We start from the raw sequence: 72,089 nt of genomic DNA, 5'->3' as shown, positions 1-72,089 counted from the left end.
CAGTTTCTAATGTGGTATCCTGTCTATCCCTTTGATTGCCACAAGCAAAATAGCTGATTGTTGGGTCTCAGTGAGAGTTTACTGAGATAGAGGCTGCACTCTGTCTTTATATGCTATGTGATAGCCCACAACCAACTTTTCTAAATTCTTCGCTTCAGTAATTTGTTTTTTCTATTTATGTCTGACACAGCATGGTGTCAAAAAGAATGATGAATAAAAGCCTTCAATAAAAGCCTTGGTGCAATTTAAAAACTGCAAAAGAGATCCTTAACTCAAGCAGGATATTTACATAAAACTGTAAATGACGGAATATGGGAACAGACATTCCAATACTGGGGTCGTCAGGACTCGTGAAACCTCATGGCATCAGTTCAAACAGGATCAAAAAGTCTTCTGCTGATTACCATCTACTGACCTCCCAAACAGCAAGAAGCGCCAACAGTAGCCAGGGCATAGAACATACTCTGGACCAGGATCTTCAATGATCGTTACTGAGAGCGGCACCATTGACTTTCAGATCATGTTTAAACTGATGCCATGAGGCTTCATGAGTTCTGGAGTCAATGCTGACGACTCCAATATTGGAATGCCTGTTCCCATATCCCATCATTTACAGTTTTATATATCCTGCTTAATTTTAGAATCTCTTTTGCAGTTTTTAAAGAGCTGGACCTAGACCTGAAGGATGTATCTAGCAAAGTGGATCAGCACCAGGTGGTTAGAGAATCAACATAAAGGAAAACTTGCTTGATTAAATTGCAGATGTATCTGTCCCTAATGGTATTGGAAGACGCGACCTCTGCACAATCCTTTTGGAGACAAAGTACAGTGTTAACACTGAGGATAGCTTCCATTGAGCTTTTCCGTAAGGCCATTTGCCTGCCTTATCTCCATATCCCTTGATGCACTTGTATCCAAGAGTCTACTAATCTCAGTCTTGAATATATTCAACAACTGATCATGCTCAGCCATCTGTGGTAGAAAATTGCAAAGATTCACAATGCTTTGAGTGAAGAAGCCTTGTCCTTATCTCAGCTCTAAATTATCTCAGTTCCTTATTATGAGACTTTGGGCAGAATCCTCAGAATTTATTCTACTGTGGGACCAAACAACCCTACTGTTGTAAGCTGGTCAAATGTCACCACAAGGTGGGAGACAAAGCTGTGGGCAGCCACCAACACATTGGGTGAAGTGGGCACAGCTGATGCACTCAAGGCCGGTGAGAGTTCTCCAAGATGGAGATGCTCTCTGAACATTCCTGCAAATTTAAAAGAATGGATACAGCTATCAGGCCATCATTGTGGAACAGGAGTTCATATGCTGTGCTTATCCTTGTAGTTCCATGGTATAAGTGTTGAAAAGCTATGATTGATTCCTGGCTTCTTCCAGTATTTGTCTGGCTTCAGCCTCAGCAGAGTGCTCAACCAACATGGGGAAGATCCTACCAGCGACACCTTGATCCCAATTGGTCTGTAGCCATTGCCAGTTGGGTAGGCATTGCCAAGTTGACCCCACTTCCGTAAGAGCGATTGGAGGCAGGATGCCTGTGAGCTGACCCAATAGACTTTCATTAAATATATTTCCAGGCCTCCTCCAGCCCTCCTTCAGTGGATCTTGAAGGATCCCACCCTTCAATCCTTAGTTGTAGACACTAAAAGGGTAACAGCCTCTCAGTCCGAAATCTTACAAATAAGTCTCAGTTGCAAGCATGCTTTTCTGTTTGACAATGATGATTCCTGGCTCTGTATAACATTCAAGGTTTCAATCATTTCTTTATCCTTTATCTTAATCTGGCCAAGTGTTGGCCTGTTACCTTTAGGGTCTTCCCTCCTGTACCTTACAACTGAATGGGAGATGACTGTAATGTGATATTCCTATTTCATCAGATAATACTGAAACACTTGTGTCAGTGTCTATCTTGAATTCTGTTGGAAGACCTACAACATACAATTTAATTCTCCAATAATTGCTTTGTTTCTTTAATTTCTGCTAAGAAGGCTATTTGTTTTCCTCTGTGGCTCTTCCACTTCTTGGATTTTACTTGGTTTTGTCATTTTTTTCTCATGAGCTATAAGGACTTTGGATCTGCAGGCATGTTTAAAATGTCCTAACTTTTCCCAGTTGCGGCGCTCTGCTCCCCCTGTTGAGCATTCTTCCCAGTGTTCCCGTTATATTGAGGATATCTCAAGATGGCAGTTGACACATTTTTTCCTGATTTCTTGGGCTTTTACTTGACTGCATTTCCTCATTTTGTCCAACATGTTGAATGGCTCCACTCATTCTTTTTCCAAAGGACATCACTTTCCTCAGCAACAATCACTATGTTTTGGTTCCTAAACTTTGTCTGTCGCATTATTTGCATTGGCTTTGTTAGAGATAAATCTTCACTCATTTGCGAATGATCTGAAAGGGTTTCATATCCAATCCAAACTATTATATGATCATGTATTAATGCATCTGTGAGGATCTCATAGTCACTATTCTCTGTTAGTCTCCACAGGTCATTTAAACCTTGAATTCAACAGATTTTTGCCACCTCTTATTGATGATGTAGACACCGCACTTACCCTAAGCTTTGAATCTATTGCTGATCTGGTAGTTCGACTTGTGGATTGTGATCTGTACTCATTGGTGCCTGGACTTTGGGTCTGTGTGTCTGCCTGCATCTGCAGCATCCATGATACCCCATTCTCAGGTGAGTCTTCAATGTTGTTTCTTCCTTTCCTTTTTCCAAGAGTTTCCATGTCAATTAGGAGTACAGACTTCTCTTGGAGTTTTGCTGAGTCTTGGTGGTCTGTAAGACCATGTTTCATCTTGGGTTTGGGGTTTCTTTAGGGTATGCATGTTATCTTAAGAATGTTACCCATTGAGAGTTAGTTGTTAAAAAAACTATTGTTTATTTACAGATCTATATACATCTATCTGTGCTCTACATGAGATCGTACTTCTGTTTACAACAACTGTCATTTAGTCATGTGACATTGCATCATAGTGTCATCAATATCAGATGCTCCTGATGTTAACCCTTTACTCTACTTTTCCCCCAACTTTTTATCCCAACAATATGCATCCTCCTCCATCTTTAGTCATAGGAGTTGGATCTCGTACAACTCAGCCTGTAGTAAATAATGTGGACATTTGTAGTGGACATCAGGCAGCCATAGACTAGACTGGTGAAAATGCTAGACACATGGAGCAGGAATTTGCAGCCTTGCTTGTCCCAAAACTGTAAAATCCCACCCGAGGCCAACAGACCTTCCTATTGTCTGATTCCTGTGGTGGGCAGGGTGGTAAAATTCCGGCCATGGAAAGTATAATTTATTTCAGGGAAGTGTGAAGCTATACATTTTGTTAGGAAGAGTGGGAAGAGGCAATTGAATGGTAAAACTTGAAAGGGGATCCAGGAATTGACTACAGTACAAATCTTATGAAATTAGCAGGACAAGTTGAGGAGGCTGTCCAAAAAGCACATAGGATCCTTAGCTTTATCAATGAAGGCATAAAATACAAAAGCAAGGAAGAAATACTAAAACTTTATAAAACACTAATTGGGCCTCTGCTAGGATATTGTGCTTTGGGCACCACACTGAAGCATTCAGAGAGGTTGCAGAAAGGATTAATGGGGTAATGCTTGGAATGAGGAACTTCAGTTATGATGAGATACTAAAGAAACTGGGGTTGTTCACCTTCAAGCAGAGAATTCCAATTGGAAAAGAGTTGATAGCCAGAGGTCACAGAGTTAAGGTGATTGGCAAAGTGCCAGACGTGACATGAGGAAGCCGTTTTTTGTAATATAGTGGCTTGATATGATTTGGAATGCACCGCCTGAAAGAATGATGGAAGCAGATTCAACTTTCAAAACTTTCAGAAAGGAATTAGTTAAGTATTTGACTAGGCTAAAAAATATACAGAGCTAAGAGGAAAAGGCTAGCAGAAGCATGGTGGGCATAATAGCCTCCTTGCTGTATTAGTTTATGTTTTTACTTTCCTCTGTTTCACTGGTGAACAATTTCAGTTTGGTCTACAGAGCGCAGGTTATCAAGATGAAAAGTGTCTGGGTGCCTGTCACACCGCCTCAAGCAGTGCTTCTGCAGAGCTATCAGTAAAACTATTCAAATTACCTCTTGGCTATTGTACATGAAATTGTACTAATATATACACAGCCACGAAGACCAAAGTATTGGTTCATGGAATGCTGTAGGCTTTTTTAAATTAGCCAGTTGTATGGAGTTTCAAATTTCATCTGTGTAATTAAACCCTTGGGTATTGCACAATGTGCTCAGCTGCATTAAAAAATTCTACATTAATTCAAGGATCACACATGTTCCTGCTGACAATAAGATCAGTACCGATCTATGTTTTGCAAGGAGACTAATTTAGAATCAAGGAATGCTTTCGTATATATCCACTTCTCTTTGTATGAAGATGAGCCTGTTGCTGTCTGCGGACCACCAAGACATTTTTTGTGTGATTGATGTAATCTTTAAATAGATGGTTAGAATGGAATACCAGGCTTTGAGCACAGATCTAGGGCTGGAATTCTCTGGCTTCGTAGACCCTGCCACTGCTGCCAGTGAGAACGGGGAATTTGACACTCAGCCAAATCTCCATTCACAACAGCGGGACTGGAGAAACCCAGCGCGGGCGAGGTTAGAGAATCCGGCCATAATGTAATAGCGCAAAGGAATCTGTGTCAGCCAGATTCTTATTGTGTGCTACTTATAAGTCGGCTGGACTGGGCCTGCAATGTAATGGCAATTATTCAATTCTCTAATCTGACTGACAGGATCCTGTTTCCAGCCAAACGTTTTAATTTTATTGCTGATTCATTGTATGAAAAAAAGATATTTGCAAACAGACACTAATGCTGCTTTATTTCAGTACACTGCCATTAAAACAGAGCATTATAAATAGTTTAAAATTGTTTTGCGCAATACGTGTGAGTAACTTGAGCTGGTGAAGAATGGCATACTATTGTTACAGTTTTTGGCATTAGTCCCACTGGTATTATACAACTATACAAGGAGTATGTAGTTGCCCTTACACTGACTATCAAGTTTCTAACATCTATCCTCCTTAGAAGAAATCTGTCCAAACATTTCTAGTCTGTCAGTGACCCAGATGTGACCCACCTTCCTTCCCACTGTGGCGCGGTTCACTTACTTTCCTGAGCTCTCTTGGAAATGTACTGAGAACTTCCCCAGTGACTCGACTGGTAAAGGCAGTGAATAAATAAGCCTTGTAAGTGTCAACTCGAATTAGTTGTACCACATCTGCCTCTGAGTTAGAGTGCAATTCCTTCCTTCATTCTACCCTCCCTCCACTTATTCCTTCCTCTTCCATTCTGATCAGTGAAATAAGCCAAAGTCCAGTGGGATAGCAGTCAAAGCATTAGATTTGATCTTGGCACCCTTAGATCAGGGAAGGAAAAGATCAGAGGTCCTATTCCTGATTGTTACCCAGTGATCTTGCTGGAATATAGTAAATAAATATTTATTACCTAACAACAGAATCAGGCTCTTAAATAATGCCTCACATAGATGCAAAGCCTGCCAACATCTACATCTAAGCTGACACAATGTGGAAATTGTAACAAATTGTAACAGTGTAAAATAGGTGATTAAAGATTGTCTGCCTTTACATCTTTCCCCTGTCCAATGTGTAAATCTGATTACCTGACAGTGGTTAAGAACCAGTATAGCTATATCACTGCACAGGTCAGCCATTGGAGAGAAGGAGATGAAAGGGTGATGCAAAAGAGAAAATGTACTGCCAGTGAAAATGCAGTTTACGTTATATATTCTGATTCCTGCATGCCTGAAGCTATGTAGTTTAGAATTTTGTTTAACTTCAGTTTGTGTGCTTTGAGGTTCAACAGCAGCACTGGCCAAAGTCTCTGCTTGATCAGCCATATTTACCTGAAGGATGACAGCTATAAACCCAAAGACCTTGGGCAGATTTTCCTTCACATATCGGGAGCGCAGTCAGAAGAGTGCCCAACTCTGCAAATCTCACTCAGGAGAAAGTGACCCGAATTATCTGATTTTCATTCCGAATGCTGGGGTTGGGAGTAGAATGCTTAAGAGTGACTGCTAACTGATACCTTATGAAATGCCTTCTGGAAATCAAAGTACAGTACATCCAATGGCTCTCCTTTATCCACAGCACATCTCAAACAACTTAGTGTGGATAGGGGATTGGCTATCAAATAGGAGGCAGAGAGTGGGGGTCAATGGGTGCTATTCGGATTGGCGGTTGGTGACTAGTGGAGTGCCCCAGGGGTCGGTGCTGGGGCCTCAGCTATTTACCATTTATATAGATGATCTGGAGGAGGGAACCGAGTGTATGGTGTCGAAATTTGCTGATGACACCAAGATTGGTGGAACGGCAAACTGTGCGGAGGGTGTGGAAAGTCTGCAGAGGGATCTAGATAGGCTGGGCAAATGGGCCAGGAACTGGCAAATGGAATTTAATGTTGGCAAGTGTGAAGTTGTCCACTTTGGTAGGAATAATGGTAGGAAGGACTACTACTTACATGGAGAAAAACTGCAGTATGCTGCGGTGCAGAGGGACCTCGGGGTCCTTGTGCATGAGTCGCAAAAACCCAGCCTGCAGGTGCAGCAGGTGGTCAGGAAGGCGAATGGGATGCTGGCCTTCATAGCAAGGGGGATTGAATATAAAAGTAGGGAGGTCTTGCTGCAACTGTACAGGGCACTGGTGAGGCCGCAGCTGGAGTACCGTGTGCAGTTTTGGTCACTGCACTTACTCAAGGATATTTTGGCTTTGGAGGGAGTGCAGAGGAGGTTTACTAAGCTGATACCGGAGTTGAGGGGGTTGAGCTATGAGGAGAGGCTGAATAAACTAAGCTTGTACTCGTTAGAGTTTAGAAGAATGAGGGGAGATCTCATTGAGACATATAAGATGGTGAATGGGATGGATAGGATAGAGGTGTAGAGGCTCTTCCCACTCAGAAAGGACAATAGGACTAGAGGGCACAGCCTCAAGATAAGGGGGGGGGCAGTTTAGAACGGAGTTGAGGAGGAACTTCTTCACTCAAAGGGTGGTGAATCTCTGGAATTCTCTGCCCGTTGAAGTGGTGGAGGCTGCCTCGCTAGATATATTTAAGACACGGGTAGATAGGTTTTTGATAGGCAAGGGGATTAAGGGTTATGGGGAGAGGGCGGGAATGTGGAACTGAGTCACGACAGATCAGCCATGATCTTATTGAATGGCGGGGCAGGCTCGAAGGTCTAGATGGCCTACTCCTACTCCTATTTCTTATGTTCTTATGTTCAACTTCAATAAATTGGTTAAACATGATTTCCCTTCAAAAACTGTATGAACTCTGCCTGATTGTCTTGCGTTTTCCAAGTGTCTGGCTATAACATTTTTAATAATGACTTCTAGCATTTACCCTGTGACAGATGTTAGGTTAACTGGCCTGTAGTTTCTTGATTTCTGTATCCTTCCCTTTTTAAATAAAGGAGTTATATTTGCTATCTAATGGAACCTTCCCCAAATTGAGGGAATTTTGGAAAACCAATGCATCAACAATCTTATTGGCCACTTCTTTCAAGCCATTAGAGTCATACAGTTACACAGCAGGGGTCCTTCAGCCCAACTCGTCCATGCTGACCAGGTTTCTTAAACTGAACTGTTCTCCTTTGCTTGTGTTTGGACAGTATCTCTCTAAACCTTATCCATCCACGTACCTGTCCAAACGTCTTTTAGATGTTGTAATTGTATCCCCTCTACCACCTACTCTGGCAGCTCATTCCACAAAAGCATCATTCTCAGTCCCTTTTAAATCTTTCCTCTCTCATCTTAAACTTATGCCCTCAGGTTCTGGACTCCCCTACCCTGGGGAAAAAACTTTTGTTGTTCACCTTATCCATGCCCCTCATGATTTTATAAACCTCTATAAGGTCACCCCTCATCCTCCTACGCTCCAGAGAAAATGTCTACCCAGTCTCTTCAAACCTTCCAGTCCCAGTAACATCCTTGTAAATCTTTCTTGCACCCTTTCCAGTTTAATAACATGTTACCTACAACCACAAGAATTCACAATTAGGGTGAAGGCCATGTAAATCTAGGGATTTGTCAGTCTGCAGCTCCAACTATTTGCTCAATACCACTTCCCTGGTGATTGTAATTTTGCTGAGTGCCTCGCTCCCTTCTATTTCCCGATTTACAACTATTTCTGGGAATGTCCTCTATAGTGAATACCTACACAAAATACCTGTTTAATTCTTCTGCCATAGCCTTGCTTTCCATTATCAATTCCCCAGATGCACTTTCTAAAGGACCGATGCTCACTTTGTTAACCCTCTTCTTTCTTAAATACCTATAAAAACTCTTACTATCCATCTTTATATTACCACCTAGTTTTCTCTCATACTCCAGTTTTTTCCCTCCTTATCAATCTATTTGTCACTCTTTGGTGTTCTTTATAATCTTTACAATTTTCTGACCTGCCACTTATCTTTGCACAATATATGTATTTTCTTTAAGTTTAATACTGCCTGTAACTTGGTTAGCATTTGCTGCTTCACAGCATCACGGACTCAGGTTTGATTCCTAGCTCAGGTCACTGTCTGTGCAGAATCTGCCTATGTCTGTTCTCTTTGTGTCTGTGTGGGCTTCCTCTAGGTGCTCTGATTCCCTCCCACAGTCTGTGCTGGTTAGGTGCACTGGCCATGCTAAATTCACCTGTATTGAACAGGTTCTGGAGTGTGGATTTTCACAGTACCTCATTGCTGTATTAATATAAGTCTACTTGTGACACTAATAAACTTAAAACTTAAACTTAGTTAACTAAGGATGACAAGCCTTTCCTTGGAATTTTTCTTTCTCATTAGAATGTTCTATTCTGTGTATTCTGATATATCCCTTTAATTATCTGCCACTGAACCTCTATTGGTCTATCCCTTAAGTACATTTGTCAGCTAACATTATATGCATTATAATATCCTTATTTAAGTTTAAAATACTAGTCTGGAACACACTGCGGGGATTCTTTGGCCTCCCTGCAGCATGTTTCCTGCTGCAGGAGGCAGCGCGCTATTCACTGGGACCTTATGGTCCTGCTGCTATCCATGGGATTTCCCACTGACTTCACCCCATGCTGCCAGCAAACTCACAGCAGAGGTGCGCTGTCAGTAGGACCAAAAGATCCGGCTGGCATGAGCAACTGGAGAATTCCAAACACTATTTTCTCCCCCAAAATGAATGTAAAATATAATCATATCATGATCGCTGCCATCACTATGAAATTGTCAATTAATCCTATCTTGTTGCACAATGCCAGGTCTAACATAGCCTGACCTCTGGTTGACTCCAGAACGTGTTATTCTAAGAAACTATCCTGAAAGCACTCAATGAACTCTTCAGCCACACTACTTTTGCCCATCTGATTTATCCAATCTATATGTAGCTTAAAATCACCCTGGAATATCATCATACGTTTTTGACAAGCTCCTGTTATCTTTTCTTTCATACTCTATCCGATCGTATAGTTACAATTCATGAAATGGAAGACTGCCAACCAACATCTCCTATGTCTGTTGATGGATAAACTCAAGTCCACCATAACCAAGAAAGTCAAATCAAAGAGCACAACAGTGAGAGTGACAGGCAAGCTAGTATTTATTCATTTCCCAATTTAGATGGATACAGCCTATGTATAAATGTAGAATGCCACAACAGCGTAATTCATCCTTTGCATAAATACTTCTCCCTTATAGACATGTTTGATAACAAGATAATGGTCACCTTATATACTAAATATACTTAGGGCCTAAGATTCTAATGATGCTATGGTGTTGTTGTAACCGAGTTGAAATCGAGTTTCTTGTCAAGGACGGGAAATAGAAAGATGAACAAAAACCAGGGGTTAGATGTAAGGGGTAATGAATGGTCACAAAAAGCGGGGTCTGAAAAGTACCCTGGATAAAGGTGGGGAGGGGTGGGGGGAACTGGACACAGAGAAAAAGTAGGGAATGGGAAGAAGGGCAGCATGTCAAGAGGGTGGCAAGTGGATACTAAAAAATAACTAGAGAAGAAACAAGGAACTAGTTCAATAACAGGACAGAACAGTTGCTTGGCAAATGGGATGCTGGCCTTCATCGCGAGGGGGATTGAATATAAAAGTAGGGAGGTCTTGCTGCGGCTGTATAGGGCATTGGTGAGGCCGCAGCTGGAGTACTGTGTGCAGTTTTGGACGCCGTACTTACGCAAGGATATTTTGGCCTTGGAGGGAGTGCACAGGAGGTTTACTAGGCTGATACCGGAGTTGAGGGGGTTGAGCTATGAGGAGAGGCTGAATAAATTAGGCTTGTACTCGTTAGAGTTTAGAAGAATGAGGGGAGATCTCATTGAGACGTATAAGATGATGAATGGGATGGATAGGATAGAGATGGAGAGACTCTTCCCGCTCAGAAAGGATAGCAGGACTAGGGGGCACAGCCTCAAGATAAAGGGGGGGCGGTTTAGAACGGAGTTGAGGAGGAACTTCTTCACTCAAAGGGTGGTGAATCTCTGGAATTCTCTGCCCGTTGAAGTGGTGGAGGCTACCTCGCTAAATATTTTTAAGACGCGGGTTGATGGGTTTTTGATAAGAGAGGGGATTATGGGAAAAGGGCGGGAATGTGGAACTGAGCCACGACAGATCAGCCATGATCTTATTGAATGGCGGGGCAGGCTTGAAGGGCTAGTTGGCCTACTCCTGCTCCTATTTCTTATGTTCTTATTAAAAATGGGAAAGCTGCCAAGCAGGCAACGAGGATTCGAGGAATTCCCATAGCATGTTGCAAGGCCTCACAATGGAGATACAGAACAGGGGGGACAATATGTTTAAGGTTGGAAGCTGGGAGCCCACCTTTGTATCAGAGGCTCACAATAACACCACAGCCAAGCGTCCCTGCACCTCTGAATCTTAGGTATTAGTTGAACACAGTACTAGGTCTAAAAACAGAAGTTTGTGTACATTAAAATCACTTTGTGATACAAAGTCTGAAATAAGTCTGTTGATTGTTTTTGTGTGTTTTTGAATTTGTTTTGCACTTTGTAATGCGAGTAAGAGTTCTGTCTAAGTATCCTCATCTGCTTAAGTGAACTTTCTCTGAGACATAATTGAGGCTGGGTTGATTTTTATGGTTTTAGGTGGAAGAATACCACCTAGTGGCAGTTCTCCATTAATGTAACTTTATCCTGCATGCCTCTGTTTTTTTCCCCCTCCTGCTGCACATAGGGGGCGATTCTCCCATCCTGCTGTGCTAATTTTTTAGTGCAGCAGGCTGGGAGAATCGAACGTCAAATAATTTGCGAGATCCCCACAAGCATTCGTGCCGCGCTTGCATCTCCCAGGCTTGAATTTCCGGCAACATCTGAGCAGCGCCAGAAATCAGCTGGGAGACGGGCTAGCATTTATTATTTTAAGGCCCATTTAAGTGCTGTTAGCAGGCCTGAGACTGAATTCTCCAGCCTCGCTAGCATCTCCCACTCGCCAGAGTGTTTCACTCCAGTGAGGAATACGTTAGCTCCCCACTTCACGGGGGCGAGCGGCCAAACCCCGTTGGAATGAACAAATGGAGGGGGGGGAACAAATGGAGCCCGTCAGGGAGTCAGGTGATGAGGGTGCCCTTGGGCATGGGCACCCTGACAGTGCCAGCCTGTGCCCTTGGCACTGCCCAGGAGGCAAAGTGCCCATGTCCGGGGGAACCATGGCACTGCCCACCAGGATGGGGGAGTGTCATGGTGGCAGGGCCTATTGGTGGATGGGGCTTAGGGAGTGGGCATGCTGGTGACGAATTGGTGGGAAGTCCCGCTGCTACTCTGCATGGGGATCAGTGGGGGCTGGAGGGAGGCCAGCGATTGGGACGGGCGGTCTTCCAGGGGTGGGGTGGTGGGCTGGAGATCAGGGTGGGCCTGGATGTGGGGGGGTGGGGGGGGGGGGGGGGGAGGGGGGGACTGACTTGCAAATGGACAGAGGCCATGATCGGGCTGTGGCGGGGCTGGGGGTCAGCAGTGTGGGGGTCCCGAGATGGCCAGCAAAACAATGGCTGACAGTTCATGGCCACAGTGCATGTGGAGAGGCCCACTGATTTCAGCCTCTCCAGTGTGAATAGGCCCCACCCCTGAAATTTAATGATATTCATGTTGGTGACCCCTGCATTGCTCAGGTGGGGGGCATGATCAGGCCATGGAGGTTTGGAGGGGCAGCACAGCGGAGGTGCCGGGCTGGCTAACGATCGAGCAGCCCGGCAAACAGAAACATGACAGTTGGGGCCACTGATTTCAGCTTAACAGCAAAAATAGGTCCTCCACCTAAAATCTAATAATATTCACGCTGGTGACCTTGGCATTGCACAGAATGTGGGAGATTTTACTCTGAACTCCTACTGAAAACGCCAGTGTGAATTATGTCAATTTGCCTGCATATTCCACACTTAGGGAGCGATTTTACCTTCACGTTGTGCCTATTTCTGAGTGGGATGCAACGTTAAAGTGGGGTGTGAAGTGCTTAGCATGATTTCCAAGTGCCAGATTTCCGGTGTGGTCAGTCTCTCTCTAAACAGATGGGTGAGAGGCAGGTTAATGTATTAAATTTATTTTAATATTTATTTAACACCTGCTTAGCAAGGCTGGCCCTCAACCATCCGGACTCAGTCCCCTTTGTGACCTCGCTGAGAAAGATTCTCACCGGAGAGGAACAGATATGCTTCCCATGAACGGGGAGCTGTCAATTTGGCCTCGCAGGTGGAACCATTCTGGCACCCCGGGGAAGGCCGAGGGAAAGGGGACAGTGCCTCTTGGGCAGTGCCAGACTGGCAGTGCCACCCTGCAACTGGGCAATCCCAGTCTGGCACCTGGGCAATGCCTGCCAGGCATTGGCGGCAGTGTTGGGTGGGGCTAATGGGGAGGGGCTAGTTGGGATAAGGCTGTGGAGCTGGGGCTAATGGGGAGGGGCTAATGCGGAGAGGAGACCCACTGCCACTCTGCAGGGATTATTGGGGGGGGGAAGGAGAGAGAGGGGGCCTGTTGCCTCTACATAGCATTTGGTGGGGCATGGCAGTGGGTCTATCATTAGCGGGGGAGAGGGGTCTGTGATCAGTCTGAGCGGTGGGGTGGCGGGGGGGGAGCTGCTAATGCGCATGTACAGCATCAGAAGCTGGCACATGCGCACTACCTCCCTCTGTAGGGTTTTGGGTGCGTTAAGCCCTGCCCACAAGCTTCTGCAGCAAGCAACAAGCTTACTGATAATTTTGCAGGCAGAGTGCCTATGGCGGGGGGGGTCTCAAAATATGCCCAAAAAATCTGAAACTCTTGCAGTTTCAAGTCCGCCCAGAACTTAGAAAGAAAATGGTAAAATCATCCCCTTAGAATTTTTTTAGGAGAATCACCCCCATACTGTTTGATAGGAGTTGTGCGGCTAATTACTGGAGCATGAATGAATGATAGACATGAGTCCAAATACAACAAGGGAATCTTAAATTTAGTTAATTAAACAAAAAGTCTGGACTAAAAAATTATTATCATTAATGATAACCATGTAGCTACTGGATTATTTACTGGTACATTAATAAAAAAAGAAGACAAGAATGGGAAAAGGGCTATTATAGGATAAACAAGGAAGTGCCACAGATAATGAAAGACAGATGTCAGAAATATTAAATAAATATTTGCTTCAGTATTTACCAGACTGATAGAATGGTTAGACACAATGTTGAATAATAGCTGAGTAATGAGATAAGTTAATTTAGTTGAAAAGAAAGGAAGTATTGAATAAACTAATCAAACTTAAAGAGAATAAAAACCATAGTCCTGTTGGACTGGGTCCATGCAGTTTGTAGTTAACTAGGGAACAGCTAGCCAAAGTACATTATTACACATATTTATTTCATAATGTGTTAGGAAAAGGTTTACTGCCAGCAGACTGATGGTAAGCTAATGCAATTTGCATATTGGAGAAGCGGGGCCATCTCTGTCCATATGTTAGCACTGCTGCTTCACAGCGCCAGGAACCCGGGTTCAATTCCTGGCTCGGGTCAGTCTGTGTGATTTTGCACATTCTCCCCATGTCTGTGTGGGTTTTCTCCAGGTGCTCCAGTTTCCTCACACATTCTGAAAGACGTGCAGGTTAGGTGCATTGACCCAAACAGGCGCCAGACTATGGCAACTAAGGGAATTTCACAGTAACTTCATTGCAGTGTTAATGTAAGCCTTACTTGAGACTAATAAATAAACCTTAAAATAATGTTTTTAGTCAAATATTTACCCATCACCCTTTTGAAGGATTTAAGTGACATAGGATTAATGTTTTATTTTACTGAATGTCTTTCTAACATACTTTGAGTGAAATAATTATTCTAACCTCTGCTCTCACTTGAAGCTAGTTAATTTTGCTTTTGACACCCTGTAATCTCTTTCTCTTAGTTGCTTCGACATCAAACATTTTAAAGAACTAATGATGCTCTATTCTATGTTAATTGAAAAAAAGACATCCAATCCTGTAAGTCTTGCTGAGGAGTCTTCAATCCATTTGGTTGAAGAATCACACTATTGCTTGCTTGCTCACACATACCTCCAATCCCAGAGAGAGGGTGCTGCACTGGAAATTATCTTTAGGAACCGTAAGATTGCCCTCGAAAAGCAAGTGGAAATTTTTTGAGCTGTTGCAAACATGACGAACAGCAAGAATCATTCCTTCACTCCTGGACCACCCAAACCAGGTCAATAACATAAGTGGCAACTGCTGAGGCATGTGACATTAACTACAAACGAGGGAGGTGGAGTGAGATGATAAAAAAGTATAGAGAGGAAGTAAAGGGCAACAAAGGCTGCAAAGAAACTTAGGTGATAGAAAAGAACAAGAAGCAAAGAATTAGATCAGAGAAAGATACCTCAGAGTAAATACTAAATTATAACTATTATGCCACAACATTAGTCAAAAAGAAGAAAATCACTTGCAACATGAGTGAAACACATGAACAGTTTTATTTGGACTGAAAATATCCTAGAGCTGCTCTGTCCTCACATGTGAGGTCCATGAGGCTACATATCTACCCAAACGGAAGGCTGCAGATGCCATTATTTACATGGGGAGGATAAGCCACCTGCATCTCTAAAGACTCACCAGCAAGCCCACCCCATTATATCATTGAGAAGCTGAACAGCCTGGTAGTAAAGTGTTTTGATTTGATTTAATTTAACTTATTGTCACATATAAGAGTATACAGTGAAAAGTATTGTTTCTGTGTCCAATACAAAAAAAACATTCATTGAGTGTATAGGGGAGAAGAAAAGGAGAGGGTACAGAATATAGTGTTCCAGTCATAGCTAGGATGTAGAGAAAAATCAACTTAATATAAAGTAGGTCCATTCAAAAGTTTGATGGCAGACAGGAAGAAGCTGTTCTTGAGTCAGTTTGTATAAGATCTTAGACTTTTGTATCTTTTTCCTGACAGAAAAAGGTGGAAGAGAATATGTCCAGGGTGCATGGGGTCCTTCATTATGCTGGCTGCTTTGCCATGGCAGCAGGAAGTGTGGACGGAGTCAATGGATGAAAGGCTGGTTTGCATGATGGACCAGGCTACGTTCACAACCCTTTGTAGTTTCTTGCGGTCTTGGTCAGAACAGAGCTATACTAAGCTGTGATACAATCAGAAAGAATGCTTTCGATGGTTCATCTCTAAAAATGAGTGAGAGTTGTAGCGGACATGCCTAATTTCGTTAGATAGCAGAGGCTTTGCTGAGCTTTCTTAACTATTGTGTCGGCATGGGGGCATCAAGACAGGTTGTTGGTGACCTAGACACCTAAAAACTTGAAGCACTCGACCACTTCTACTTCATCACCAATTGTCTTCTTAGGGTTGAAGATAAAGTTATATTAAAACCATCAGTTTCCATTGGAGCCACTCCAACTAGGGAATCCTTGAGAGCTTAGCTGTTGTGTGTTCTGTGGAGTCCTTTCAAAAGCACAAAGGAAGGAATCTCCTAGAGAGCCAACATTGCCTCACTTGTGGTGTGCCATTGTTGGCAGAGAGATGCCCAACTGGAGTTTAAATGTCAATGGAAAAGGGAACTAGGTAGACTATAACATATATGGCTGATCCAGAACTGTACTAGCCATTTTCCTCTGCCACTGATAGGTGGAATTAACCTTATTTTTGCTCTTCCTCTAAACTGAAGCCTGCTTGCATTATGTATATTTCTCAACCTTTTTCTGCCCAGCCTTTTACTGGTCTAATACTGAAAGGTTTATTTTCAAGTCAATAGTCTTCGATCTCCTCCACAAACTCCATTCCCTAGCCACCAACTCCATCCCTCTGTCTGGCAACTGTTTAAGTCTAAGCCAGACTGATCACAATCTTAGTATTATATTTGACCTTGAGAACTACATAGCCACTCCATCACTAAATTACTATGTCTGACTCTGCTCCTTCAACTCAGCTGCTACTAAAACCCTCACCCATACCTTTGTTACCTCTGTCCTGACTATTCTAACAATCTCCTGGTCAGCCTCCTAATTCTACTCTCTGCAAATCTGAGGCCATTCAAAATTCTGCTGTCCATATCCCAATGCACACTAAGTTCCCCCAAGGTATTGGCTGACAATAGTTTCACATTAAGTAAGATCTCAACTTCAAATTTTTCATCAGTTTATAAATTTCTTCATGCCTCCCTACCTCTGTATGCTCTCCAAGCCTCACAGTACCCTGAGACCTCTGCTCCATCAGTTTTCACCTCTTGAATATTCTCAATATTTATCATTTCACCATCGGTACCTGTGGTGCGCCTCCAGCGACAAAGGCCCTAAGCTCTGAAATAACTCCCTAAACCTCACTCCCTCTCTACCTTTCTTTGCTCCTTTAAGATTCCCCTAAATACTTAATTCTTTGACCAAGCTTTTGGCCTTCTGGTCTCCATAAAACCATAAGGAATAAGAACAGGAGTAGGCTATTTGGCTCCTCGAGCCTGCTCCACCATTCAATAGGATCATGGCTGATTCAGCATTTCTCACCACCACTTATCTGCTCCTATAACTTTACTGATCAAAACTCTATCTCAGCCATAAGTATACACAAGGACTCTGCCCCACAGTTCCAAAGACTCACAACCTTCTGAGAGACGAAATTACCTCTCTCCTCAGTCTTAAATTGATGACCCCTTATTCTGATACAATACCCACTGTTCATAGACTCGCCCATGAGGGGAAACATCCTCTCAACATTTACCCTGTAAAACCTCTTAAGAATTCTGTATGTTTCAATGAGATCATCTCTCATTTTTCTAAATTCCCAACTTGTTCAATCTTTCCTCATAAGACAATCCCTCCATACCGTGGATCGTCCTAGTGAACCTCCTCTGAACTGCCTCCAATTAAATAATATTTTTCCTTAAATAAGAAGACCAAGACTTCTCACAAGACTCCAGATGTACAATTTCCAATCTCCTCAGCTGATTCAGTGTCAAATTTTGTCTGATAACACTTGTAAAGTTCCATGGGATGTTTTATTATGTTAAAAGTCCCATGGTGCGTGCAAGTAAGTGGAACATTTCCCCCTGCCAATAGGAAAACACACAAAATCTTATGGGACCAACCTCATTAATTATGCAACTGGGTGTTTTGCATATTCCATATTCCATGACGAGGCAGGTGTGATGGTGTGTAGTCAGCCAATCCATGCAGTTGTCATATTGAAAAGATGCCCAACATCACTAGCCCACTATTGAAGAAAGGAAGTGGACCTCCTAAAAGTTAAAATGGATCTCTGGGTACAATGTGAGGCCAGGAAATGGAAGAAAGAAGATGGATCATCAGGAAGACTGAGGATGGAAGATGGACCCTCTCCAGGACACTAAATCTAGAAGATTCATCTGTAGATGTTCCGCCGTCCCACCGTTGTAGTGTTCTGGGGTCCATGATTGCTGTATCTCAAACTCTAGAGGCAGCCTCAGGCATTTTTCTGATGAATTCTGACATCTGCACACCTCAATGTTCCAAATGATTTGTGCTAGCGTGTTTTCCCACTGCCACCGCGGAGAATGGGGTGAGGGTGGTCAGGCCTTCATCTGCTTCCCATAATTGGGATGCAAATGAGGTTTATACCAGTCTCCAGTGGGTCTCCTGATCTGCCATGATGGGCACCAGCAAAACATCCTGCTTTAAATTTGCGCAGGTATAAAACCAATTTTTGGACTTCCCACCAAATTCTCCAACCTCCCCCCTCTACTACCCCAACACCACCATTGAACCCACCAGCAGGGGAATGGGAGAAATCCGCCCTGTGTTTATACATTATACGGCACTCTCCATAGACATGTTGTCCTAAGTTTAAAGTCCAATTATTCTGGCATTTACAGAATCCCTTCTCCCTGTTCTATTAAAATGAAAATTTCAGTGTCCTTTTAAACCGGGTCCTCTTCACTCTGAGCATAATCAAATAGATAACCTGTTGTAAGATTCTGTCTGGTGATTCCATGGTCTCTAACTTTGCCCTTGCTTTCTCAAACATGGGTTACTGCCTTAACAGCTCTTTGTCTGATTAACCAAAACTTCTATTTGGCACTGCAGCACCTTTTGTTACTCAACTTTCCCCAGATCCTTTGGTCTGACTGACTCTGAAAGTCTGTGAGTCTGCAGCAGTGGGTTGCCTTTTCTTTTGTCTTCAGATGTTAAAAGTTCGTACCTGAGTTTGAATAATTTTTCACCTAAGCCTGTTTTCCCCATAGCAACCAGATCACATGGGCTTAACCCTAGGCAGAGTACAGCACACCTTCATGCCATTCTTCCATTCCAGACATTCTGTTTTATCTTAAATTAAAAGAGACCCTTTAAATACAACCATCTTATAAAGTCACGCAGTCATAACAACATGGACAGGCAGTTGACCCTTTGTTAGAACTCTGATGAAGGATCATCCAGACTCAAAACATTAGCTGAATTCTCCCTCCACCATGGCTGTCATGCCTGCTAAGATTTTCCAGCATTTTCTGCTTTTGTTTCAGATCCCAGCATCCACAGTAATTTACTTTTATACTTATGGACAGACAGTGCTATGTTCTATGATCTGTGTAGTGTTTGTTATTAATATCATTGAAAAATACCATGGTTGCGCAGTTTATAGCCATGGCACTGTTTATCCCCAGGGAAACTACATTGTCCATGTGGCACTGCATTCAATTGGTGCAATACAAACTCATTTTTAATCCTCAAAGTATCAACACCAACTCTGACCCACCTACTTGCAAGTCTAACGGTTTTAGGAACAGGCAACCAACAATTTGCGTATTTAACCTTGGCCTACCAGACTTCTCAGGCCCTACTCTACCCACCACCATTAAATTGTATTTGATCAGACACTTCCTTCCCTTTCCCAGCCCTTTCAACTCAGAACAGGATCAGACAACCCCACCCATCCTGACATACCCAGGAGCATTTCAAGCTGCTAGCAATCTGTGCTGGATTCTTCCCAATTTCAAGGACTATATTCTTGCAGAGCTTTTCTGAAATAGGGAATGGACATATCGAAGAAAATGCAACGATATAATATCTGCATCTCCTTATTGTTATAAATACACCAATAAACGAAAGTTTTAAACAGAAGTTAGCAGACAATTAAGAGAGAAACTGATCTGATTCACATCTCTTCATTTTTATGTTTTCTATTTCACAAATTGATTGGAAGTGCATTTGGTCTCAGGAAGTGAAGCATGTTTCCAGTCAAAGATTCCTACTTTGTTCAGCAATTATATGAGTTATTTGGCTCTTGGCTGCCATCTAGTGTTAGATTCTTATAGCAATTACACATCTTAATGATTTAAGATTATCATGATTCTTTCACAGATGAGTGGCATTAATTAAGCATTTTAAAACTTTATAAATTTGCAATCTTTTTGCTATTCATGCAGTAAGATTTGAATGCAAAATCCACTTATCCTTTTCTTAAATGGCCAACCTTCATGGGGCAGCACAGACCATAAATGTTGTTGCTGGACAAGTTGACAAATTGACTATATGGTGTGTGTGTGTGTGTGTGCGTGCGTACATGTTTTGATGAGCCATTACATCTAAGTCAATTTCTGACAATACATGACATATATCTTCCAATACTGGAAGCAGACAATATCAAATAAGTTGCCCAAACAAATATTTTAAAGCATGCTCTCACAACTAAATTTTGTCACACATATCCTGTGCTATAACATAAAGCGTCGTAGATTTCTTCATGGAATCAATTTTACTAGTTTACACCATACTGCCATATTTGTAGGATCCTAGCCAACCAATAGCACATTTGGTAAATTTGGTTTGAAAATCATGGCAAAGCTGAATTTTCAATATACACTGATAGTAGCACAGACTTTGTAAAATTGATCCTATTAAGCTGAATTTGATCGGATGAAGTCCAACAACAGAAACAATGTTTCAGGTTCACTAAGAAGATCAAGTCCGACAACAAAGATAGATGAGAGTCGAGGAAAGAGAAAGAGTCAAATTATAAATGATGACAAGATCATCACCAACAAAAACATGCATACTGCTTTAGATAATGCATCTTACTGAGACTTGGATGTCAGCTTTCTCTAAGTTTGCAAGTTAATGGCAATAGTAGCTGGATAATATTACCATTATCACTTTATTTTTATATGAGAGATGTGTAATTGTTTCTAACCAAGTAACATCAACAGATATCTTCCAAATATTAACAAAGAGTTAAAATAAGTTTTCTTACTATGTTTTTGTTATTACATCTCAACACTTCACAATGGGAGGAAATCAGCGATATGAAAGAATAACAGTTTGCTGAAAATTATTGAAAACAATTCGCTTTCCTCACCAGTTGGTGCACTTTATGTATTTTGCAAAGACTTAGACCACAAGGAAAACATACCATTTGCTATTTAATAACGACATTTTCCTTTGTTTTGTTTTTATTCCAATTCAATCCAATCAAGTCCAATTGAGAATCTCAACAAGTTGAGACATTCCCAATCCAAGCTGACAAGACAGGGCTCTCACCTCCTGTCTTGGGCTTGATCTACATGATCCAAGCTGATTGGAGTAGGCATAGCTCCTTCTCCAAGGCTTGATCTTAGCCAAATTTGCATCTTAGCCAAAAGGCCAAGATGCCACTTTTAAAAATTGCTTCAAATGAAGCTGAAATGTAACCCAATGACTTCAACCAAGCACAGCATGTCAATACATCACCTGATCTTAGCCAAAAGGCTGAGAATCTGGTGAGGGTGAATTTGGCTTTGGATCTACGTCCCTGTCATATTTATAATTAGTAGTTCTCTGAGTCATCAAATAGTTGAGAAGCAATGAATAGATCACGGGTTCCTCTGAGTATCTTTCCTCAGTAACCTATTTTCAGGCAGAGAAAATATATTTCGCTCAGGGAACTTATCAATGCTTGATGAAACTGAGTGGTCTCTCAATTGTCTGTACACACACACTTTGAAAGTGGTGTTTGATGTGGTGGTTGACTGCTTACTGAAAGAGAGCTGAATTCTGATGTGTTTCTTGCATTTTTAATTTTACTCTTCTTGCAGATAATGCAGTCTTAAGCTACATAAAATCCCAGTGACATTTTAGGGCAATAGCAGCACAATCAAGCAAATCAAAGATTATCGAAAGTCATTGAAGCTTTCAATGGATTACCCAGCACTAACGACATGAAGGAAGAAGGTCCCTTTAGGGATTTGTTATGTTTATAACATTCTTCTGTCATTCTATTCAGTGTCTGTATTTTAGATTGCTCCCAGAAATAAGTTTTCACCTCGGTTGAGAGTACATTCACTGGCTCTGAAAATGGAATACATTTCTGGTTAAATGAGCAGAAAATCTGCATTTAAATTATTTTAGCTACTGAATCTGTTTCCTCTGCAGGGCATTTCTCACGTCTTCAAAAAGCAATAAAGCATCACAACACTAGATATCATTTCAGTTTTATTACATTCATTTATTGAAAATTAAAATTACAGAAACACAGAGGAAAACAAAAATGGTCACAACTTATAAAACTCATAACTTGGAATTTTCCTTTTTAAGTATAGTGAGTAATCTTTTGAGTAATCTTTCTTATTTAATTTCACCAGGTAATTTTCTGAATTTTCCATATTTGCCTCTCCATGTCACTACCCCCAAAAGTCAGCGCTGCATTAGGTCTGGAAGAAAATTGGAGACCAATCCAATACTGTGTGAGGGCTGTGGATGATGTGGCAGCAAATTGGCACAGCTCTGAACCTGGGTCTCTTCTGATCCAGACCCAGTGTAGACAGTTGCCTAAAACTATCATCAGCTAATTGCAATACTTAAAGATATAATTGTTGGCATCTCGGTTGGTGCAACCAATTTTCTGTCAGTTCCTGGTATGCGTTCTTTCATGAAATACTACTGAAAGTATAACATATATAGAGCATATGTATAGCACTTTCTGAGTAATCAATCATCATTGTGGTTAGTCAGGTATTTGTGTATCCTACAGATGCTATCAAGTCTGCTGTCTCAACTTCCTTTGAGAATAGTCTCCTCTAACAGCATGATTATCAGCCAAAGTAAAGCCTGTCCAGTTGTGGGTGTTCAGGTGTCATTGAATGGACAATTTGACTTGCCTGTCATCCTTCATTCCTCTCCTTACAGAAATTTATGTGTTTATATATCTAAAGCATCCAGTTTTCCTGGTAATCTGGGATCAGTTATCTGTGATATTCAATTACGGCATTTTCTTTCATTGATATTCAATTTCCCAATGTTTGATGGGCTAATCCTCTATCATTACTTATTAAAGTTACCAATCTTTGACAGTTTATTTCTCTGCTGTAGTAAGGAGTTCACTCTATAGTGTCAGATTAAGAATCAATCTAACCGGGGCATCCAAATATGAGCACAAGTAAATGAAAAATTTTTTTTAAAGCCTTTCAAAATCTGGATTTTCTAAATAGGAAATTATCATTCAAGAGCAATGGGATAGTAAAAATGCTGCTCCAAGTGGTTTCGCTGTTAATTAATTGAATATAATAATTATCTTGCAAGCAAACATGCTGATAAAGTTGCTTAAGAACATAAGAAATAGGAGCAGGAGTAGGCCATCTAGCCCTTCGAGCCTGCCCTGCCATTCAATAAGATCATGGCTGATCTGTCATGGCTCAGTTCCACATTCCCGCCCTCTCCCCATAACCCTTAATCCCCTCTATTATCAAAAACCCATCAACCCACGTCTTAAAAATATTTAGCGAGGTAGCCTCCACCACTTCAACGGGCAGAGAATTCCAGAGATTCACCACCCTTTGAGTGAAGAAGTTCCTCCTCAACTCCGTTCTAAACCGCCCCCCCTTTATCTTGAGGCTGTGCCCCCTAGTCCTACTACCCTTTCTGAGCAGGAAGAGTCTCTCCACCTCTATCCTATCCATCCCATTCATCATCTTATATGTCTCAATGAGATCTCCCCTCATTCTTCTAAACTCTAACGAGTACAAGCCTAATTTATTCAGCCTCTCCTCATAGCTCAACCCCGGCATCAGCCTAGTAAACCTCCTCTGCACTCCCTCCAAGGCCAAAATATCCTTGTGTAAGTACGGCGTCCAAAACTGCACACAGTACTCCAGCTGCGGCCTCACCAATGCCCTATACAGCCGCAGCAAGACCTCCCTACTTTTATATTCAATCCCCCTCGCTATGAAGGCCAGCATCCCATTCGCCTTCCTGACCACCTGCTGCACCTGCAAGCTGGGTTTTTGCGACTCATGCACAAGGACCCCGAGGTCCCTCTGCACCGTCGCCTGCTGCAGTTTTTCACCACGTAAGTAATAATCCTTCCTACCATTATTCCAACCAAAGTGGACCACCTCGCACTTGCCAACATTAAATTCCATTTGCCAGTTCCTGGCCCATTTGCCCAGCCTATCTAGATCCTTCTGTAGACTCTCCACACCCTTCACACAATTTGCTGTTCCACCAATCTTGGTGTCATCAGCAAATTTCGACACCCTACACTCGATTCCCTCCTCCAGATCATCTATATAAATGGTAAATAGCTGAGGCCCCAGCACCGACCCCTGGGGCACTCCACCAGTCACCATCCGCCAATCCGAATAGCACCCATTGACCCCCACTCTCTGCCTCCTATTTGACAACCAATCCTCTATCCACGCTAACACCCTACCCCCAACTCCATGTCCCCTGACTTTCTGCAATAACCTCTTGTGAGGTACCTTGTCAAACGCCTTCTGAAAATCAAGAAAGACCACATCCACCGGCTCTCCGCTATCCACCGCTCTAGACACATCCTCATAGAACTCCAGTAAATTTGTCAGACACGACTTCCCTTTAACGAAACCGTGCTGCGTCTGCTCTATCAAGCAATTCCTCTCAAGATGCCTCGCTATTTCCTCCTTGATGACGGATTCTAACATTTTACCTACAACAGACGTTAAACTAACCGGCCTATAATTCCCTGCCTTTTGCCTGGCACCCTTCTTAAACAACGGCGTAACATTAGCCGCTTTCCAATCTTCCGGCACTTCCCCGGAATCCAGCGACGTCTGGAAAATAACCACCAAGGCATCCACTATCACCTCCGCCATTTCTTTCAGAACCCTCGGATGCATTCCATCCGGTCCTGGCGACTTGTCCACAATCAGCCCCTCCAGTCTGTCGAGCACCGTCTCTCTAGTAACAGTAATGTCATTAAGACCCTCCAGTCCTACCACCTTTCCATCTCTAACACCCAGCAAATTCTATATCAATGACTTAGATGAAGGGACAAAATAAATGTACCTATGTTTGCTGCAAAGTCAATTGGTCCAGAATGTGCAGATGGAGTGGAATGAGGGAAAACAAGAAACTATCCACTTTGGTAGAAAGAATAAAAAATGTTTTAAAAAGTAAGAGTAGTAAACAATATCAGCCAGGAAGAAAGTTTGGGTAGTCATCAATTTAGTAATGATCGGGGTTATACGGGGAAGCAGGAGGTAAGTCTCATGGACATGATGATCTCAGAGTTGGCAAGAGGGCAGATAAGAGAGAGAGATTGGAGATTCCTGGGCTCATAGAGCTTGTATTTAGGTACAACAAGGGCTGGAGCAGAGATGGGCAGGCACTGAAAACTTGCTGGTTTCCCAGTTCTATGCTATGCATTTTTACAGAGGCAAATACCTGCCCACAAGCAATGCGTGATGAGTCCAGGTAGTTAATGACCACTTAAGGACAGTTAAAGGTGGCTGACTTGGATGTTATGGTCAGGCTCCGGGTCGCCATAGGGAATTGCAACAAACCACTTAAAAATGTCCTCCTGGCGCAGACCAGGCTGCAGTGCTTAGAGGCCTCCTCTGCCTGACTGTCACAGGCTGTCCTGCAGATAAATTCCACCCTCGTAGGGTACTACAGTGCAAAGAAGCCCTTCAGCCCATCAAGTCTGCTCCGATGCATGAAATGCCCTGACCTGCCCACCTAATCCCAGTTGCCAGCACTTGGCCCATAGCCTTGAATGTTATGGCATGCCAATTACTCATCCAGTACTTTTTAAAGGACGTGAGGCATCCCGCCTTCATCACCCTCCCAGGCAGTGCATTCCAGGCTCACACCACCCTCTGAGTAAAAAGGTTTTTCCTCGTATCCCCCCAAAACCTCCCACCCCTCACTTTTAACTTGTGTCCCCTCGTAACTGACTCTTCAACTAAGAGGAACAGCTGTTCCCTATCATGCCCCTCATAATCTTGAACACCTCAATCAGATCACCCCTTAGTCTTTGTTCCAACGAAAACAATCCAAGTCTATCCAACCTCTCTTCATAACTTAAATGTTCCATCCTAGCCGGCATCTGCACCCTCTCCAGTGCATTCACGTCGTTCCTCTAATGTGGCGACCAGAACCACACAGTATTCCAGCTGTGCCCTCACCAAAGTTCTATACAACCCCCTCATAACCTCTCTGCTTTTGTAATCTATACCCCAATTGACAAAGGCAAGTGTACCATATGCCTTTTTCTCTACCCTATTAACCTACATTTCCGCCTTCAGAGATCTATGGACAAACATGTTTGTTCTTTGGAATTTCCCAGTGTCAGACCTTCCATAGTATACTTCCTTGTCAAATTATTCCTTCCAATGTGCATCACCACACACTTTTCAGAGTTAATTTCCATCTGCCACTTATCTGTCCATTCGACCACCTCGGTTATACCTTCCTGTAACATAAGACACCCAACCTTACTGTTAACCACCCAGCCAATCTGTGTGTCATTGGCAAACTTATTGATCCTATCCCCCACATAGTCATCTAAGTCATTTATATAAATGATGAACAATAGGGACCCAACACGGATCCCTGTAGTATGCCACTGATCACTGGCCTTGAGTCACTAAAGCATCCATCTGCCATCACTCTCTATCTTCTACTGCTAAGCCAATTATGAATCCACCTTGTCAGATCACTCTGTATCTCATGTGCTTTAGCTTTCTTAATAAGTCTCCTATGTGGGACTTTGTCAAAAGTTTTGCTGAAATCCATGTAAACTACATGAACCTCACTAACCTCATCCACACACTTTGTTACATACTCAAAAAATTCAGTCAAATTTGTTAGAAATTACCTCCCTCTGACAAAACTAAGCTGACTATCCCTGATCAAACCTCGCCTCTCTAAATGGAGATAGATTCTCTCTTCAACATCTTCTCCAGTAGTTTCCCAAACACAGACGTGAGACTCACTGGTCTGTCGTTCCCTGGTTTGTCTTCACAACCTTTGTAAAATATTGGGACCACATAAGCTGTTCTCCAGTCCTCCAACACCTCCCTAATGGCCAGGGAAGAATTAAATATTTCGATCTGAGACTCTGCAATTTCCTCCTTGCCTCCCACAACAGCCTGGGACAGAATTCATCTGGAACTGGAGATTTGCCACTTTTAAGTCCATCAATACATTGTCACTCCCTATGATAATTTTCTAATGAGCCTCAGTCTCTCTCCCCAAATTCCATAACTACCTCCTCATTCTCATGGGTGAAGACAGATGTGAAATATTCATTAGATACCCTACCAATGTCCTCTGCCTTCACCCACACATTACTCCCTTGATCCCGAATGGGCTCTACTCTTTTCCTGGTTATCCTATTCCCGTTGATACACTTTCAGATTATAGAATTTTCTCTACTTTTACCAGTCAGAGCTTTCTCATATCTCCTCTTTGCTCTCCTAATTGATTTCTTAAGCTCCAACCTGCACTTTGTGTACTCCACTAATGCCTCCCCAGACTTACTCCCCATATACTTGTTAAAAGCCTCTCTTTTCCTTCTCATTGTATCCTGAATGTCTCTGGTCATCCATGGTTCTCTGGGTTTGTTACACCTTTCTATTATCCTAAAGGAAACATTTCATCTTTGAACGGCCCCCACTGTTCTTCTGTAGATTTCCCACAAGTAAATTGTTCCAGTCTATCTTGGCCAGATCCTGCCTAATTTTGTTAAAATCTACTCTCCCCCAATCCAAAACCTTTTTCTGCAACTTGTCAATCTCTTTGTTCATAACAAATTTGAATTGAATCATGTTGTGGTTGCTGTCACCAAAATGCTCCCCCGCTAACACATCAACCACCTGTCTGGCTTCATTCCCCAGAATTAGGTCCAGCACAGCTCCCTCCCTTGTTGGATCCTCTACATATTTACCCAAGAAATTTTCCTGTATACATTTTAAGAACTCTACTCCATCTAAGTCCTTAACATGATGGCTATCTCAATCAATGTTGAGAATATTGAAATCACCAAATATAATTACCATCTTAGTATTTTACACCCCCCTGCGAACTGCGCACATATTTGCTCTTCAATTTCCCGCTGACTATCCAGAGGTCTATAAATCAACACCTAGCAACATAACTGTCTCTTTTTTATTCAAAAGCTCTACCCATTAAGCTTCATTTGTTGCCCCCTCCAAGATATCATCTCTCCTTACTGCAGTAACTGCCTCCTTAACTAATAATACAATGCCTCGTCCTCTTCTAATCCCTCCAATGTCTTGCCTGAAGATTCTATATTCTGGGACATTGAAGTGCCAATCCTGCCCCTCTCTCAACCACGTCTTCGTGATGGCTATTATATCATAATTACATGTGTCAATCTTTGCCCTTAATCATCTGTTTTATCTTTAATACTACATTAAAGAGGCCCTCCTGCCTTGTGTTACTCCCTTGAAACTTACTATCGCTGCATTCCTTCTGACCCGATTGCTTTTCTATGTTATGCTGTGTCTTTATTCTACTAACAGTCTGGGTTCCCTTCCCCTGCCAAACTAGTTTAAACTCTTTCCACATCATTTGCAAATCCACCAGCAAGGATGTTAGTCCCGCTCTGGTTCAGATGTCGACCGTCCCACTTGTAAAGGTCCCACCTTCTCTAAAAATGGTCCCAGTGATCCAGGAAACTAAAACCCCTGCTCCTGCACAACTCATCTGTGCTATTCTCCTATTTCTGTACTCACTAGCTGTGGCACTGGCAGTAATTCAGAGATTACAACCCAAGAGGCCTTGCTCCTTAGTCTACTGCCTAACTCCCTGAATTCTTGGTGCAAGACCTCATCCCTCTTTCTACATTAGTACCAACATGTACCATTACCTCTGACTTATCACTCTCGCCCTTCAGGATGCTCTGCAGCCGTTCAGTGACATCCCAGACCCTAGCACCAGGGAGGCAACACATCATCCTGGAGTCTCTTTCATGGCCACAGGAGCACCTATCTGTGCCCCTGACTATGGAGTCCCTATGACTATTGTTCTTCTGCGCGTTGATCCCCCCTGCTGAACAACAGAGCCAGCCGTGGTGCCACTGCACTGGCCGCTGCTGTTGGTTTGCCCCGATAGGCCATCTCTCCCCCTGCCAAACAGTATCCAAAATGGTATATCTGTTAGAGAAGGCTCACAGCTGTGGGGGATTCTTGCACTGACTGCCTGCTCTTTCTGGTGGTCACCCAGCTATCTGCCTGCACCTTCAGTGCGACCACATCTCTATAACATGCAACCGTGCTGCATCCTAGTGGTGCCTTGGCTGCAAAACATGTTTTAGTTTAGAATGTTGAAAGATGCCTCAATTTTGAAGCTCCCTCACTTACCTTTCAATGTAGCCTGTGGCTTCTTTCAAGCTGGGAAGCCTCTGATTGGCAAGCTTCAAGTGTCCACCACTGTCCTTAACTGAATGGCCACCCCACCCTATAGCCATTAATTGGCCACTCAAGAAAATCATGTGGATGACTGTTTCTCTCACAATGAAGCTACATTCCAGTGTGTTGGCAGGGTTCAGAAGTCAATTGAGAACTTTTTGCCCTTGCACTTCTTTAGTTAAGATTGAGATCATTCATTTGCCTACCTCTACTATGTTCCTTCCTACCATCAGGCCAAACTTCCTCTTGAGTTGTCCTTTGCCCTAGCTCTGAACTTACATCTTTTTTTCTAGTTTCTCCCCCATCTCCCTCTAGCCCTTTTTGAGCTCATCTTGTCCATGAGATCTACCATTTGTTTCCATGATCTTATTCCCACTGAGCTGATGACCACTCAACTTCCCCTCTTGGCTCTTGTTATTTGTTGAACAATCTACACAAAACATGCATAATATACTACATCAGTTGGAACTTAGAAAAATCTACGACATGATATTGTTGCTGTTAGAAATCTAAAACTTCATCAAATTTTGTCATTATTGCTAGAACTCAAACTATTTCCCTCTCACACAAGTCTTGATTACTTTTGATGTCAACTGAATGCTTTGAAAATAATTAAATGATGCTAAATGACCACAAACGATGTTGTTTGAGAATTGTCAATATAAAGTGATGACTAATGATTGTCAGTTAATGCTACTTGGGATGCCAAATGATGATCAAATGATCACTTTTGAGAATCTGATGTCAAGTGATGGCTAAATGACCACTTCTGAGCGCAGTTCATCGCCAGTGAATGCAAATGATGTCTGTAGAATGTTGCTGAATGCAAATAATATCTTATTCTCCATGTAGAAGTGGGCCACTGGAAGGAACATGCAATACAATGAGGTACATGTTGTGCATGCACAAAAATTACAAATCTTCAAAAACCAAGAGGAGATTCACAAGCAATCACTGATTCACTGTTTCTAATATATGGAACAAACATCATCCCAGCAGCAAACATTTGGAACAGCCACCTCAAATACAGGATTTTCCCTTAAAATCCAGGATGGTTGGTCACCTGCCTGAGACAGAGGATGGGCCAAAAGGTGTCGTTCTGCACTGCAGAGATTCTATACATATCTTTGGACAGATGTGAAACATTAACTTTTTCTCTCTCTCTTCACATTTCCTACCGAGTTATCCAGCATTTTCTGTTTTAATTTCAGATTACCAGCAGTATTTTGGGTTTTTTTAATGGGTGTTAAGGTGCCAATCAGAAACATCGAAGTATGTAATGAAACCCAATTAGACCCCTACAGTTTTTCTATTTTGGCATCAGTGTGAGGATAAAGTTTCACTCCAGGTTTGATTCCACTGACACACTAGGAAGCTTTTATCAACACAAATTTCATTTAACAATGGAGTTTAACTAAAACAAATGGATTAGCTTAACATTTACCAATTGATACGCTTAAACGTGACAATGCTTAACGGCTAACTAATCTCCATTAGTTCTAATTTAAGCAATATTCCTCTTATAGACTTAAATTCTTTTTCAAAATCAGTTTACAATGCACAGGCTTACACGCCAGTCTTCAAGTCACCAGAACATCTCTGGAGTGGGAGAAAGAGCTATTGTCCTAGTAGGCTCAAAACAGCACTAACAGCCAGCTTTTCCCTATAGATTTAGCCTCTCTCCTTAAGCACATGACTCTGTCAATCAAAACCCTACTCTGAAATCCCAGAGAAAACCAAAATGAACAAAAATGCATTACCCCAGATTAAAACAAACATATCCCTAGCTAAAATCAAACATTAGCCTGCATTCTCAGCATGTAAACTGCTTGTTTTATAGACAAGTTGGCATCATGTAAAACAGAACTCGATTCCAAATATACCCTTCACAAGAAATATGATTGGAATAAATTTCTTAAAAGATACTGTATTGTCACAATGTGTGGGTGGCAAAGTGGCACAGTGACTAGCACTGCTGCTTCACAGTGCCAGGGTTTCCAGGTTTGATTTTCAGCTTGGGTCACTGTTTTCAGTTTGCATAGTCTCCCCATGTCTGCATGGGTTTTCTTCAGTTTCCTCATCCACGTCCAAAAGACAGGCTGGTTAGATGCATTAGCGATGCTAAATTCTCCCTCAGTGTACCCGAGCAGGCGCTGGACTTTGGCGACTAGGGGATTTTCACAGTAACTTCAGTGCAGTGTTAATGTAAGCCTACTACTGACACTAATAAATAGAGGGGCGGGGGGAGAGAGAAACTTAGAGTGGAGGGGGGGGGCCTTTGGGCTAGGAGAGGTGTAATCAGCCTCCACCCGGTATTTCCTTCGGCAGATTTGCACTGTTATGTTCAGCTGCAGCCTAGCTGAGGGCAGCAGAAACCCAACTGCCAAACCGTCGCCGGCCTAGTGGGTGTCTCGCGGCCACCGGAAACGGCGGGCGGGCACCGGAAGTGGCGCAGGCGGCGGTGTGAAGATGGCGGACGGTGCCGAGAGGGAGGAGCGGATAGGGCAGTTGGTGCGGTTAACGGGGGCGGTGGAGGAAGGGGCCCGGGCTGAGCTGGAGGCGGCCGGATGGGATGTGCAGGTGACGGGCTCGCTCTCGGGGAAGGGGTTCGTTTTTGTTGTGCGGAGGCGGTAGCCGCCCGGGCAGCTCCCCCGGGGTCGGTGCGGTCTCCTGGCGGCCTCTCGCTGTTAACCAATATGGGTGAACACTCTGCATTTGGTGCAACAGTGCCGACTGCCCTGAGGATTTGGGCTGAATTATAATAATCACATCTGGCCTGTTGTTGAAAGGAAGCCTGTTTCTTTCCGACAACATTTTGATCCATTACTTCCGCTGCTTAAACACAACAATGGTGGTGATTTTGGGATTATGGTACCCATACTACCAGAGATTTACTCACTTTTTTATGCTCGAAAAAGGAACCTGTTTGATATTGTTGTACATTACTACCATAATACAATTTATTTTTCTTGCTGTTCGTGTTTAATGCTTCATTCTCGGGAATTTTATAGAGACAATCCATTGATTTTCCTTAATGCATACAATCCCAGTGGTTTCAGAAATTAGATATCCTTACAGTCTCTCTGCAAAATTTGGAGCACTTATCAGCATGGACTGTAATAGAAGGCAACTGCCATTCCCTTCCCAAACACGAAATTGTCCAAAAATCATGTGCTATGGCACAAGGACAGAAGAGCTTAGTAATTTATTATGCTTATGTTCTACCAGAGAAATGAATACTACTTAAACTATCCATCCATCATTGTTCTCCACTTTGGAATGTAGATAATAGGCTGGATTTTGCTCTGGGTAGTCAATGAACAGTCATTGCCTTTCGATGCACTTGCTTGTATAGTTTTATAATAAGGTTTTTCTGCTGGAAGTTCCTGAGAGTCACCTAACCAAAACAGCAGCCTGGAACCTGTGAACAGAGCAAACAAATGTCTATTTCCATACAAGTTAAGCTCATTTTTTTGTGTTACAAATAGGCTTGCATTAACACTACAATGAAGTTACTGTAAAAATCACCTAGTTGCCACACTCTGACGCTTGTTTGGGTGCACTGAGGGAGAATTTAGCATGACCAGTGCACCTAACCAGTATGCCTTTCGGACTGTTGAAGGAACCAATGCACCTGGAGGAAACCCACACAGACACAGGGAGAATGTGCAGACTCAGCATAGAGAGTGACTCAAGCCAGGAAATGGCAGGTGGGGAAAGCAGCGCTAAGCCTGGCGCTGTGAGGCAGCAGTGCTAACCACTGTGTCACCAAGCCTCTGCCAAAAAACAAGTAATTTTTTTGAAAGTATTAAGGGCAACAATATTGTAAGTATCCATACAAACTTAATTTTCACTGTCAAAAACGTTGACAATACTTAGGACTTGCCACACCTCAAACGTATTGCCATTGGGGTGTTCAAGCTCTAATTTTTTCAGGCAAGTTTAGTTAGATATTTGATGTAAGTGCATCAACTTAACAAATTCCAAAGTATGTGAATGGGGAACTAGATGCTGTTCCAACACATTGTTTGAAGGAATGGCATGGTAGTACGGTGGTTAGCATTGCTGCCTCAGCGACAGAGACCTGGGTTCAATTCCTGGCTTGGGTGACTATCTGTGAGGACTCTGTACGTTCTCCATGTGTCTGTGTGGGCTTCATCCGGGTACTCCATTTTCCTCCCACACTCCAAAGATGTGCGAGTTAGGTGGATTGGCCACACTAAATTGTCCCTCAGTGGCAGGGGATTAGCAAGGTAAATACATAATTATGGGGATAGGGCCTGGATGGGATTGTGGTCGATGCAGACTCAATGGGCCAAATGACCTCTTTCTGCACTGTCAGATTCTATGATTCTATGAACATCACTTCTTGGACTGAAGTTTCTAGATTTCTGCATTTAACTGTGTATGTGCAGTCACTTGAAGTTGCTGCTAGCATCACTATTATTTCTATTAAAAAAAATCTGTCCCATTAATATTTGATTATAGTCTCTTGGGATTTTTTATTTCTCTTGTAGAAATCTAGCTCAGCAGATTTGCAGACTGTCCTCATACCTTGGAAGATTGTTTTTGGACAACTTAGTATTTGCTTCATATTACAGTTTGTTTAATTAAAATTGATTTTTTTTAAAGAATGATTTAATGCTCTTCAGAATGTAATGGTGTATTTCAGCAATAAAAGCAAAAACCCTCTTTTAAGCTTATACAGCTTGTTACATTTTCAAATCTTTGTGCACTGTTTCATTTATTAGTCACAAGTAAGGCTTACATTTACTCTGCAATGAAGTTACTGTGAAATTCCCCTAGTCGCCACACTACAATGCCTGTTCAGGTCAATGCATCTAATCAGCACGTCTTTCAGACTGGAAGGATACCATGCAGACATGGAGAGAAGGTGCAAACTCCACACAGTGACCCAAGTTGAGAATCGAACCCAGGTCCCTGGCACTGAGACAGCAGTGCTAACCACTGTGGCACCGTGCAGTCCTGTTCAGTCTTCTGTCATGTGTAAAGTAGCCATTATACAAAAAATTCTAAGTTCAAATTTCCCAGAAAATAATTGAAATCATGGAAACACTTCACTTTGTCTGAAAATCTCTCTATATCTCTCAGAAGTATTAAGATTGATTTGTTTGAAAAGTAATAGGTTAATATCACACTCCTGAATAGTACTTAAATCATTCTGAAACAAATACTGAAATGCTGAGCAGGTTAGGTAGTATTTGTGGAAAGAGAAATAAAGTTAATATTTCAAGTTAGAGACCTTTTACCAATGTCGCCTGACTGGAACATTTCCAGCACTTTCAGGTTTATTTCATATTTCCTGCCTCTTTGATATTTTATTGAGTTCTTTAATTGCCCTGACACCTTATGACACACAAACTAGACAGTCTAGTTTCTCATGATTTACTGTCCCAATTTGAGTCCTACTAGCCCAGTACATGTTACACAAATTGAAATTTGTTTATCAATAGTTACATTTTCTTAAATAAGAAAGATCAATGCCAAAATCCAGGATTGAAAAGAAAACTGTATTTTAACAGCTCGAGAGGACTGATTTAACCCATTCAAATACCACTCAGATATGCAGGGTTAAAATGGGCCCTTGATCTCCTGTGATGTTGTAAATAAATAATCAATACAGTGCGAAGAGATCTGGGTGTCATCATACTTAAAACAAAAAGTTAGCACACAGACGTAACAAGCAGTTATGAAGATTATATGCAAGGGGAATGCAGTATAAAAATAAGTCGTCTTGCTGTAGCTGTACAAATCATCCCTGAAGTATTGCGTCCAGTTTTGGTCTCCTTGTTTAAGGAGGGATAAAAAATATATAATATGGAAGACGGAGAACTGGAATTTTTTTAAAAAGTGCTAGAAAAATGCAGCAGATCTAGCAGCACCTGTGGAGAGAGAAACAGTTAACATTTTGAGACCAACATGACTTCTTCAGAACCGGAGTTCTGAAAAATAATCACATTGATTGTTAACTCAAAATGTTAACAATCTCTCCCCTAGGTGCTGCCGGAACTGCTGAGTTTTTCAAGCATGATCTGTTTTTATTAAGTTTGGCTATTTTTGCTTTAGATGCAGTTAAGCAAAGGCTCACTCTAGGATGAAGGATTTGCCTTATGAGGAAAGGTTGAGCCAATACTCATTGGCATGCAGAAGAATGAGAGATAATCATATTGAAATGTTTAAGATTCGGAGGGGTTTAAAGGATAGATCCGGAGAAGCTATTTCCCTTTTGGGGGAATCCAGAATTAGCACCGTTTAGGATAAGGGTTTACCCATTTAATGTGGAGGTGAGGAATTTCTTTATTGAAGTTTGTGATTCCTTGAAATTTTTTTTTTACTGGAGGCTGAGTCGTTGAACATATTCAAGGCCATGATGAACAGATTTTTGAACTGTAGAGGACTCTAGATTTATAGGGAATAGACAGGAGAATGGAGTTCAGGTCAAGACGATCTATGAATAATACTGAATGACAGAGCTGACTCAAGGTGCTGTATGACCTACTCCACCCCATTTCTCATGTTGAGACCAGAGACAGTGATCTAGGTTTCAGCAGTGAGCAAAAATCACCAACCAATGGTTACATTTCCACGACCATAGACTTTAAATAGGCTTCTACTCCAAAGGTTCGGGTGATTTGAAATTCAAAGCAGTGTGCATATTCTTTAAGGAATATGTGATCTATGTAACTCCTTAACCAATCACATTGAAGAATCCTCACTGAAACCTACTGGACTGCATTTTAACACCTTAACATTGGTGGGTTTGGTTGGAGGTAAAAAAAGATTATGATCGCCAACCCACCCATTTATGGATTTAAGCAAGGGAGGATGGGCAAGTGTTGGACAGTGATCTGGCTCCCAGGAAACAAATGGGCCATTTAAGTACTTTAATTAGGGAGGCAACTCTAATTTAATTTAATTTATAGGTTTAACTGTGGCCAGTCACAGGGAATCCTGGTTATTCAAGGAAAGTAAGCACAACCTCAGGAAAGTGTTTATAGTAAATCATATGGGCCAGTGGAGCAGGAGTATTCGCTTGCCATACCAAACCTCCAAGCTTTAACTCACCTCCGTTCTGATAGTATCAGTCAGACCTTGTCCTGTGCAAAGATATTGGGTTGGGTAGTAGATTTTCTTTTGTTTTTCCTGTGCCCAGTTCATGGATTGGGCCTCCCTGCTTCACTGGAAATCAATCTTGTTAGTCAGGCTGAAGATGCAAGCTGTGGAATTGAAGGTCCACAGCATATGGGGTAACATGGACTTAGTATACTGCAGTCCAAAAAACTCCCCTTCCTTTTGCCTATGTAACCTGCTCTGTTTAATAATCCAGAATGCAGAGTTTAAACCAGGAAATGTAAGTTATAATTGTTAATCCAAATGTACAGAAAATAAAATAAGAGGAAAATGAGTGAGGTAAAAGGGACAGAAAGAAAATGTCGAAGCTAATTCTTACATTTAAACAATAATTAAAATCTTAAAACATTAAGTACTTGTAAAAGTTCATTTTCAGTGACAGAGAGATTGCTTGGTAGTACTTGAGACTCACCACACCATTAAAAATTAATTTACACTTGAATCTAAAAGCTCTAACATCTTGCTTGTTTATGGTTAGCTTTCACAAGTACCCAAATTTAACAGCATTCCACGCCTCTCAGCGAGACACTGATGTAGCAAAGCTTCTGAAGAACTGTGACAAATCAGATTGCAGCTTTCTGAGTTCTGTGTTTGTGTGTAAGATCAGAATAAGTAATCTGATTTACTCACAACCTCATTGTTACTTTTACTGCAAAATTGAGACCTCATGGTCGACAGCATGCATGTATAATTTAGTCCCCATTTTAATTTACATTTTGTTCATCTTTTAATATTTCTGTTCTAAATTCCTACTTTTAAACTATGTAAAAATGTCTAATTTTATTTGCACTCTTCAGCCAGGGATGGCACTTCATTCGCAACTTGCATTGCAAACATGAACATAAGAATTTATCCATAGAACTGTTGACAGGAAATTCTGATGTGGATATGCCGGTGTTGGACTGGGGTAAACACAGTAAAAAGTCTGACAACACCAGGTTTTAGTCCAACCAATTTATTTGATAGTAAACTCACTAGCTTTCGAGGGCTCACCTGAAGAAGAGGGAAACCCCTCGAAAGCTAGTGAGTTTCTATCAAATAAATCGGTTGGACTAAAACCTGGTGTTGTCAGACTTTTTACTATGACAGGAAATCCAGCAGATGTAATTATTTCAATATGGATTATCATGGTATGATAGAGCATCTATATTTTCCTAAACAATATAACCTTAAGTAGAAACCAATACCTTGATGCATTATTAAAATTAACAGATTTTATGCGCAGTTTGAAATTTTCCTTTATTGTTAGTCCAGATTGGAGGGCTCATTAAGAAGTGTTTCATCTATTTGTATTGCTGTGAGAAATCTGTTAATTACTGTAATATGTTTATGAATGGAATTTGCAGTATTAAATTGAAAATGAATCCACCGTAACTTTAGATAGTTTAATTTGGAGAATAAACCATGCATTGCTTGTGATAAACAAAAATTCAGTGTTCAGGCCACTTTGGCATAGAAATTACAAGTTAAAAGAGCTATAAATTTATTAAAATAAAAGCTAAGTGCTAGAAATCTGAAATAATAACGAAATAGGCTTAAAAAACTCAGCAGATCTGGCAACACCTGTGAAGAGAGAAACAGAATTAATCTTTAAAGTCCAAATGACGTCTTTGTAACTAGAAAGAGGTAAAATAGCTCTTTCTCTAAAACCCAGCACATTTCTACCCCTCTCTAGTTCCTCAAGAGTTGTGTCAGACTGTCATCATTAACTTTGTTTCTCTCTACACAGATGGTGCAAGGCCTGCCAAGTTTTTCTACTTTTTGTATTATAAGTTTGTTAACACTAGTTGAATGTGTGTGAAGCAAATAGCAGAGTGTAAAAGGGAAATGTGACAGAAGCGTGTATAAATGCATTCAGACCTGTAAATCTAAATACAATGCATTTTATCTACATTCATTATTTTTCTTAATGCATTGGTATTCCTGTGTGCATGTCTCTTTTTTCCCTCTTTAGTTAGCTGAAAGTTAAGGGTATAGATATACACTTCTTATTTCCCACAGGAACAGTTTCATCAATGCTGAATAAGCATGTTGGTAGAATTTAACAAGGAAGGTAAAGCAACCAAAACTTAAGAATGCAATTATATTACCTTGCGTCTTCACCAAACCTCTCTGCAATACTACTTAACTGTCATCAACAGAAAAGCTTCTTTTCTGATGTATTAGATTTGTGACTTTTCATCTAGATCTTCTATTTTTGCTTGAATGATGGTACAAATTTTCGGGATCTCCCGCTAACCCCGGAAAAACTATTACCACACTCCATCGAAAGCTCATCCTTGAATTTATTGTCCCTTTCAACTACTGCTCAGACTCGTAATTCCCTCCTTGTTCAACTTCCACAAGTATGTCACTATCTCCCAGCAACGTCCTCTCCCAGAACTATTTGAATCTCTTTAGCGATGCCTTGCCCACAGCATAGTTGTCTTTTTAAAAGTCACCAATTATATAATTTATGCCTATAATTCATTATTACATCTTGTTCTTCTTAGCCTTTTGGTGGAATTGGGCATGGTCAATCATGTGGGCTTCCTCCATTGTCTCTCTATGATCAACATCTGTTAGACTGCCAATGTATCGACACACTCCACTTTGTTGCAATATGTCTCCAATGTTGACTTCTTTAGTTATTGCATTTTCACTTGGTGTTTCCTATAGATTAGCTTTTCTATCTTTGAATTACATATCTGTTGACATGAGGTTATCTCCCACAAGTATACTGATGATTCTCAACTACTTTTTTCCCAATTTCTTCAATTTCATAGTCATAGCCATTGTTATGGATGAATCAGAATTTCTACAATTGAACAGCAAGAAGATGAATTATTATAATTTTTGGTCCCAACTATAATCTCTGCACCCTTACCTTTGATTGCATTCTCCTTTTTGCTTTCTCATTCAGATTGAACCATACACTGTTCACTACCAATATTGCTTTTCCATCTCTGCAGCATTACCTGCCCCCATTCCAGTGTTAGCCTCACTGTTGCTGTAATATCTAAGTCTCCAGAGTAGGCAAAGGGGAAATTCTCCAATGAATCTTCACAATCATCAATGTGCATAAATTCCAAATTGCCAATGTTCTGCCATCTGCATTCAATTTACTAAGATTCATTTTCCCATCACCTCTGTTCCCATTGCTGTGCATTGATCACCTACCCACAATGAGTGGAATGAACACAAAATCCTCATTTTTAATTATGTTTTCTCCTGCCTAATGGCCATTACAGTGTCCCTGGAGTCCTATGCATCCCCTGCTCTTTTCCATGTTTAATGGCAAACTTTTCAGATGCCTCGGTCCGACCCAAATCTTTTGCCTTTTCAACCCCTCTCTACTATTTTAAACACCTTCTCAAAGCACATTTCTTTAAGCAAACTTTTGGTCACCTCTCCTAACCCTTTTGGAAAGATTTATTGCCTTTTCCTTTTCCTTTTCTTCTCTAGGGCAGTTTCTGTGTTGAAATTAATTTATAACCTAAATTATAATGCCATACTACTCCCTCCTTTGATAGAATGGTTGCAAGACTTAATTCAGTAAGTCATTAAAGTATCTAGTAATTTTTTTTAAATATTGTATCATGGCTGTAACCTGGGTTCGGTGAAGATAAGTTAATAGTGAGATATTTCGCCATCTGTGTCATAAAGCTTTGTTTCATCTACCTTCGCGCCCTGGGAAATTCTTCAATGGCAACATGAGAAATCAAGAAAATTTATCTAAGACATTGTACTAATGTAAATACTGTGGAAGATCAGGTAAAAGTAAGAAACACCACAAAGTTAATATTGTGGATGAGCTGATCAGTGATTTTTTTTGTTGTCCTTATGTTTTTATTTCGTTATGTGATGGAAGTCTGCACAGAATTATTTACAATAGTTATTGCACTTCAAAATAGTTCCTAATGTACGTAGCGTCTTCAAACATTTCTGGCAAACATAAGACAGTATAAATAAAACAGAACTGTGTGGTATTTGACTAAAGGTGAAGGCATTGTTTTATTGACATTTGGGCATTTAAGAAAAAGTTTTCATGTTAATGCTTAATTGTTTCTCCTCCATGTTTCTGTGACTGCATTTGGCATTTTTCAAAAATTAGAGGAACTGACTATTGACTGTACACAGGTGACTTGCTGAACTTGGCATATTTTTGGGGATGTTACTGTTTTGCTGTCAATTAGTTCAATGTAATGTCCAACAATACCCGATCTTGTGCTTAAAAAAAAGTAAGTGGGCAGTTCACTGATTAACATGACCTGCTGTAAAGTCTCTGCTAATATTGTTACGTCATTGAAATGTACAAGAATATAGCAACTCATTTACCTCCTTGTTTCCTCCTTCCTTCCCCATCATCACTAGAGAATCTGACCAAATTGTAAATAAGCTATGGAGGGAAAAATAAATATTAACTAAAGTGAAAGGCTTCAGACATTCAAACTGGAATGAGAAATATAAACAAGAGTGACTCGCCTCTCAAAGTTTACCATTCAATATGTTTCACGTGTGGCATGAAGCAACTTTGACTGGAGGATTTATTGCAATTTTTATCTTTAGCAATTTTTAACAACTTCAAATATCATGCTTGAAGTCTGTATCAGTTGCCCAAAATTGTGTTCTTCCAAACGTTTTTAAACAAATTATCTGAGAAGCATTGATTGTAAACATTTCAATGACATTAATTCTGACTGTCTTTAAGGTGTAGTTAAAATTAGTTTTTAAAAGAACCATATGCATCATAATTTACAGCTTTGCTGCTTACGTTTTACTGTACTTGGGATGTGCTTTTAGAGAGAATTTTCTAAATTGTGTGTTCATTTTAGTGTAAGGAAATTGAACACACTTTGCAGGTATATTCCATCTATTGATCTCTGCAAAATCTAATTGTAGCATATTGTTAAGAGGCTAACAGATTGTGAAGCATCTTTCGAGATAATTTTTATCTTGTTTCCTTATCTAGCTAGCGACAGCTAATTTTTACAAGAATGAGGGCAAGAATCAACTGGTTCATCAGGAGACACCTATGTTTAGCAATACTGCTAATAGCAAACCTGCGGTTCGTAGGTAAGAAATATCAGATGTGTTTTAAGGTATACCGTGGTTTCTTTAAAACTTCTGTTTTGTAAGTTTTAGGTGGTCCGAAGAATTTTTCATTCTTGAAAAAGGTATTCTGGTTTGAATAGAACATAGCTGTAACTAATGACCTTTTGTCGACTCTGGAGAAGAAATTGGCCTAAGCACCAATTTGCTACCAGTCCATTTAGTTACTGTGCTACTAAACATGCTTCTAGCACTTTAGAACTCTCTTTTTTGCTGTGTTTCATAAAGTTACCTGTTCAGTCCTTTCAATTTTGTGAAACATCTATACTTAATTGAGTTTTGAAAAAATGGTAGCCATTGGAAGAATCATATTGCATTTTGCATTGGAAAAAAAAACTCCCTCTCTCCCCCTCCCCCCACACCATTGAATCGTAATCAATTTATTATAGACATGGGTAAGTATGTGTCCTGAACAACCTCTTTGTTCAAGACAAATTAAGATGCTTTCAGATGAACAACGTAAAATAGAGGACTAAATTTGCAGTGGAGCCATATATTAATAGTGTCTTTTTATGCATATTCACTAATATGTATTTTCTGATAAAAGGAAATTTCTGGGACATTAGAAAATAGTAAACACACAGTCCGCAGAAATACGTTGTTAGACTGCAATATATTTTCAGGGATTTATGAAAAATGGACATTACTTCTAAAACAAAATGAAGGATGGACAGTTTGCTTTTGAAACACAATGGATTGAGAGGTCAGTTGACTTTTTTTTCTTTTACGTCAATATATATGGAACTAGACAAGACGCCAGAAGCTAACCTACATCTTTGTACATTACATTAAGACATCAGCAACCTTTCAGGACACTTCATTGAGGGGGCATTAAAATGCAACAAACCTTAAATGTGGACTAATGGCTGCCATTATCCAAATAGTTACCGGAGTTTGTTCACAGTGGGCTTGCAGACATCTTGGCTTTGCAATGGAATTCCAAAAAATGGGTGAAAGAAGGATTTCATTCTCTCACAAGGACTTGTCAATGGATTAAACTTGAATACCATTGTGTGTCAATGGCCAAGATGTCAGAGACCATTTGTGAGGACAATGAACGAACAGATACTGTGGTCATATGACAGAAACCTGATAAAGGACAATTAATCAGACACATTTTTGGAGAGTAGGCAGGAAAAAGAAAGAAAAAGAGTCCCAGACAGCAAAGGAACAGGGCTCTGTCTCAAATCCATCAGGAAGCTGAGAATTCAGGCTAGCCCTCACCTACCCTTTCAGGAACTAAATCAGGTTTTCACTGCACAAGTTTGACTGCACCTCAACTTGAGTGAAGCTAGAGAAATCTGCCACTGCAATCAGTAGTGCACTGCAAATCCATCTTCATAAACAATTTCTTCAGTGGATTAAAATTAGGAATTTGAGGACTGCAACATCAATACATTATGTCGAAGGAAACAAGTCTGACAGTGATTTTTGTTTAACTTTTTAAGACCTCTGTGTGAGTTTCAGCATTCTGGATATAAAACACTTCATTTGAAATGCATTTGCAGTCAGTCAAGGGGTGGTAAAAAGGGGAAGCCATTCTACCATCTGTCCTGTCTGTAACCAAACACACTATGTTAACAAAAGTCAAAACTTCAAAAATTTTCACCTGGATTTTCTGCTTTCTAAGTGGTGGGAGATGGCACAGTGTTGGCTGGCGGTGGGATGTTCTGATTCCACCATTTGTCAATGGGGTTTCTAATTTATTTCACCCCACATTGCTGGGAAACACATGGTGGAGTGCACTGATGACTGGATCAGAAGATCCTGCTGTCATGAAGAGCCAGAAGATCTCGCACCTTGAATCAGGAGCAACTTGACAAAACTGTTATTTATGCTGCAAGCAAATATGCTTATGTGCAATTTTTGTCAAATTGTTGTGAAGAAATGGCGGAGGTGATAGTGGATGCCTTGGTGGTTATTTTCCAGACGTCGCTGGATTCCGGGGAAGTGCCGGAAGATTGGAAAGCGGCTAATGTTACGCCGTTGTTTAAGAAGGGTGCCAGGCAAAAGGCAGGGAATTATAGGCGGGTTAGTTTAACGTCTGTTGTAGGTAAAATGTTAGAATCCGTCATCAAGGAGGAAATAGCGAGGCATCTTGAGGGGAATTGCTTGATAGAGCGGACACAGCACGGTTTCGTTAAGGGGAAGTCGTGTCTGACAAATTTACTGGAGTTCTATGAGGATGTGTCTAGGGCGGTGGATAGAGGAGAGCCGGTGGATATGGTCTTCCTTGATTTTCAGAAGGCGTTTGACAAGGTACCTCACAAAGGTTATTGCAGAAGGTAAGGGGGCATGGAGTTGGGAGTAGGGTGTTAGCGTGGATAGAGGATTGGTTATCAAATAGGCAGAGAGTGGGGGTCAATGGGTGCTATTCGGATTGGCGGTTGGTGACTAGTGGAGTGCCCCAGGGGTCGGTGCTGGGGCCTCAGCTATTCACCATTTATATAGATGATCTGGAGGAGGGAACCGAGTGTATGGTGTCGAAATTTGCTGATGACACCAAGATTGGGGGAACGGCAAATTGCGCGGAGGGTGTGGAGAGTCTGCAGAAGGATCTAGATAGGCTGGGCGAATGGGCCAGGAAATGGCAAATGGAATTTAATGTTGGCAAGTGCGAGGTGGTCCACTTTGGTAGGAAGAATGGTAGGAAGGACTATTTCTTACGTGGCGAGAAACTGCAGCAGGCGATGGTGCAGAGGGACCTCGGGGTACTTGTGCATGAGTCGCAAAAACCCAGCCTGCAGGTGCAGCAGGTGGTCAGGAAGGCTAATGGGATGCTGGCCTTCATAGCGAGGGGGATTGAATATAAAAGTAGGGAGGTCATGCTGCGGCTGTATAGGGCATTGGTGAGGCTGCAGCTGGAGTACTGTGTGCAGTTTTGGTCGCCGCACTTACGCAAGGATATTTTGGCCTTGGAGGGAGTGCAGAGGAGGTTTACTAGGCTGATACCAGAGTTGAGGGGGTTGAGCTGTGAGGAGAGGCTGAATAAACTAGGCTTGTACTCGTTAGAGTTTAGAAGAATGAGGGGAGATCTCATTGAGACGTATAAGATGATGAATGGGATGGATAGGATAGAGGTGGAGAGACTCTTCCCGCTCAGAAAGGACAGTAGGACTAGGGGGCACAGCCTCAAGATAAAGGGGGGGCGGTTTAGAATGGAGTTGAGGAGGAACTTCTTCACTCAAAGGGTGGTGAATCTCTGGAATTCTCTGCCCATTGAGGTGGTGGAGGCTGCCTCGCTAAATATTTTTAAGATGCGGGTTGATAGGTTTTTGATAAGTGAGGGGATTAAGGGTTATGGGGAGAGGGCGGGAATGTGGAACTGAGCCATGACAGATCAGCCATGATCTTATTGAATGGCGGGGCAGGCTTGAAGGGCTAGATGGCCTACTCCTGCTCCTATTTCTTGTGTTCTTATGTGAACAATTCACAATCTGCAGGAAGGGGATCTCAGTTTCAGCTGCTGCTCCAATAAGTACCAGCTTTGGCTTTCTTTAGCACGTCTAATTGACAATTACTGTGTAAATGCAGCAGTATCTTGAAACTCAGTGAATTTGATGATGAACTTACAATTTTGCAAGGTTAATAACAATTCATGATAATTTGCAACACATCTCCTTGCCACAAATTGCTGGACAATTCCTGTACTAATTCCAGTGTCTACATTAAAATCACCCATTACTTGGCACCAAATTCTGACCCTATACACAAGCCAGTGTATTAATTTCTGTATTGTAATTAATGTATTGTGTATCACAGCTTGCTTTAGTGAGTCTTAAATTTGGGGATACTGGGGACCATCCTGATGTCCTTGTTGAATGGGGCATTTGTATTAGGAACTACTTTGCATGCTTTAAAGTTTTAACCTTTTGATTGCTGAAAAAAAATTTGGTGTCAGTTCGAAGTAATCAGGCAAGTGGAAGTACATTCTTGATGTAATCTAAGTAAAATGATTTGTCTATTGATGTTTAGGTTTATCATTTAAACAGTCAGTGATGTTACAGCCAGTTTAGTTGCATATGTATTTTTTCATCCTTCTGTCTTAATTGCTTCATTAAGTAGTTGAGTATTACCATTATTAGAAGGACCGGGGTTGGCTGATGTTCAAAGTCATAAAAATGATATCCTCCTCCTTCTCAAAAATTCAGATAGATTTTATATTTTTATATTCCCTAATGCTTCAGGTGACATTTGGATTCCATTTTTAACTATATGTGACCAGTTTTGTTGATGCTTTCTGTATCCTTGACAGGATCATCTTAACAAATTATTGATTTGATTGCTATTTTCTGCATTGTTCCTGGTACTTGTATATCCTTGGTATAGTAAGGCAGCGAAAATCCTACACAGAACTTCACTTGTTGTTTTATAAGTTCCTTGTCCAGACTCATTGACCCCGTCTAGGATTTTTGCTCTTTCCCTTCAACTTTATTATGCATCCCAAGGCTAATTTAGTTTTCCTTCTTGCTACCACTTACTGTTCTACTAGTCTCACTGAGCTATCCAACAGTGTCCCCAGGTTATTCCCTATGTTATACCTTGTATCAGTGATCCATTATCTTTAGATTAGCATTAGCTGTGTATTTCCGAGTAGCATCACTTTACATTTATCCAAATAAAATGCCATTTACAAGTCAGCCGCTCAGCTCTCCAAACTTTTTGTTATTTTATTTGTGTCACAACTAGGATTACATTAACACTGCAATTAAGTTCCTGTGAAGTCCCCCAGTTGCCACACTCCTGTGCCTGTTTAGGTACACTGAAGGAGAATTTAGCATGGCCAGTGCACCTAACCAGCATGTTTTTCAGACTGTGGGAGGAAACCAGACCACCCAGAGGAAACCCATACAGACACAGGAAGGACATGCAGTCTCTGCACAGACAGTGACCCAAGGCGGGAATCAAACCTGAGTCCCTGGCACCGAGACAGCAATGCTAACCACTGTGCTGCCCTAACTATTTGGGTTCTTGTATTTAGTTTGTCTGCTTCCTGTTGCTTAAACCCTCCTTCAAATTGTCATCATATGCAACTTAAACATACCCTAGCTCTATATCGTTTTTATGCACTGTAAACTTTGTAGACTAATTAATAGTAAAACAAAGTATTACCGTATAGAAGGTTTCTACTACATTGCATTTGTATACATCAGTTATTTATTAACTTTATATTTTGAGCAAGTAATTAATATGACAGTGCATTTTGAGTTTTCCTGGTAAAACACAAATCAACTATAATTTGTTTTGGAAATAGAGTTGGTTTAACAATTTGTTTTGTTTGTTGGTATTAGGAGTAAGGTATGAATTAAAGCTTGATTTGTGTTTCTGTATTTGTCGACTAAGAAATGGCTAAAGCTTCAGTTAGCTCCATGTTAAACAAAGGAGCATGCATGTCTATAGGTTATAGTTTCACTTTAAACTTTTTCTGCATTGTAATTAAGGATTTAGGGCATACAAACAATTACAGATTTTAAAAAAACTAAACTGGTGCACAGCAGCCAGAGGCCTACACAGTAAAATAGAAGCATTTGAGTGCTCACAGAAAGTGCCAATATAAGCAGGACTGGTCCCAGACGTTAAAGAGCAGGAAGTCTGAGGAGGGCTGAAGTCAAAATGACAAAGGCTCAGAATTTGAACAAGGTACTGTTCATTGAAGTTAAAGGAGCAGAGGAAAATTCCCAATTAAAGACAGCTGCAAGATGCAGAGCTCAAAGTTGGCTATCAAGAAGCCAGAGACACCTAAAGGAGCCCTAAGGCTGGTGATCGAGAGTGGAATTTGGAAACGCTTGTGTAGAAACCAGAGTTCCAGCGAGATCAGTTGGCTCACAACGTAACAAGCATCTGGGTGGATTTGATGAGAAATCCGCAAGTTGTCTTGGATGGCATCTGTCACTTGGTTTCAGAATGTGGCGTATTTGACCACATCTTGCCTAATTGGTTTCCATGGACTGTGTACTTGTTGAGAACATTAGAATATAAGCATTAATTTGTGTAATCCTTAAATCTGTATAAATCAATAAAAAGCGTGGTCTAAGGAGTAATGTATCATGGTTAATCTTATTTTGTTTAATAAATGTTTTGATACGTTAATCAGCAGTCCTGTGACTCTATTCATCCATATTTGTAAATAAAAACTAAAAGGGATCGTAACATTTATGTAAGAGCTTTTGGAAGCAAATCTATTTGCATAGATTAGTTCCTAAAGCCACAGCTTCAGATTCTTGCATAGCTATTTAACAGTGTTTTATCAACCCTATTGTGAATATCTGCTCTTGCACGTTTTCTCCATGGTTACCAGTCTTGCCTGCTGCCTTTTTTGTCTCTAAGTGATCTTATGTTCAAGAGGAGATTAGGAAATTGTTGGTGGAATGCAAATTGTTAGTCATTGTAGTTCATCAATTTGCCAACATCTTGTATATCATTATACATTCTGAGGTTTTTGGAAACTGTCAACAACAACATGAATCACCTTCAGCTTGGAGAAAACTTCCAAAGCACATCACACAAGCGTTAATCGGGCATAAATTGACACTAGGTCAAAGAAGGAGATAGCAGGAAAAATGACTGAGCTTGGTTCAAGAGGTGAATTCTAAGGATGGCTATTGAGGTTTAAAGTGAGAATTTCACATCTCAGGGCCTAGATGGATGAAGGCATATCTACCATGGGGTAAAAGAATTTGAGGATGCACATTATAAGCTCATGAATTCATTTAGAGAGTTTAAAATTTAAATTATGCTGTTCACATTAGTTTAAGTACAGACTGGAAAATTACATAGATATTTCCCCCTCTTCCAGTTCTGGTACTTCCAGAATATCATCCTTGAAAGACCTGAAGAAGAATGAACGAAGTGACAGTGTGGCTGAAGAGGGTCAACGGTAAGTACTTCTGACATTTCTGGCAGATTGGAACTTGTCCCACTTGGTAGCTGCACCAAGACAACCTTGTGTTAAATAACTATAGGTAATCTGATTTATCATAAATAGAGATTATACTTCATTTTCCATAACGTCAATCAACTGTTCGATTTCTGGAATTGTATCAAGATAGTTTGTGGACTGATCTGTTGAGAGCAAACTAATAGAATTAAATGGAGTATAATTTTAATTGAATTTGTATTTAAATGTTTCACTTGCGATAGACCACGTTAGGTATCAGTACCGTTTCATAAAACATGACCAAGTCTGTTCATACCATGTCTAGATTCCAATAGATGGCTGACTGTATTGAAAAAATACCAGAGGTGGCAAAACATGACTTGCCTCTTGCCAAAATTTCTCCATTGCATGACAGCAAACAAGGTCTTAGCCCATATTGCTACAGGCTGCACAAACTGTCAGGTTTAACCTGCTCATAATCCATGAATTTTCACCCAGAATAGCCAAAGCAACTATATATGAGCAGCCATCCATTCCCTTCAGCCAAAGTTAGAGAACCCGCAGCAGACAATGGGTCACAAAACAAAATCAGCTGTGGGCTTACACCATCTGTACAGAGCCTTATTTGTATCAAAGAAAATTTAGCTACGCATTAATACAAAATAGCTCATGACAGTGCTGAAGAAAGGAGGCACTTCTCTCAGCATCCTGACCCACCATTCCTCCCACAACCAACACTACCTAAATCAGATTAACCAGTCATTTCATTTGTTGTTTATGGGACCTTTCTGGGTGCATAAAGTATGTTGCTTTAGCGTATTTTATAACAACATCTATATTTCAGAAGTAAAAGTTGTAAAACACTTTATGGAATCCTCTGCACAATTGTTAGTTTTTTAAAAAATTCTATCTTCCTCTATTATTTGCTTGGCTCAGTTCAATAGGAGGCAATGGATTCACTTACTGAAGCATTGTTGGAGTTACTTAAGTACATTTCTTTTACTTTGTAGAGTACTTCACATTTTTAGTAATTGATTTGGACTTAAAAGCTGTGAAACAACTACTTTTCTCTGAATAGTATCATGAGGGAATACTAGAGTTGTGCATTTCCTCTCAACTTGAAGAGCAAGAGCAAACGTGATTATAGAAATATTTGTTAATAATGTACTTTAGTTTTCTTTCTATACTAAAGCACTGTTTTCACTCACTGTACATTAATTTTTTAAGCTTTTATGCAGGTGGTTCTGAACACAGTGGCCAGCAAATAGTTGGACCTCCAAAGAGCAAGAATCTAAATGAAATTGTGGATGATCTATTTAAGGGAGCTAAGGAACATGGAGCAGTCCCAGTGGATCAGTGGACAGGAGGTGCCGGAGAGACAAATAGTGCCATGGTAAGAGAATGGAAGAATGATGGAAGCATGGTGATTCCAGTGTCTCAGAATAATGTTCTTGCTCTTATGGAAAGTCACAGTGCTGCATTTTTTTAAAGTAGGAAAATTAAGTTTTTAACACAAGGTAAAGATATTAGAGTCACTAATACCTGCCGTATTTGTGGGCACCTTTCTTGGTGGATAAAGATACTGGCACATAGCCAAGTCTTCAGATTTTGATCTTAAACCTGTAGACAGGTAATTTTCATACAGTAAGTCAATTAAAATGCAGATCAAGAAAGAAACATCAAATGTCTGATGCAACAAGCCAAGGAAATAAAATACAAAAAAAGGATACTTTCCGGGTGGTGATGTACTATGCGAGAATTTCTCTCATTAAAGATTTGGGAGAAAATTTGGACAATATATGCCCAAACTAGGAGTATGAAGCATCCATTGTCATTTTCTTGGAAGTATATGTAAAACTGAATTAACAAATGTGTAGTATGTAGATAAAGATTGTTTATCTTTCTTACCTTCTATGGAAAATATCTAAACACTAATGAAGAAATAATGTATTCAGCATAGTATCTAACATGAGAGGGGAGGGAATGGTAGTGGAAGAAGGTGAGGCAGCCTAAAGGGTTTTTGCAAAATTTCATTCAGAAGTGATTCTTTAACTTTAACACCTGATTGGTTGGTTCCCAAAGCCACCTGATTTTTTTTAAACAAGTGAAATCTGTGATTTGCTCTCATGTTGAAGTGCTTTGAGATGTTAAAAGTGAGTTAGTATGCCAAGAAGTGAAAGAGAGAGGTCCTTAAGAGGCATTTAAAACAGGGAAGCGTGTTGGAAAAGTTTAAAGGACTTCAGAAGTGCAGAGATGCGATGACTGAGGTTCCTTCACCAATGGTGAATTTGAAGGGAGTGCAGATCCACAGGAGAATCAATTGGCAGAATAGGAATGCAAGGATGGAGAACATTGCACAGAGGTGAGGCCGTGGAAGATGTTGAAACATATACTGGCTTGCGGAGCCAGTGGGGAGAAAGTTGGAAGCGGGCAGCAATTTTAGTTAACTAGAACACATGGAATTTGATATGGTCTTCTTATAAAAACCGATCTGATAAAATGTGTTTTTTTTAAAGTCTGTGTATGGCATTGTAACTCCTTGTCTGAGACTTTGGATCGAGATATCTGCCGTGTCTGATTCTATAAATAATTGTTGGACTTTGTGATGGTAACGATGGCGATCATCGTCATTACTACACAAACTGCTAACAGCTTTGGGGGTTCGCACAGAATGATGCAGAAATCTAGAAGTTGCCGTCACCACTCTGGGCTTCTCACTAAGGTGTGCTCACACCTCTCTTCCCTGCATTCGCTAGAGCAATCCCAAAGCAGTTAGTGAATTTGGTGAAAATTTCCACTTTTATACCATTAGCCTTGCTGTAAAAGCACTTGGAAAAAGATATTAGTTCTTGAATGAGATGTGACTGGGTTGTAAATAGCATTTTAAGTTTATATTACTGTTAAATACATCTATTAGCCTGAAAATCTAATTTTATATTGTGGCATGTCAAATTTCTCTATTATGATAAAATTCTACATTTTTTTCATGTTTACTTTAGATTTAAATTACCTTATTCAAACTTAATCATTTACTTGTTATCTGAAAATTTAAATTAAAAGTTGGGGGGGGGGGGGAATAAATTGCTTTTAAGTCTGTGAGAATGCTTCAATGTGATTGCCTACTTATTCTGCTTACTGACCTCACTGGTGCTTGGGGCCTGGAAATCCCTTGACTTGATGTTGAGTTTAAACTGCTGGGCAAGGTGAAATCCATGCCATGTAGATTATTAGATTGTTGTGGACAATTTTCTTTGCGATCAATAGCAATTATCTTTGCTTTACCACTAACCATAATTTCCTACCCTGTTGTAGTGTGAAATAAGGTGATGCACTTGCTTTCCAGATAAAGTTTTTATGAAAGCTGAACTACTCTCAAAAACGTGATAGCATTTGTTGTAAGGTTTCTGATTTATTTTGTAGCCATTCACTGGTGGTGGATATCGACTGGGAGCATCATCGCAAGAACAATCTGAATATGTTTCACAAGATAAAAACCAAGATTCTAACCTGGATGTAAGTTTTGAATGTTAACATCCCAGAAAGCACATTGGCTCTAGTTCTATCCTTCACCAATCTGTACACACTTTTTATAAGCATTTATGTTACAGGCATGCACCTCCTAATGTACCAGCTACAGTTTCGATCTGTGTCTGTTTATGGCGACTCAAGTGAACCCCCAGGATTTTGCCTGCAGCTTTTGTGTCAGCATTCACTGAATAATTTTACATTTGTTATATTAACATTGTCTGAATCTGACTGGATAACCTTCTATACCACCTAGCTTTACATCTACTATGTGAACAATGTCTTATTTAAAAGATAATAGTGCTACTCCGTAGAAGTTATCTCTTATTGTAAAATGGAACAAATGTTATAGACAGATTTTCCAGAACACAGAGATTGAATTTTATTTATCAAAATGGTGTTTTCCTCACCTCTTTTCCCTCACTTTTTCAGTTGAGTAGATTTTTAAAATTAATTTATGGGACGTGGGCATCACTGGCAAGGCAAACATTTATTACCCGTCCCGTCTCTAATTGCCTTTTTGAGAAGATGGTGGTAAGCTTCCATCTTGAACTTCCTGCTGCTCTTGCTCTTCTACGTGATGGAGTCTGCAGATTGGAAGTGCAGAAGTGCATCTTGCAGATGGTACCTATTGCAGCGGCATAACACCTGGGGTACTCTTTAGCTTAACTATAAGACTTAAATCAATTATAATTGTTAGTCTAAGTTGAGAGAGCTGATTTTTTAAAGTTTCAGTTCTGGACCCTTAGTTCAGACCAGCTACAGACCACACGGAATACGAGTAAATTGTCACAGATTTCATGGAATGTATTAAGTTAATTACAATAAGTACAAAAATGTAATACTTGGCAAAGGCAGCGGAAGTAATCAGTTCACTTTGAAACAGTGCCGCACAGCTGATTGATTGATGCGCTGTCTCAGGATGTGTTATTCAGTCGTTAGCACTGCTGCCTCACAGCGCCAGGGATCCGGGTTTGATTCTCGGCTTGGGTCATGGGGAGTTTGCACGTTCTGCCCATGTCTGCATGGGTTTCCTCCTGGTTAGAACATAGAACATTACAGCGCAGAACAGGCCCTTCGGCCCACGATGTTGCGCCGACCAGTTAAAAAAAAACAATGACCCTCTAACCTAAACCAATCCCTTTTCGTCCATAAACCTATCCACGGATCTCTTAAACGCCCCCAAACTAGGCGCATATACAACCGCAGCAGGCAGGGCATTCCAATCCCTCACCACCCTCTGGGTAAAGAACCTACCCCTGACATCCGTCCTATAACTACCCCCCCTTAATTTAAAGCCATGCACCCTCGTGCTAGCTTTCTCCATCCGAGGAAAAAGGCTATCACTGTCCACCCTATCTAAACCTCTAATCATCTTATATGTTTCAATAAGATCCCCTCTTAGCCGCCTTCTTTCCAGCGAAAACAACCCCAAATCCCTCAGTCTCTCCTCATAGGACCTCCCCTCCATACCAGGCAACATCCTGGTAAACCTCCTCTGCACCCTCTCCAAAGCCTCCACATCCTTCCTGTAATGTGGGGACCAGAACTGCACACAGTACTCCAAGTGCGGCCGCACCAGAGTTGTGTACAGTTGCAACATGACGCTGCGACTCCTAAATTCAATCCCCCTACCAATAAACTCCGGTTTCCTCCCACAGTCTGAAAGATATGCTGGTTAGGTGCATTGACCCGAACAGACGCCGAAGTGTGGCAACTAGGGGAATTTCACAGTAACTTCATTGCAGTGTTAATGTAAGCCTTACTTGTGACTAGTAAATAAACTTTAACTTTAGCCGTCTTTCTTCCTTGTCTGGCTGCTGTATGTGGCTGCTTACTAGCCACTAGCTCTGATTGCACCAAGCAACACACAACCATCGTGCATGATTAGCACTTGATTGGTCCCTTAAAGGTGATGTCACCTTACTGAAGTCACTTCCTGTTGATTCCTGACTGATTCTATATGATGGTCACTTGTGGGAGTATTCATTTCATTACAGCTTTTCCCTGTTATTTTAGTAAGTTGATAGCTTTTCACTAAGATACTGAGGCTCTGCAAATTAATTTGTATGTCTGCTTATTTGCAATAAGAGGATATGTGTTGTTACTACCTAGTGATGAATACTTTGGCCACATCATCCCAAATGTTTAAATGGCACATCTAAGTGTTCAAGTGCCTGTCGACAGATTTTAGTTGAAAGAACCGTTTAGTATCTAGTGACTTCATGATGACTGCTTTTGCCTTTGGTACACAACTTTAATCTAACAGCAACATTACAAAATTACTTCAACATAAAGTTAATGTGAGGTGTGTACAAAAATCAGGGCATGGAGACAACCAGTGTGTGTTAACTAAGGTCTTAATGTGGAGGTGCCAGCGTTGGACTGGGGTAAACACAGTAAGAAGTCTGACAACACCAGGTTTAAGTCCAACCGATTTATTTGATAGTAAACTCACAAGCTTTCGGGGTTTGACCCTTCGGCAGGTGAATGGAGAGTTCTGAATGGAGAACTCTCCATTCACCTGACGAAGGGACAAACCCCGAAAGCTTGTGAGTTTACTATCAAATAAATCGGTTGGACTTAAACCTGGCGTTGTCAGACTTCTTACTGTGTTAACTAAGGTAACAGATATATATACAAGATACACCATAATGCGTTCAAATAATGCATGTTCATAGCAAGTAAAAGACAAGAGAACTACATAGTTAGAAAACCTCATTATAGAATCTAATTCTCAAGGTTACAGAACCAAAGTAATACAATGATCTGTTATATACTTCGAAGGAAAATGATCACTTCTCTTTTAAGATGCTTGTTAAAAGGCTAAGCTAATTTAAGACATAAGGCTGAAGATTTGAAAATCACAGCAGTTTTCTTGAGATGATAGGGCTGTCTAATGCAAGTATAACTGATAAGTGTTAATGGCTAAAAAGTATAAAAGTTCCTTATTCTGATTCACTCAACCATGACTGACTGCACAGCACTTTTTCTGTTAAAACGTAAATGTGCACTTTGAACAGGATGAGGGCCATGTGGTATATTTCACTTGTCAAATAAAAATGCAGCTACATCCAAAGACTCTTAAGGTGTGACACTAGTGTTTTACATTGATTATAATTAGGCAGAATATCACATTGGGTTAATTGATTACTATACTTCAATTACTTGATCATGACAAATAGCCTACACAGTAAATAACCTGGCACAATGGTTAGCACTGGATAAAAGCAAATTACTGCAGATGCTGGAATCTGAAAGCAAAAGAGAAAATGCTGGAAAATATCAGCAGGTCTGGCAGCATCCGTAAAGGGAGAAAAGAGCTGATGTTTCAAGCCCAAATGACCGTTTGCCAAAGCAGTGGTTAGCACTGCTGCCTTGAATGCCAGGGACCGTGGGTTCAGTTCCGACCTTGGGTGACTGCGTGGTGTTTGTAAGTTCTCCATGTGGCTGCATGGGTTTCCTCCCACAGTCCAAAAATATGTAGGTTAGGTGGATTGGCTGTGAATTGCCCCTTAGTGTCTCAAAATGTGCAGATTGGAGGATTATTGGGGTAAATGCGTGGGGTTAAGGGAATGGGGTGGGAGGTTGGCCGGAGAGTTGATGCAGACCCGATGGGCTGAATGGCCTCCTTTTGCACTGTGGTTATTCAATGATTCTATAAACTAATTATTAAACATGACCTTTCTTACAACGGTGGTAGAGCGAGTGAATGTTCGAGATGGTAGTTGAGGTGCTGGTCATGCAGGCTGCTTTGTCGGTGTTGAGCTCCTTTAGCATTGTGGTGACGTAAGTGCCGAGAGCTGCTGCATCCCTTGATCATGCAGAGTGCCTGACTTCAGGGGAACCCTCCCCACCAGTGGCATATATGGTAGGGTTTGCTGGTGGCCTTCCAAGCGTATGGGGTAAGCCTTTCTCTCCAAGACACACGAAATTGCAATGAGCTCTGGGATAACGGATGCTGGTTAGCTAAATGATGAGCTGAATTGATATCCGGCTGCTGGTGGCCAGGAATTCCATGTCAGTCTCTTGTCCCTCCCACATAATCAAGGGAAGTTTTATCTCCGACTGAAGTGGTACCTCTCCCACAGTTAAGTGCGCCCAACCCCCATCTCTTCAGCCACAATGGGCTGCATTCAACCCAGCCTTGTGACTCTGGATTCTTCACTCTGTTTGAAGAATCCGTCTGTCCCTTACTGTGCAAAAGTGCCACAGATACCCTGTAGAGGGTAGTGTTCTGGAACAGGCAACTGAGGCTGGAATTTCCTTCCAAAACTAGGAACTGTAAGTTAGGACTGATTTCAGGGCTTGAAACCAGCCCAGGGATGATGGAGAACAGTCATTCATTTTCATTTTCATGGACCCTCCTCAATTGCCTTGGAGACAGATTCTGGGCACAGGGCAAGCTCTTGAATCTGGAGGGGCAAATCAGTTTGGTGCAGCAGACTGTAATGGAAGGCAAGTAACAGAGAGGAAGTTTCAACATGTGGCGCTCCAAGTTTTTTTGCAATGAAATTAAAAAATAGATTTGGCATTGTGAATGTCGGAGAAGGGGATGTAGATTCCTCCAAAAGACAGCCATTGCCAGCTCTTGCATCCAGACAGGCATTGAGACCCACCAGAGCTGGCACCCTGGCCTGCCATCAGATGCCCACCTCTGGGTACCTAACCTAGCCCCGCAACCTGAAACTGAAGGCTGACTGCAAATTCTGCTTACCAAAAGTGTCTGCTCAAAAGCTTTTGTGAGTTTTTGAGCAGAGATTTTTGGTAATCAGACTTTTAATGAAGTGAATGGCAAATGCTGTTCCTTGTCACTGACAGCAAAATCTGGAGATGCCGGCATTGGACTCAGGTAAACACAGTAAGAAGTCTCACAACACCAGGTTAAGTCCAACAGGTTTATTTGGTAGTAAACACCACTAGCTTTCGGAGCGCTGCTCACCTGACGAAGGAGCACTCTGAAAGCTCGTTGCATTTACTGCCAAAAAACCTATTGAACTTTAACCTGGTGTTGTGAGACTTCTTACTGAGCAAAATCTGGGCCAGTGTGTTTTGTCTTTTAATATTTGGGCGTGGTTAACACTGATGTCTCACAGCGCCAATTCTGGCCTCAGGTCACTGTCTGTGTGGAGTTTGCACATTCTGCCCTTGTCTGTGTTGATCCCTCTGGCTGTTCCAGTTTCCCCTCACACTCAGAAGACTTGCAGGTTAGTGGGATTGCCTATGCCGAATTATCCTTTAATGTCAGGGGACTACCAGGATAAATATGTGGGATTGTGAGGATAGGGTCTGGAGGGGATTGTTATTGGCGCAGGCTTAATGGATTGAACAGCCTCCTTCTACACTAAGGATTTGATGATCTATTGTTAAAGAATATGCAACATTTATTATTTTAGGAAAGGTTTGCTGTTCTCTTTGGTGTCACATACTGATGTTGCTGAAATGGGGATCAACTTTATCCAGTTTCAAATGGGCAGATTGCAAAAGTGACATGACGTAATGGATGATAATTCATTGCTGTACAGGGAATTACAGGAATGAATATATTTAGGTGTTCCTGACACGTTTCACAATCTAATTTGTGATTTTTTTTTTAAAATGTTGTCTACCCCATACCCTTTTACTACAGTATAATGGAATGTATTAGATGAATTAACTCTCAACTACTTAAGTGTGATTCATTTAAAAGTTTACAGCTAAGCATTTAATTTGCAAAGGAATAAATAGTAAAATGGTTTGGTACAGTAAGATTTAATTTAGCTTTTGAATTCATATGTGGTATCTGGGTTGGTTTTATCTTTTTTAAATGTTACTCCATTCTTAAAGTTGGCTAACACAAATCCATCTCCTTGCTTGTTCCAAAAACCAATTCAAATTGTATCCAATTCATTGTCCCCCACAAGAGAGACATAAAAGATTCAAGCTGACAAGAAAAGGCTTTACGCCTGATCTTGGGTCTGATCTGATGCTTGACCTTCGCCAAAAAAAACAAAGTTAATTCAGGTTATTTACTTCTGTTTTTAAGTAAAAAAGAGATCCTGATGAACAGACTGTTTTATCAACTAGGCATTTGGAGAGCCCAGTGTTATTTTCCAATTAACTTGTGGGAAATATATTCATGATTTTTGATAGGTGCAGATTTTGCTGAAACTGTGGAAAAATGGCTTTAGCTTGGATGATGGAGAACTTCGAACCTACACAGACCCTACAAATGCTGAGTTTTTGGAATCCGTTAGCAGAGGGTAAGATGTTATTAATACTTTTCTTATATAAGGTGATCTAAAATTTTTTTGCAAATAAATTTACCGATGTGTTTTCGATGACGTGTTATTTTGCAATAGGCTCAAACATGGGATAGAAAGTTATTCAGAACAGAAAGACTTGTGAAATTTGATAGCCTCTGCCTTGCATGTGTTAACTCTTATTTGTATGTTCTGTTTGTATCTTGTGTATGCACTTTGCCAAGTCTACCTCTATTATTGCATGCCATTTGTCTCTCTTGTGCATGTTGATTCTTGTGGCTATTTTAAATTTACTCCCATGACCTGAACTGTTCCTCCACTGTCCTGCCCCTTCATTCTTATTTCTCTCCTATACACCTCATTGCCGCCTTTTTTTCCTCTTCACTTATGCGCTTTTATCTTTACACACAAGTCCGTTATTTAAATGATATTTCAATTATATTGTGTTTTCGTGTGCATTGTTCCATCTAGGGAGATCCCTGTTGAACTACAAAAATTGGTTCATGGAAATCAAGTCAGTTTGGATATGGAGGATCATAGAAGTGAAGAATATTTGAAACACAAATTGAAGTTCAAGGCATTTTCTGGAGATGGACAAAAACTGGGGAGGTAGGGGATGAATTGTTGGTCCACATATTAGATTTGGCACTTGTAAATGTCCTCAAACCTTAAATAGATGTTTGCTGGTTCTAAGCATCCAACAGTCACTCTTTGGACAATGAAGCTACATAAGCTTCTTATCCTTGAAAGAAATGTACAGTTCACATTTTTAAATAAAGGGTCAAATCTGGAATTTCTTTAAGATTACAAGATAATTTTGGGTAAAAAGGCCCTTTAAAATCATTTGATGGCTTGCTGGGCAATAAATTTGTTGTAGGTAAAGATACCTCTGAGACTAATTGCGAGTCCAAGTATAGCAGTTTATTCAAAAGCTTTTGGGAGATACACCTGGCACCTAACAGCAGTTCCCCAGGCATCTCTCCGAACACAAGTTAAGAGCACATATTTATAAACCCCCCCCCACCCCCGCCGTCACGTACGCATCTTCTCATTCTCAGCAGGTTCCCAGGTTGTGGGTTGTCCTCCATTGTGGGGAACATGGCTTCCATGGCATTTCTTCATGGTTATCTCAAGGCTGCAATTGACGTGTGTGATTAGTCTTTAGCTAACATACAGGCCGACAAGTCAAGTTAAAATTAATGGGCTGGTATAACAACCTATGCTCACAAGTTGTATAACATATAATATGTATAGTATGTTGGTGCATGACACATAAACAGTATATAAGAATATAAGAAATAGGAGCAGGAGTAGGCCATCTAGCCCTTCAAGCCTGCCCCGCCATTCAGTAAGATCATGGCTGATCTGTCGTGGCTCAGTTCCACATTCCCGCCCTCTCCCCATAACCCTTAATCCCCTCGCTTATCAAAAACCCATCAACCCGCGTCTTAAAAATATTTAGCGAGGCAGCCTCCACCACTTCAACGGGCAGAGAATTCCAGAGATTCACCACCCTTTGAGTGAAGAAGTTCCTCCTCAACTCCGTTCTAAACCTCCCCCCTTTATCTTGAGGCTGGTCCTACTGTCCTTTGAGCGGGAAGAGTCTCTCCACCTCTATCCTATCCATCCCATTCATCATCTTATATGTCTCAATGAGATCTCCCCTCATTCTTCTAAACTCTAACGAGTACAAACCTAGTTTATTCAGCCTCTCCTCATAGCTCAACCCCCCAACTCCAGCATCAGCCTAGTAAACCTCCTCTGCATTCCCTCCGAGGCCAAAATATCCTTGCGTAAGTACGGAGACCAAAACTTGAACAGAGGGGAGTACGGAAGGATGAGAGAAGAATTGGCAAATGTTGACTGGGGGAGCGCGTTGGAAGATAGGTCTGCTGAAGAGCAGTGGAGGATCTTTAAGGAGATCTTTCTTGGTGCTCAGCAGAAATTTATTCTGATGGTTAAAAAGGACCATAGGAGGAGAGGTAATAAGCCATGGATAATGAAGGAGGTGAAGGAAAGTGTTAAATTAAAAGCGGAGGCGCTTAGAGTAGCTAAGAGTAGTGGGCGAGAAGTGGATTGGGAGAGGTTTAAAAGTCAACAAAGATTGACAAAGAAGTTGATAAAGAAGGGTAGGATAAACTATGAAGCTGGGCTAGCGCTTAATATAAAAAGGGATAGCAAGAGTTTTTATAAATATATAAAAAGGAAGAGGCTGGCTAGGGTGAACGTTGGGCCCTTAGAGGATGAGAGGGGGGACTTAGTGGCAGGGGATGGGGAAATGGCTGAGGCCTTGAATAACTTTTTTGTTTCGCCTTCACGGAGGAGGACGTGAATAATTTGTTGGGTGTTAGCGATGGAAAGTTGGTAGGACAGGAGGGTCTCAATGACATTATTGTTACTAGAGAGACGGTGCTCGACAGACTGGAGGGACTGATTGTGGACAAGTCGCCAGGACCGGATGGAATGCATCCAAGGGTTCTGAAAGAAATGGCGGAGGTGATAGTGGATGCCTTGGTGGTTATTTTCCAAACGTCGCTGGATTCCGGGGAAGTGCTGGAAGATTGGAAAACAGCTAATGTTACACCGTTGTTTAAGAAGGGTGCCAGGCAAAAGGCAGGGAATTATAGGCCGGTTAGTTTAACGTCTGTTGTAGGTAAAATGTTAGAATCCGTCATCAAGGAGGAAATAGCGAGGCATCTTGAGGGGAATTGCTTGATAGAGCAGACGCAGCACGGTTTTGTTAAGGGGAAGTCGTGTCTGACAAATTTATTGGAGTTCTATGAGGATGTGTCTAGGGCGGTGGATAGAGGAAAGCCGGTGGACGTGGTCTTTCTTGATTTTCAGAAGGCGTTTGACAAGGTACCTCACAAGAGGTTATTGCAGAAGGTAAGGGGGCATGGAGTTGGGGGTAGGGTGTTAGCGTGGATAGAGGGTTGGCTGTCAAATAAGAGGCAGAGAGTGGGGGTCAATGGGTGCTATTCGGATTGGCGGTTGGTGACTAGTGGAGTGCCCCAGGGGTCGGTGCTGGGGCCTCAGCTATTTACCATTTATATAGATGATCTGGAGGAGGGAAGCGAGTGTATGGTGTCGAAATTTGCTGATAACATCAAGATTGGTGGAACGGCAAATTGCGCGGAGGGTGTGGAGAGTCTGCAGAAGGATCTAGATAGGCTGGGCGAATGGGCCAGGAACTGGCAAATGGAATTTAATGTTGGCAATTGCGAGGTGGTCCACTTTGGTAGGAATAATGGTAGGAAGGACTATTTCTTACGTGGCGAAAAACTGCAGCAGGCGACAGTGCAGAGGGACCTCGGGGTCCTTGTGCATGAGTCGCAAAAACCCAGCCTGCAGGTGCAGCAGGTGGTCAGGAAGGCGAATGGGATGCTGGCCTTCATCGCGAGGGGGATTGAATGTAAAAATAGAGAGGTCTTGATGCAGCTGTATAGGGCACTGGTGAGGCCGCAGCTGGAGTACTGTATAACGTATATATATATGAATATATTTAGGACATGCACGCTTCACTATGTTAGGCGAAAGACAACAAAATTAAAGACTCAACTATAAGCTGGGTCAGCTACATTTCTGAGCGGACTATCATAAACTTATGTACAACAGCAAGGACGGCTGCAGTATCTTTGTCTGAGCACATGACAACAAATATTGTGACTATCTGAGAAACATGAAAACAAGCTGCAGCAGCAATTGTACAATACTTTTTACCATTTTCCAAGTTCTACAAAGTTCAATAACCCATTCACTGCTGCAAAATTCTAAGTGTTTTTTGATGGCTTGATATACCTTTAACCTTGCCTTTTCTGAATTTTATACAGTAGCCATCCCTTTGTTACCATTGGTGTCATAGTAGACAGATTTCAACCTTTGCAAAGGAAGGTAAACCACCAACCAGAGTGTCCTGCTTCTCTGATATTTCATAGCTTCTAATATCTAGCAAAAAGAAGTATTGGTGGACGTGAGAGTAGAACATTATCTATTCTGGACAGCAATCGTTTCATTCATTCATCCATGGAATGTGGGGGTTGCTGGCAAGGCCAGCACTTACTGCCCATCCCTAATCACCATTGAGAAGGTGGCAGTGAGCCACCTTCTTGACCTGCTGCAGGCCACATGGTGAAGCTACTGCCACAATACTGTTAGATAAACGAAGCTCCAGAATTTCATCAAATGTTTCCAAATCCGGAAAATATGTGACTTGGAGGTCCTGATGTTTCAGTGTGCCTGCTGCCCTTGCCCTTCTGGGTAGTAGAAGTTGGAGGCTTGGGAGGTGTAGGTTATTTTCTTCTTCAGAATAAACTTGAGCATGACTGGTTTGAAGTAGAAACTTCTTTATTAAGCATCCTTTATAATTAGCATTTTACAGAAAGCAGAAGAGATCAGGTAAGAGAGAGAGAGATAGATCTTGTCTCAAAAGCTTGTACAGCATTCAAGCAACAACTGAACAGAAAACATAGCTTTACAGAGCATTATAACTGCTTGTGTTATGAAATTACCAGTACAAACGATGTCTGTAACTTTTAAAAAAAAATCTCACATCTGTAACCATGAAGCTTGTTTATGACGAGAATCATTTCTGCTTAACAGTGCATTTTCAAATGTAGCCACATTTTAAACTAAACCCAGAATTCCAAGCTGAATTTTAAAATGTGGCCAAATTAGCTTCAGAGCATAGCTAATTAGTTACATTCGGCAGAAGTACAGTAAAGTGAAGCATTTTAACTGGGGCAAACCATATCGAGGATCCCACAGAGGTGCTTTCAAAGAAATCTTAGTGAGTTTCTTCAGTGTGTTTTATTGTTAGAATACCACAGATATGGTGCATTGATTATGTAGAGAGTGAATGTTTAAGATGGTGGATGAAGTAAGATTGATCTCAAGGTGGTCATTGATGGTACTTAAAGAATAATATCAGTGTTTGAAGCATTTTAAATGAATGATAAAGATACAGTTTTTACCATTTTTTTTCTCAAGTTGTAGCAAAATGATAAAATGTCTGTACTGTTGACAATCATTATTTTTGATTTGCTTTTATCTCTTTGTATAGCCCGACTCCAACCATAGTTAGCACACCGTCTTCTCCAGAGGAAGAGTTCAAATATTTTGTTAATTTTGTGAACGTAAATGATTCTGAGCCAACAACTAATGTTCAGGTTCGTCTAGCAGATGGCAGTCGTTTGGTTCAGAAATTCAATCAAACTCACAGGTAAGATTTGATATGCTTCTCACTTTATGATGTTACCACAGTGCCACTTTTCATGTGGTTCTTTGTATGCAGAAGCATACTAATAGCTGTGATAGCTAAGCCTGGATTTTCACTTGCGGGCTGGGAGCACAGAGTTGGAACATTTTCTGTGTCTATGATTCAGACCTGGGAAAAGAGGGCCAGAAGGTTGGACTTTTTGTTGTAGAGAAGCACACATGAGTTGGGGCCCGCCACCGTCAGAACAAATACAAATACAGTGTTCCAGCCAAACTCTGTGTACTGGCCCTTTGTTTGCTATTTTTAAATTTAACAAATCATAAAACATCCTTTCAGCCCTCACTCTCACATACTCCCCATGCTTTATCCATGCCACCACATGACAGCCCACCCATCCTCATGGTCCCTCACATTCGCAAAGCTATTCCATGCACCCTTATATTCCAAACGCCACCCCATGGTGCTCTTAACTACACCCCCATATCCCCAATGCCACCTCATACTCATTTATTCATCCCCAATGGTCCCTTAGCCTATTCCCTCCACTCATTTCCATGACCCTTTACAGCTATTATGCTAACTCATGCCACCCCATTCCCCAGCCACTGCCCTTTGCCTTCACCATGCTAACTCGCCTTATATCCACTGTAGGCACACCTCGAGCCATTACGACATAAAATGTCTATTGATAACATTGCTATTTAATTAAAAACTTATAATGCATTTCTTCAATTAATCTCTTATACAAACAAATATTTTTGGTAACTACATGAAACATAAAACTGCTCATTTGACAGGCATTCCACTGTGCTAATATTTGGTTGTAATATCAGTTGTGCAGCATAACTCACATAATGATAGCCCTCAGGCAAAAGACGAGTGAAATATCAAGCACTGTTTTTATTTAATGCCACACTTTTTTAAATAAAGCCCAGAAATGTTAAGTCCTTTGACAGTTCCAATGAGTTTTAACAGATCTTTGACAGCTGTGATAGTTCTTTAGCAGTTCCATTGCATTTCTGCACATTTTACACACAATTAAGTCTACTTTTAATAATCTCATGCTTTGCCTCTTCCAGAGGCACCTATCTCACCTGTGTCCTGGGACTATGCCTAAAGGGTTACCATACTAGGTCCCTTGTTGTCCAAATGAATCTACGTGTTCAGATCTGGTCTAATCTGCATACTGCAGATTTCAGACACATGTCTCATCAAAATCATATGAGTAGAGGCAGCTGCTGATTTAGATAAGCTTCTATCTCCATGAACCAGGAATATGTTATTTAGAACGCACACCCTGGAAACATGGTGACAGCTGTGTGAATAAAACTTGAACATTTTAAATTTATTTAATGTTGAATTTTATTCAAAATCAAATCCAAATGATTGTCGAGAGGAGAAGCACTGCTTGATATTTTACAGTCTTTTGCCTAAACAAGTTGTGTGAAATGGAAATGACTGCTGCCACAGCAATGATGTTCAGCTGCAGCCCATATGAATTGGGAAGCTGATTAAGTAATGGAGGCATTTGAGAGGTTTGAACAAAAATGCAGCATGACATTCAAATAGTTTTTTAAAAGGCACCAGTGAAGAGAAAGGGTCAACTACGTCCTTTTTTTGGGAATAAAAGGGTTTCATAATAATAACTGGAAGATGAGGACAACAGTAGAAACCTAGACAAAGATTTTGAAAAATGCAGCACATCTCCACTCAGTCAGTTTCTTGAGGTAAAAAGAATGCTTCCAGAAAACAGAAATCCAAGGAAACAGGTGAAAAGCTGATAGATTAGTTCATTTTGTGTTTTGCACACCCAGATATTCTAAAAATTTAATTGGAAAAGAAAAGCTCACAATATTACAGCCCTTAGATCCTGTGAGAGTACATAAAGTCACAAGTAGATAGATGAAGATGCTGACTACCCAAGCAGCTAGCCTTCAGTTAAGTCAAAAGAAGGGCAGCATGATTGACGCAATGAAACAGCAACACACAAATATGCAACAGTGAAAAAGATGTGCAAAAGCTGTGGACAACCACAAATTCACTGATATGAAATACCCTGCATACTGATCAAACTGCAGAGCTAAGACGGTAAATGAGTTATCAGAGACAGAGTAACAAGATGAGTGAGAAGGGAAAAAAAAATACATCCATACCCTGAAAGATGATGAATTTGAGGATTCAGTGCAAGTAGTATTAGTGCAGATAATATTTTAACATGCAATATCATGCATCCTGTAGAATATAAAGGATACAGTTTTATGCAATGAACCCATTCATTTTGAAATCCATTAGGATTGCCAATGCATATTTTATTTCAGACCCTAACAGATGGCAGGGGGATCTTTCTGACAATTCAGATCCATGTCTTGGAGGTGAACAGAGACTGTATGCAATCCTCGTTTAATTGCTTTGCCCTCAATGTTAAACAATCATGATACAGCGGTTATTTTAGAGGTCAAAGATATACTTGTTTTCTTTCAATCCTTCTGAATTTCTGAATCTCAGTCAAGAGGCTTTAATGTGCATTCATCACAAGTTTTTGTTTTATTTACAGAATTCGTGATATTCGTCAATTTATCATTCAACATCGTCCTACCTTTGCTACTTCCTCCTTTGTATTGATGACCACTTTCCCAAATAAAGAACTGATAGATGAAGAACAGACTTTGCAAGAAGCCAAGTTACTTAATGCGGTCATTGTTCAGCGTCTAAAGTAACTTTGTCTTTGTAGGACTGTGTAGGATAGAACAAACCTTGCAAATCTTTCAGTATCCTTGACAGATCTGCATGTCAGAAGATGGTAAAATTGCCATGACGCTCAGCCCCAAAGTATCTTAGCACTGGAAGAAAGAATAAAAGGTGTTGGGGATCTGCAGTAGGAAGCTATCACTCTCCTATGAAGGCACATCGGAACACTTTTCTGTACAATAAATATATACTGTTAATATGTACAAGTCTACTAATTCTCAAATAGGGAATCCTATGTAATAGTAACTGGAAACATTCTGCAATGGTAAGTAGAGATTTCAGACAACTGTTGTAATCTTGAGACTTGATTTAAGCAATCACTACTTTATTTGGGCTAGATTCACTTGAATTTTTTCAAAACTTATTTTAGACAGCATTTGGAAATGAAAAATACACTAGGTAGTAAGGGCAGGTATTCTATTTATGCATGATAGTGGTTGTATGCCAGTATTACATTTATTATTGACATTTTATGGAATCTGTTTAAAAAAAAGTAAAGTGTACAACTATTGGTAACCTCAATTGTGGAATAAAATGTTCTTGAAATGTATTCTATGAAATTATGCCATGTTGAATGCTGCTTCAGTTGCCACTTCCAGCGGTTTTTTTGAGATGAATTCTATGATTCTATGACTATTGTCAGCCCTGTCAAAAATGTTTTAAATTGATAGATTCTTTGAAATTGGCTGCTGCAGCAAAAGCTGCATGTTTTATAGCTATTTGTAAACTAGTTAAAAAAAGTTTCCTTGGAATTCATTGATGGCTCAAAACATTGATGTGCTCTTTTTCTTAAAAATATATGAACAGACTATTCCATGAGACAGTTATCATTAATAGTATGAAGATTGTTATTGATTATTTTGTTTACTTTTATATTGACAGCTGGTTATGTATGTAATGAATTCTGATAAATGTTGCAGGAAAATAAGCTATAGTTCTGGATTATGCTAAACACATGACTTAGATACCACCTATGAGGGAGGAAGGAACCATTGACTAATTATCATAAAATTATTGGCTACTAAGAATCGTTTTGTGTTTGAAACAGCAACCAGGTCCAGAACCCTTTTGTTTGTGAAATGGCTGTCACATCAGTGCAAGCGGGATGAATATGCTCCATTTTGCTTCTACAGGGAAGAGTTATAATTTTGGTATTTGCTGCTACTTTTCATTGTATTGAATTTACACAGGGTAGTATGCTGCCTTCTTTTTGTGCAGATCATCTGTTTACTTCTGTACACTGTCAAAAAAATTTTTTTTTCAAATATCTTGTGGCTTTGATCCACAAATGTTGTTCTCAGAAAATTCCATAAAACACTGAGGTGAATCTTTCCCATTATTTCAAACACAATTTTAAAACATGAAAAATTAATACTATTCAGAATTGAGTGATTAGCCTGGTCTTAATCTCATGATACTGCTGGCTGGTTGTGTGAATGACAAAAGTTTTACAACTATATCTTAAGCATTAAAGAGCCTTTTAGTTGGTGGAGATATGTCTTTGTCCTTGCTTGATAATATCTGAAATGGCTGAATTTTCACTAAAATGAAAAGCATTGGAAAAGTTTATAATGTTTGGTTATCATATGTAAACATAAGCCTGTAGATAAGAGACTTTGACTTTTTGTTACATCTTTTGTATTTTCAACCAAAACCTTTTGTTTAGCTTCAAGGAAGGACAAAATTAGCGTTCTAGAACTCGATAATGAAACTCCAAACTTCATTGACACATATTGGCAATTTTTGTTAAGAGATCTACTTTTTTTGTGTTTAAAGGAGACTTGTCATGAATATTGGAATGTCTCAGCAATGGTATCAATTGTCATTACGTTAATTTTCATCAAAATGTTTGAAGATTTAATGTTGCGACTCTGAATATAACTAGATCCAACTGGACCGGTCATTTTTAGTATCCTCATGGAATGTTCTTTTGCACAACAATTAAATTTGATCCTGTAAGCAGACACTTTGAATAATTATTTATTTTTATATTCCTTATAACTCTTACACCAAGGCACTACAGGATTTTTAAATGCTTGATTTCTGGTGAATTGATCTAATTTGTATATTTTAAGTCAGATACTTTTTGAATAAATTGTTCAAAATCCAATAGAAATTGATCACTAACAAATGCACCATATTCTGCCTGCAGCCAAAATCCTTTTTTTTCATAATATGAGCAATTTCACTATACTGCCAATATTAACAAAGTACTGCAATGCCACTGAGTGATAAAATGTGGCTTAGCAACCATAATTCCTTCTCGGTTTCCTCTTCCCGATTTCAGCCCTTTTCCTACATATCACTGAACAAAATGTAAGCTTCTATGCAGGAAGAAAGGTAGAAATGCCATTTTTTGGGAGCACTGTAACATCCAAGTTGGTGCCAAGTGGAAACCTCAGAACTGATCATATTAACTTCCACTGGGGCATTACCCATGGAAATTAAAATAAAACTATGGTAAGCTTCATTCAAAATTCACGTTTTTAAAATGCTAGTTTCTAATCTGGGAAAATACCTAGTGATGATTAAACCATAGCTAATAAACACATTTTAAGACCAATCAATGATTCACTGCTGTGCAATGCTGGAGCGCAAAACAATACAGCCAGAACTCATTACCTCCCCGCCTGAATTGAAAACCTGAAACGTAGGCTTGGGCAAAAAAGGCTGGTTCTCTAACTGCTGCCGTGACCATTGGAGCCAACTTTTCCAAACTGATATAGTTTCTCTGCCTTTGTTTCCCTTATCCACCCCTTCCAAGGATGAATAGGATCCCCCAAAAAGTAAATTCTTTTTTATTGGTTTGCAAGATGGAGAGGGGTAGTGGTGATTATACAATAGAACTCTTCATGGGGGTGCTTGGGAATTTTCCAGTATGGCCAATTTGTTCCTGCCTTCCTCTTCTTACCCATGCATAATTATGAGAGGGAAGGTGGAAAGTGTATATAAATGCTATATAAAAACAAATTATTCCTTAGATCAATTTGTTTTAAATGATTGCATTCTGTCTCCATTAAGATTAATTAATTAATTCACTCCTGAATTCTCTTGGATGAAGCAGCATGATATTACTGTAACCTAGAAATTTGATGCTGTGTCTGCTTTCAAGGTAGGTGCTAACCTGTCCAATATGTCAGGTGATATACAGCATACATTTTGTTCTGGACATGCATCTTCCACCTGGTTGTAGCATTCATTGATGTCTGTGGGGCCTGTGCCTGAAGCAGGCTTTCGGGACTATTATAATCCCAGTTGATATAACTAGACAGGAAGATTCCAGAATGGAACCCTGGCTCAAAAGTCCCGAGCTTTTACTTTTATAAAATGTGAAGGAACAAAGTCTCAGCTCTGCTAATTATTTCTAACGAGAAAAACATTTATTAAATATGAAGATAATGATACCATACTCATTTACTCCCCCCTTGGCTTCACAACTATGCACAGGTTTTAAGGTTAGCACAGATTACAAAGCAGATCTTAAATTTCAATACTATCAGTAACGCACAGTCCCTTTAAGCACACACATTGGCTGGAGTCAAAAACATACTCCCCTCTGAACCCAATTAGTATCCTTGGATTTCTCCTCCGAATTCCCCAAGATGATTGTCACATGAGAGTTTCTAAACTCCATTCCCAAAGCACACTTAAAAATCTTCTTTCAGATTAATACTTTTCGTTAGTGGTTTGCATTCCAAAACTCAACACAAGTTTTGCAAATGAGACTTTTAAAGAAAGCCTCTGCTCCACTTTTAACAATGAATCTAGTATCCAGTGTTGTAAAAATCAGCCTGTTTTAACCCTTATACGGTGGACAAATAACTTTGCGTAGATGTCTTATTAGTACAAACAATATTTATTTAAACCCACACAATCAATAATCACCCACCCGACCAACAATAAGTTATCTTACAGAAAATACTAGAATTCAAGTACAAGACCTTGACTTAATTGTGTGTGACTGACAAATACCCAAACAGATACTGGCCTTTATCTGTATGCTGGTCTTGGTAGTTGTCTGTGTAGTTTGGTCCTTTGCTCTGGTCTGGCATTCTGGCTGTAGTCTCTCTTTCTTCCTTCTCGGGTGTGGTGGCTCTCCTCTTGCTGGTGATGTTCACCATTGTTGCAGCTTGTTCGTGGGATCAGAGAGAGGGAGATTCCTGGTTGTGCAGCACCCTTTATACCCCGTTTGGTTTCACGCCCTTTTTTTGGCTATTGCCAATCAATCGATCAGGACTTGATCACCCTGATTGATAAGAGTCCAATCAGGTGCTACCACACCGATCTCTGGGTGTGTCCCTGGCGGCCATGCCTGTATGTGTTGTAGGCACATAGGTCACATACCTTCCTCCTAAATAAGGATTCATGGTGCCTTTACGTCTGGCACACAACCCAGTGTGATCAGAAAGTCTCTTTCAACCTGGAGATGGCCCATATCCTGTGTATTCACTCATCAGGGTTGCAGCCTGTTTGTCTGTCTTTAAACTGCAGCCTGTCAGTTTAGTTTCTTGCCCAGTTATCCGAGTGCTTTACAAAACGCCATTTTAGTTGGCTTGTTTGGCTACATTCCCCCCTTTGATCCTGAACGCGAAGCATGATGGATCACAAACTCAGGACCAATATCTGTCAGGAATTCCCCAGTCACTCAACAGTCAAGCAAGGCCCAGGTATTGACATGTACAGTAATAATGCATCCCTACAACATATTCCAGAGGCTACAGACAACAGTCTACAATACAAATATAAACAACCACATATTCTAAACCCCATTATTACAATAAGCTAGTTACCCACAAATACAGACAATCAGATATTCCAAACACCAAACAAATAAATTAATTATAAACCAACATTTAAACAAACATTAGAATAAAGTATTCGCATATCTGAGACACATTTTGGTAGTAGAATTTCTAATGGCTCATTAATATAAATGGTAAAATGGCAGCCTGCCTATAAACATTGTTCTACTGAATTAGAGGAGGCCATGATTCAAGGGCGAACCCTACATTCTGCCTCCGGGTCATCCTCTTTTTCCATCGGCTGAATTGGACTGTGAGGATGATCAGATATACTAGGGTAAACAAAATTAATACTACGGCCAGGTGTGACATTAAGCGAACAAATGGATGGATTTGGATGTTTGAGCCCCAGTTCCAAAGGTCATCCCACCAAGTGGTGACTTTGATTTCCTTAATCCTCTTTTTTTACCTCTCGGGTCTGCTGTACTACTTTGGTGAAGGTTCTGTGGGTTGTAGCCAATTTTGCCCGAATCAGGTTCAATTCCTCTGGCAGGAGGTTTAAACTTGTATCATATTTCTCATGGTTCTCCCCTTGAGTCTTTTGGAGCTCGTCAGTGGCATGCACATCTATCCTCTCCCTCTTATGAATGTCTATTAGTTGAATGAGGCCCACTCTGGCTGGTATGTATTTTCCTGCTTCTGGTGGGATGAACCACATATATCCAGGGTATCGTAGGCTGCTCTTCTGGTCTTTGGTTGAGGTGGTGTCTGTGGTTCGGTCTGAGACGAGGAATCCCAGATAGCAGAGAAGTATGTTGTTCATTCTAGGGGAGATCAAGGTAGCACCTGTTAATTCTTATTAATATCTGATTCTCTTTCCAATTTCATTACAAGAATGTCGTATGACTACCCCCCAACTTTTTCCAAAAAAAACAAAGAAATAAGTAAATGAATAATAAAGGCCCAATAGTGTCATACGAAGGGTTGGTTGGCAATCAGTGTTTAATGGGGTTGAGTGGGGTGAGGAATTTGCAGAACGTGAAAATAGAATGTCAATTGGGTGATGCGTGGAGTGGACGGATAAAGCTATTTACAATCTGGACTGTGATGTCCTGGTTCTTCCTGAGTGAAGGGACCTTACTTGGGCAGGCTTTGGCTGCCAGGTACCATCCCTGGTAGTGAGCGCCGGGTCAAACGGTTCTGGGAGTCCTGGTACCAGGGGTGCCATGGGGGTAAGGTTTGCGGGTTCCCCATCCTCTTCGTCGGGGTGCCCGGGCCATGGTTTTATTCCTGAAGCTCTGTAAATTGGAGCGGGGACCGTGGGTGTATCTGTTGGTCCTGGGGAT

General features: G+C 40.8%; 1 protein-coding gene across 1 annotated transcript; it reads left to right on the top strand.

Moving 5' to 3' along the window:
* The first annotated feature begins 31,614 nt into the window (after positions 1-31,614).
* On the top strand, positions 31,615-68,037 carry LOC145346655 (NSFL1 cofactor p47-like). The gene is made up of 9 exons (XM_080194196.1): positions 31,615-31,731; positions 41,255-41,358; positions 48,191-48,271; positions 49,499-49,664; positions 51,692-51,784; positions 57,929-58,038; positions 58,510-58,647; positions 63,098-63,256; positions 65,808-68,037. Exons 1-9 carry the CDS (start codon positions 31,621-31,623, stop codon positions 65,968-65,970), a joined length of 1,125 nt encoding a protein of 374 aa, XP_080050322.1. The 5' UTR covers positions 31,615-31,620; the 3' UTR covers positions 65,971-68,037.
* Positions 68,038-72,089: the final 4,052 nt, after the last annotated feature.

This window comes from Carcharhinus amblyrhynchos, chromosome 8 (assembly GCF_965287045.1).
Source record: "Carcharhinus amblyrhynchos chromosome 8, sCarAmb.v2.hapA, whole genome shotgun sequence".
Classification (NCBI taxonomy): Eukaryota; Metazoa; Chordata; class Chondrichthyes; order Carcharhiniformes; family Carcharhinidae; genus Carcharhinus; species Carcharhinus amblyrhynchos.
This window is presented reverse-complemented; position numbering and strand designations above follow the sequence as displayed.

Bases quoted from the DNA above. Each gene is read 5' to 3' on its own strand.
- LOC145346655 (XM_080194196.1), top strand. From the start codon at position 31,621: ATGGCGGACGGTGCCGAGAGGGAGGAGCGGATAGGGCAGTTGGTGCGG. The intron at 48,272-49,498 runs GTAAGTACTTCT...TAATTTTTTAAG, and splicing joins GTGGCTGAAGAGGGTCAACG to CTTTTATGCAGGTGGTTCTG. The intron at 63,257-65,807 runs GTAAGATTTGAT...TTTTATTTACAG, and splicing joins AAATTCAATCAAACTCACAG to AATTCGTGATATTCGTCAAT.